Here is a 72,089-nt window from a genome sequence, read left to right on the forward strand (position 1 = left end):
AAGAATATGTTTCAGACATTGTAGTGCTTTAATGCTTGTGGGAAACAAAAGAAAACACTCCAAGAGAAACACATGTTGAAGTTGGTCAGAATTTTGCAAGAGTTAATTTAGTTCTTACTCAGTGCACTGCTTCATTAATAACAGTAGGTACTAAGGGCTTGGTTCTTTAGTAGTATAATCTGACATATATGTAGTGACTTTGCTAGGAAGAACACTAGCTTGATTAAAAAAAAAAATCAAGGTAGACTGCATTAGGTTTCCAAAATGGTTATCTGGAAGTACCTGAAAAGTAATAGAGGGTAAAAGAAAAAAAACATCATAAGGAAAAAAGCATCATAAACAGAATCTATCCATAGGTGTCCTTCTGGCTAAGCGTATTTCAATTTTTATCAGCAGTGATTTAGAAGATATCTTAATTTTGTTATAAAGAAAAAGCTGGGTCAGTGAATATAAAGGCATACACGTATCATAAACCAGCCCAGGATATTAGAAAAAAAAAGAAAAGAGTTTAGCAGCAGCAGTAACTATGCTTGACCACTGAATTCCCATTGCGATACTGTGACAGAGAGAAATACTAGCTATGCATATCTAAATTGGAGACTATTAAGTGGGAGAAGTTAAATACTTGAAGATATTTTGGGGTTAGAAGCCTTCTTCCCCAGCAGGAGAAATGCAGGGTGAACAACTGGGAAGGAGCCAGGGAAAGCAAGCGTGATTAAAAAAAAAGTTCCATCATAAGATAATTAAGAAACTCAATTTATTTTACTCAAGTGATGAGTATGACATGTTTTGCAACTATGTATTTGGGGAGTAGATTCCTGATACGAAAGAGTTTTTCAGTGGAAAATGGTAAAATAAGTGTTAGTGGTTGGTAGTTGATACAATAGTAGTTGACAAATTCAGGTTAAAAATGAGAAAAAAAGATGTAAAAAATTCTCTACTGAGAATAATTAACCTTTAGAAAATATTGACTGGGGATATTAATCTCTAAATTTCTGCAAACAGCAATTATAATATGCTTATGCTTTGTAATTCAGGACGTTAGCCTGGAGGCTGGTGGTTCCTTCACTGCTTGCAGTACTTGAGTTACACAAATTTAAATCAGATGAGGAATTAACTCCTACATATAAATTGATAGTAAAAGGCATTCTTATGCTGAGCATGGAACATTCCTGCCACATGTTAATAGTTTTTTTTCTCCCATAATGTTGCCCCAAGACTTTTTTGTCTGAGAGTGCTTCATCTTCTGATAAATAAAGGAACAATACACAAACCAAGTGTTTGTTTCTCAACCCCTCCCATTCTGCAAGGTTTATAAAGCAATTTTGAAACTGATAACTACCAGAACAGGAATATGCAATTTCCCCAGTAAACTTTACATTATAAATTGATTGCAAGAAGAAAAATGGAATGAGGAGAAGAAACAATGAGGCGAGGGAGAAATAAACATACTTTAGTGGGATGTCTTACCTGAAGAAGAGAAAATGGAAAGAAATGGGGCCCTTCTAGACCAGACCTTCTTCTTTGTCCAGTCCTTTGAGTTTATAACTTTTAGCATAATACAATATAGAGAGCATATGAGCCATAGCTTCTGTACAAAGCCTACTTTTTATCTCAAATGTAGATGATGCAAACTTCTGCCTTGAAATAAATAAAATTATTTGTATAAATGCAGACCAATTCATTAGCTGAATTATCATAACAAGCATTAATAGCTTTACTGAATGGGAAAATGAACGTTTATTTTGTATTTTATATTTAAAGTGCCTAGCAATAATTCTGGGTATTTTTACTATCTTTATGACTATGCAATATTATGGAAATGTTTGTAATTTACTTTAGTTTTTCATAGTACTATACATAATTGATCACATTAGCTATTTTGACGGAATGAGCAGCAGCTCATCTTGTTTAACCTGTCTAGTCTATAAATGTCTGGAGGAAAAGGAGAGCAATCAAAATGCATCTCTAAGTCTCCCAAACTTGCTAAGAGGCTAATCAGTTGGGTTGCTGGCCCACTGATAGGGAAATGAATTCGAGAGTCACGGACCACTCGCACATTGGCAATGGTTCCATCCGCACTAGAGCAATGACAGTAATGAACAGCAGTCCACTGCTACTGCAAGCCCTGCCTTGCAGGGAGGGAAGAGACTTCAAGTAATCAAATTGCAAATATCTAGTCATTCACAGAGTGTAAAACCATATGGAATATAATGGGTAACCTGTGAGAATCACAGGCACTGAGGTAAGAACTTTGTTAATATGTGGGTTTTCAGTTAATTTTGCAGTGATGAAAAAAACGAGGTGAAAAATTTTGAGTTGTTCAATAATTTCAATAAAACAAAGCATACAGCTTTCAAATCTTTGAAAAAATAATTGAAATAAATCTTGAAGGAATATGTCAAGTGCTATTAAATTCAACGTATTTCATTAAAGTATTATCCTGGGCATTTTTTGGTTTATTAACCAGGACAGTAGGAAAACCATGTGTATTTTACAAAAAAACCCCAGCATGTTGAGGTCAACTAGAGCATTTAATAAAATTTTATCAAAAACATTTCATACAGCTCTAGTTAATGGGTTTGAGGATAGAATTTTGTGCCCATTGTAATGAGGTCACATTTCTCATCAGCTTCTGCTTCTTGTTTCTCTTCCAATATATCCTGGTTTGCTAGGTCAAAACAAATGAAAACAGTAGCTGTGTATATTTGTGTGAATTTCACTAGCTGGAGATGAAATAAATTCTGTTGGACCCAGTTCCCTGGATACCTGTGACCTAAGGAGGATTAATGAGACTTTTTGTCCTGTGGACCTGAATCAATACTGTTTCACTCCTTCAGTTCTTCGTTGTTAGTCAGTTCTCTTTCCAGCAAGCAGTAACATTCCTGCTGTATACACTGATCATTCATTTTTGAAACTTTGGGAGGGTGGTGGTTTAGTTCAGAAGACAGTACAGCAAATAATCTTCTTCCTGACCTCTTGAGAGACAAAATTAGCAAGTTACTGCTGGAGCTTCTCACTGAATCGTTGTTGTTTTGTTCTGTATCTGCACCATTGTAGCCTGTGATCTGATCAGCTTTCACATGCTTATCCCTGGTCACTAGTGCAGGGTATATTATAAAGTTTGGTGGAGTGTTATGAATTTCTAATTTTTTTTATTGGTTAGTTAAATAAATCCTCTGTTCATTGATAGAAACAAAATTACAAGAATACTGGAATTAAACCACGCAGATTTTTTTCAACTAGGTGTAAAGTTCAAATTATGTTATTTGTAAATATTCTGCACTTAATAATTTTCCTGATGTTCAGGAATGTTCTCAGGTACTCAGTGGAACTGGGTTGATTGCTGTCAAAGTTGAAAACAAGTTCTGAGTATAAACAGCAGTTGTATGATTTTTTTCCCCTTTTTTTGCTTTGCTTTTCTACTTATTCATCTCATCCCCCACATTAAATTTTGATTCCATTTTATTAACCTTGTCCTACAATTGTACACTGAGTGCCGTTTATGCTTTGCTTGGAACAACTGCAGCCTTCTAACTAGAAGGTGACTGAATTGTAGTAGCTGAATCTCAGAGCTTTTTGTATATGCAATAGATTTATAGCATGAATAATGATGTGCTACAAAAAATTATTTTCATTGCTGAGAGTTACCTCATCTTCTAGAAGGGGCTACATCTAGGAAGTGAGAAGTGCACACTGCACATCCCATACGCATAAGACCTGAGTTTCTGGAAAGTGGGGGAATATATTATGTATATCCACTTAAATTTGACCCCTCGCGGGGCATCAGATCTAATATGAATTCAGTAATATCATGGCAGGCAGCTCATCTTGACAATAGAAATTGTGTCCTGCTCAGGCAGAAACGTTGGTCATCACTCCCCTCAGACATCAGGGTTTCAGTCTGAATGCATATAAGTGAGGTAGAAATGAGTGACTAGGCTGTGCAGGCTGAACAGTGCTAAGGGAGGGCATGAGGAGTGCTACCTGAGTGAGTCCAGCTATTCTGATGCCCCAGTGTTGGGCAGGAATAACTGTTGGTGAACTTCATGTTTCTAATGACCTGATGAGATTTTGACCTAATCATGCTGTGAGACCTGCTATCTTCTCCCTTGGGGAACCTTTTTCTCAGACTGAATAAAGAGCCCAAGTCATTCACTACACAGTGGTGCTTCAGCCACAGGTGTTGGTGGAAGGAAGCCTTTGTCCATCACTGCAGTGGCGAAAGCTTTTGAGCTTGTTATCTCCAAAGAACTAAATTTGGAGTGGACTTTACTGTTTGGGGGTCACATTACACTCAGTTCAGAAAAGACAATTCAATATGGTGCCACTGAATGGGTGACATTTTAGGACTGGATGAGAGAAGTGCATTGCTAAGAATAATCTTTTTTATAGAAGATGGGATATGAGCATGGAAGGTTATGATATTCTGAAACTTCCAATTATTTCAGAGATTGGTCAGTGAGACAATAGATTTTGAGGTTCTTGGCACTATCTCTGTGTAACTCAGTGGAGTGCATGATGCATATTTTGTATCTTGCTTTACTTCTGAATATTCATTTTCATAAGGGAGTTATCATGTTCATATTTAAGCTTAGCTGTTCCCTTCTGTTGCTGTGTGGTGTGTTGCCCCTGGCTGGACACCAGGTACCCACCAAAGCTGCTATTAACTCCCCCTACTAAGCTGGACATTGGAGAGAAAATACAGCAAAAAGCTTGTGGGTTGAGATAAGGACAGGGAGATCATTCAGCAATTACTGTCACAGGGAAAAGTAGATTTGACTTGGGGAAAAATTACTTTAATTTATTACCAATCAAATCAGAGTAGGATAATGAGAAATAAAACCAAATCTTAAAAACACCTTCCCCCCATCCCTTTCTTCTTCCAGAGCACAACTTCACTTCTTATTTCTCTATCTCCTCCCCCCAAGTGGCCCAGGGGGATGGGGAATGGGGTTTGCGGTCAGTTCATCACACTTTGTCTCTGCTGCCGCTCCTTCTTCTTCAGGGGGAGGACTCCTCACACTCTTCCCCTGCTCCAGTGTGGGGTTCCTACCACAGGAGACAGTTCTCCGTGAACTTCTCCAATGTGAGTCATTCCCAGTTCTTCACAAACTGCTCCAGCGTGGGTCCCTCCCACAGGGTACTGCCCTTCAGGAACCAGACTGTTCCAGCGTGGGTCCCCACGGGGTCACAAGTCCTGCCAGCAAACCTGCTCCAGTGTGGGCTCCTCTCTCCATGGGTCCACAGGTCCTGCCAGGAGCCTGCTCCAGCACAGGCTTCCCACAGGGTCACAACCTCCTTCGAGCACATCCACCTGCTCCAGTGTGGGGTCCTCCATGGGCTGCAGGTGAATTCTGCTCCACCATTAACCTCCATGGGTGCAGGGGCACAGCCTGTCCCACCATGGTCTGCACCAGGGGCTGCAGGGGAATCTCTGCTCCGGTGCCTGGAGCACCTGCTCCCCCTCCTTCCTCACTGACCTTGGTGTCTGCAGAGTTGTTCCTCTCACATATTCTCACTCCTCTCTCCAGCTGCAGTTCTGCAGTTTTCTTTTTCTCCTTCTTAAATATATTATCACAGAGGCACTAGCACCGTTGCTGATGGGCTCAGCCTTGTCCAGTGGTGGGTCCATCTTGGAGCCATCTGGCATTGGCTGTATTAGACATGGGAGAAGCTTTTAGCGGCTTCTCACAGAAGCCACCCCTGTAGCACCCCCCCACTTCCAACACCTTGCCATGCAAACCCATGCTGTCATGTGAAAAGCAGTAAAGTCATTATGAGGCAGAAATGATGAGGCCAAAGAGGAATTACACCAAGAAGCTATGTGTCCTTTGGGCATGCCATTGTCCGTTTCATGGCTGGGGGAGAGTGTGACCTGAAGCCTTGGCACCCATGTCCCCCATGTTAAAAGAGTTTAGGTAGCAGCCTGTCAATATGGTGATGCCCCTTCCTCTCACTGCTCTGATCAGCTGTAAATGCTTCCATGGTCTTTAGTAGCTGCTGAAATATTATGAAGATCAGAGATGTGAAGCATCTCCGATGTGATGTGAATGCCCAAGAATTTTTGCAATTTGGGCTGTTGTTTGTACATGAAGAAAATTAAGGGCAGAAAGCATTTTGAGTTTGGAAGACGATGTCAGAATGCTCCAACATGATAGGATCAATTCCTAAATGGTCTGCAGATAGTTCTGCATTTCCAGAAGTCTGCTTTTTGAGATGTGCTTCACATCCATCAATAACCCTGGCAGAGGTAAGGGATCAAAGATTCTGTGGTTCTCTGAATTTGCAAGATTTTGAGCAAATTTCTGCTCCTGAAGAAGGTCTAAAGTGTAAAGTTAATACTAAGACAGCATTATGGATATTGAAAACAAAGGCTGGTAGCCACAAACTCCTCAGATATGGTGCTAATCTCAAGAAGTTTTAGATATTGTATTCGTCTGTTGTAGAAGGTGAAAGGCAAAGTCCTGGAGTGCCAGATCTTTTACTGAGGTCAGTGAAGTCAGTTTGCTGGAGCAGAAACAGCCTCTATCCTAAACCTCTGGAGTCCATTCCATTTAAATTCTGAAGGAAAGGTTAAGGGTGACTTATTTTTGGTCTTTTTGTGCTGATGTGGGATTTGGTGTGATTGCAAATTGGGACTAGACAAATAGCAAAACTAAAGCATCATCTTCTCCTTCCCCAACTAACCCTCTGAGTGACTTCCTAAAGATTGTGCTGGACTTTGTGTTTTAGGTCAATCCTGGATGATTGCTTTTATTTTGTAAAGTCCAATAGCTTGTAGCAGATGATGATCATGTGGTGTGACCTTGTGATATCTTATGAGAGGTCTCTCATATCTCTGAATCTGGGATAACTTCTTAGTATAGAGAAGTTTGTAGGAAGACTTTCATCTTGATTTTGGGGGTGGAAATATCGAAATAATTACTCTGGTCATACTGATACACACAATAGGGTTATATTTTATTTTTATTTTATTTTATTTTATTTTATTTTATTTTATTTTATTTTATTTTATTTTATTTTATTTTATTTTATTTTATTTTATTTTATTTTATTTTATTTTATTCTTATTTACTAAATTTAAATATCTACTTAAAAATTATCCCCTTTTGCATGCTCTTCTCCCTTTCTGTGGTGTGGTGTAAAAGTATCAGTACAGCTACACTGGGGCTTAGAGATTTCTCTTGTCACACTTCATTCAGAAGCACATAAGTTGTCATTCTCTTTGTACAACTTTTCTCATCTTTATGTATTTGATTCATGGGGCTGCTTTTAATGTGGTTGGCAGGACAAATAGAAGCATATTATCTGGCATTCAACATTTTAAGAAAAAAAGAGTAATTCACGGTAATTTATTGATTTGTAATATCAGAACTTTTGAAATGTATCCTTGTTTTTTCTTGCAGAACTAGCCCTTGTATATTCACCGATAAGCTACTCCACACAAGACACAATGCTCTTTGACTTCTAATTAGTCTTTCCAGCAATTGTTATTTCTAGAAGGTAGAGTAACATGATGTTAGATGTGAGCATGATTTCGGTCCTGTGCTCCAAAAATATGGCTTCCTATAAGCAGAGTGAAAAACAAATCAGTTTCTAAGAGAATTCTCCATAAGGTTGAACAATGATAGGGCCTCAGTGTATCCATGCATGCATGCAGAGCCTTTATGATTGCATGCTGAAATGGCAATGGGAGTGAACAAAATTAAAGTGTAGAAATCTGTAAACAGAAATGTTTATTCTTACACATGAATGAGTGATTGTGGTCTAATACATTTTTACAGTAGTTAGTATTATGACTTCCAAAGTCTTCACAAGCATGGTGATGGCAAAAAGTTCCCATGTTTATTGGTAAAGGTTTCTATGTGTTCCTTATTTCAGGAATCTTTCATGCACTATGAAATCATCAGAGTTGCTGTATCTTCTTTTTTTTTTTTTGGTCAGAGTTACTGAGGAGTAAACCTGTTTTAAAAAAGGGAAGTTTTCTGAAATATTTTTTAAACTGAGGCATAGCAGTTTGTTTTATTATTACATTTAATTGATACAGGTGATTAAAAGAGTGTAGAACCAATTTCAAAAAAGCTTCGTATAGGACTAAATATGATGCTTCTTTAGTATAGTTATTACTGAAAGTGAATTTGGATATTTTTCTACTTCTAGTTCCTTCTTAGTCATATGCTGATGTCACTAACCTGATTTGAAATGAAATAGTATCTACCAGTTATCACAAATACTGGTATCACAAATTTAATGTTGAATTATTAGACTGTATTAATTTACTGGTTTTATCTCCTCCTACCCTGCTGCTCCATCTGCTTCATACTTTACTACTAGGCAATTTTCTACCTACCTTTTTAGGCTAATATGTAGAGTGTAGGGAAATAGCAAAGCATTGAATACATAGGGAAAAGGTTACTTTGGGAAGATGGAAGAACTGAAGTCAATAAAAGACTATCTGAAGCGAGAAAATGAGAGATTTATGACATATATTCACAATGACAATAGTTTAACTGAGTGTAACTTTTAAACTAATTTATTGAAACTGATACCTTGAATGTAGATGTCCAGACGTTAGTTGTTACCTGATTTACAGTAATTAGCATACTATCAAAAGTTAACATTTTTAAAAATAAATTTTGTAGATTTTAAAAATTTCAATTTAAATGCATTTCTTGTGTGTTGGCAAGTTGTTCTAGCTGTTGAAGGGAGGAGTGAGAAAAATGCAGGCAAAGTAATTTTCAGATAAAATATTTTACAGGTAAACACAGGTAAAGGATTTTTCAAAAATATCACTATGTAGATCATCAGCCCAGACAAAAAAAAAAGCCAGTGAAACTTGTAGCTATTTGCCAACACAGCATGTTAGAGTGTTGAGTGGTTTTTGGAACATCAATATGTAGTTCTTTTCTATTCCAGTTCCTCTTTGAAGATGGCTTTATCCATCTTTTCTAAAAGTGATGCTTTTGCTTTTAAATTATAAATTGATTAAATACTGTTTGTTTTTAAAGTCCTTCTTTATGTAACTCACTTGGAGCTGTTGACTACTGATGTGCAAAATTAATCACCGTGTTTAACTCTAAAATTACTACAAATATCTGCAAAAAGGTAGATGCTTGAGAACTGCTTAAGTGGCAGGTTTCTGGAGACTTAGCAGCTTGGGAATTCATGATTAAAATGGCTTCACTGGTCCTGAAAAGGCACAATTTTAGTTAAGAATTACTGTAAAAGAATAGGAAAAATTATTTACAGTGCTCAGAAAAATGTAGATTTCCAAACAGTACAAGTAAGAACTATTGGAACTGACTGTTCAGGTGATTATAAAAATGTTGTTTAATGGAGGCATTTTTTTTATTATTATTAACAAGAATGGAGTTATTTTTACTTGATCATCACTTCCCTTACCTGTTTTTATCTTCTTATTTTGGTAACACACAGAAGGCTGAAATACTTAATCTTACAATTCTTGTTAGAGCACAGAGCTGGTATTTACACAAGCTCTGGTGCTAGAGAGATATCAGAGAACTGGAGTGGCGTGGGCTCTAGGGACTTTAGTTTCTGTAACAGAAAGAGTGAAATAGGCTGAGACAAGCTTGAAGTGATTTTCATTTACAGTGGCAGATGAAAACTGTGGTATTACTGGACCAGGGGTAAATGAAATGAGACAAGCAAGAGCCACGTTGTCAGTGGCACAAAACCCTGTCTTCTTGACATTTCTGATTGAGAGCTTTTTTATCTACTCAGAAGAGTGAAGGCCACTCTTACCAAAGCCAAATTAGGAGTAGGGTTGCATGCTTTCTGGATGAGGGACACTGTATATGCTGGTAGTATCAACTTGGTTTTGTCATGTCTGAACGACTCTTTTGAAGTATGGAAGTTGTGGCTTAAATGCTCCTCTGCCTGAGTCCAGCCAGCACTGGGCACTTGGAATAAAACTCCCCTTTACTCAGCATGGGATTTAATTCTCAAAAATTCATTCCAAAGACAACATGGATAAAATCCAAGAAAGTCTGACTGTGACAAGTGAGCAGGCTGCTGTGGAAAACCAGGAGCTCAAGTAGCTTTCTAGAACTCATGACCAGTTGAAGAACTGCAGTTTCTAGGATAGAATGTCTTTCCTTTTAGCAAATATGAAATTTGTTTTTGATAGGAGAGAGCATTGAAAATGGAACACTAATATCTGAAACGAGCGCAGCCTTTCCTTGTGAATAGATTGCCTCAGGGAAAAAGCAGATGAATGTCCTGTCACTATTTTTGTTGCAGTCTCTTGAGGGCAGTCACAAGCTGCAGCACTGGCCACCAGGAAAATGCTAGAGCTGAGGCTTCTGATGTGAAATCTTGATATTACTGCAGTTCTGATAGAACAAATATTGGTAAACGTTTAAAATATAAATATTATTAGTGTTATGCATGAAGCTTGAAATTCCTCCTGAGTGAACACCTGGTGAACAAACATGTAGCCCCTTTGTTTTCAGTGGAAGTGTCCTGAATTATAGCAACAGAGAAAAGAGGGGTTTATGTAGAAACAACTGATGGACCACGGGGAGAATAAGCAGCTTATAGGAAGCTGTAGGGAAGATGGACAATCTGAATTTAGATACTCTGCCTTATTACACTGAAAGAAAAAATGCAGCTACACGATCACTATTTGATGTGGATACACGCCAGTTAACTAAAAGACAGTGGGTTTAAGTGCTATGTGAGCTGGGAGCTTTAGCTGTTTGCTAAGGTGACTTCATTTCTCCAGGTGCTTTTTCTTTGATGTTTCCCATGTTGCCCCAAGCCAAACGTGTAAGGATGTGCTGCTGCTTCACTGTGAACTGCCCTTATGCTGGAGATGAGGTGAGATCCTGTTGCTGTCCACAGTGATCAAGCAGGAGACAGCAGATTTCCCTTTGCAATAAGAAACTCCGTGGAAGCAAAGAGAAAGCCAGAAATGACCAGCAGTGGAAATATGTTTACCATTATTTGAGGTAAAGGCCTGTGAATGTATCTAGAGGATTTTGCTGAGCTTTTGTCATCATGTTTTTGTGGTAACTTCAATTTACCAAGAACAGCTCCAAATAATCTCTTTAATACTGGTTAAGACAATACAGCAACAGCATCTGTGAGAGGAGGAAAAACAAACAAGCAGAAAGATTAGCCTTTGCTAGACTTCTTTCTTTCTGACTGTGGTAGAAGACAGCTTCACCTGTGGTGTTTGCCCTGAAGTTGTATAATGTGTTAAACCTTATGTCAGAGCATCAACATATCTGTGTATGTCTCTAGCAGGTGTATTGCAATTTTATCACATTACTGTCCTCACTTTGATCCTGCACTCATCTGCGTGGGCAGTAAGGTCTGGACTGCCTCACAGGACTGGCCCCATAGCGACTCCTTGAAAACAGGAATGGCAGAGGACAGAAAGTGGTAACTGGCATTTTTCTGAGTTATGCCAGTATGTATCTCAGACCTACAGGAAGACAGATGACAAGCTCTTTTTCATTAGTGTAACTCTCCTCACAAAGTATTTTTCTAGGAAAAGCTGAGCAATATCCCATTGACTTGACTTGTCACAGCAAGTGTGTCTCCTTGCTGAAGACTTTATACTAACAATTGCAGTTATGTTCAGAGTTGACACATAGGATACCTGAAATACAGACTCTCTTAAATTTAGTAACCCACTTCCTGAAATTCAAGAGAGTTCAATCTGTTGTAGTTTAAGGGAATTTAGCCCTTTACTCTCTTGTATACATTGCTAATTTCTCAGCTGGAGGAGCACAAATTTCTATAAAATTTACAAATACACTCAGTGAGACAGATTGAGAAAGGTGGAGGACAGGAATGGAAAATAAAAGTAGAATGCTTGTGGAAGGCAGAAAGAAAGAGATAATTTATTTGGGTCACCACTTCATAAAGTTATGATTTAAGTGGTATAAATAAGTTTTAGAATTAAGTGCATACATATATCTCTCATACATTCTTGTCTCTACTTATTAGTTACTCTGATGCTCTTCACACATTTCTCTCTCTCTTTTTTTTTTTTTTTTTTTGTTAGGTTTATATTTACAGTTCTGTACCCCTTGTTGTTAAGATTTCCTACTTTGGTTCCTCTGTTGCAAAGTGGTGATGAGTAATATTCTGGAACAAACCTTATTGAGCCAAGTCAAGTTTCCAAAATTTAGTGCACCCTTGCTCACCAATTACATTTGCAATGTTGTGACATTCTCATATTTGGATGAGTCCCTCAGTAGAAATTGGTTTCTAGTTCTAGGCTGTGATTTCATCTGTAAATTGCACAGAATCACAGAATGGTTGACATTGGAAGGAACCTCTGGAGGTCTTCTGGTCAAATCCCCTTCCACAGCAGGGCCACCTAGAGACAGTTGCCGAGGACTGTGCTGAGATGTTTTTTTAATATCTCTAGGGATGGAGACTCCAGAATTCCCTGGGCAACCTGTGCCAGTGCTCAGTCACCCTCACAGTGAAAAAGTGTCCTGTTGTTCAGAGGAAGCCTCCTGTATTTCAGTTTGTGCCCATTGCCTCTTATCCTGCCACTGAGCACCACTAAAAAGAGCCTGGCTCCATCTTCTTTGCACCATCCATTCAGATAAATTAATTGTTAATTCAGAAAATAAAATAAAATTCTCCCTGTTCTTCCCCAACAAAACATCTTACAACCTTGCAAAGAATTCACAGGTGCCTGCTTGGATACTGAATTTCTAATACCGTGTCCTCTTTTGTTTTTCAGATGGGCCCATCTTTTGGTAACTCAACATTCCAGTCCAAAATAACAGAATCAGCTGATATTGTTGTTGGAATATGTTATATGGTATTTGGTAAGTGTGATTTCATGGTATAGAGCTTTGGCCGTATTTGATGTGATAAGGAGACTTGAGTGTAAAAGTAAAGTTTGTTTCTGACACAGATGAACTTCTCTGTATTCATAAAAAGGGGAAAAAAAGCATAGAGTAAAATCATCAAAAGGTTTTTCACCTGTGATTATGTTAGGTACAAAAACTTTATTCAGTACTAAGAATATAAAGCTGGCCAGGAACACTGGTTTTTGAGGCCCTGGCAGTTCTTGGCCTCTGTATGATCATTGTTGAGTCTAAGCAAGAGAGCGTCTCTTCCACACATCATTGCAAACAATAGAACAAGATATCTTGACTCCTGCCTGAAGTAGAATACCAAAAGCCATAATTATGTCTGGGAAGGTTCTGGAAAGATCAGTTTTATGGTCAACGTCCTGTCCCTGCCTTAGAAAGTGAGATTTCTGGGGAGGGGTTTATGCTGTTGGAGCGAAGGCAAATTTATCCTCCATAGTCCTGGTCTGACTGAGGAGAAAAATCCAGATCCAGTCCTAAAGGTACTGGCCAGTGTAACCATGAGCCAGAGGCCAGGAAAGGCAACCCAGACATCTGGGAGAGCAATGGCCACCCTCACTAAGTGCAGTCAGTAGGCATGGGTGATGTCTGGTGCTTCAGAAGATGGTGAAAAACAAAAAATGTAGTGGCCAAATGACTGTCCTAACATAAATTTTCCTTCCCTAAGGAAACTAATACTAGCCCTGAAGTATGGGATTAATGCAAAGTAAATATAGCACCAACAAAGAGTAAACCCGAGAGTTTAGTCCTGTCAATGAACATTTGCATCTAATGGCTTCAAAGATTAACATGTGTTTCAACATGTTTTCTCAACATTTTGACTGGAAAATTTAAATGAATGTAAGACCTATTTATATTAGAGTGTAGCCGTATATGGATAGCTGAGTCTGAGAAGACTTATAGCCTGGCTGGACAATGCATATCAATTTAGAGACGCATCCTTACAGTATTTCTACTCCTGAATTTGCAAAGCTGGTTCAGCTAACGATAGGGTAATTTCTTATCAGAAACCTCATGCTGTTTTTCTACTGCCAGATGGACTGAAATTTTCTTGTGTAACTTTATTTCTGGTTTTGCTGTTTTCTATGTGTTATCGACAACAAATAAGATGCAGACCTCTTTACTGACAACACTGGTGATAAATAGTGAAAATCTCATTTCTGTCCCATGTTCTCCTCTCCCATCTTTGTTCAGCTAGTCACACAATATAGTGTTGCCTCACAACTTTCTTTTTAACTTTCTCTTTCTGGATCCTGTGATAATCAACCACGCTCAGATCATCGAGTCTTTTTTCAGGATGTATCCCCAGTATCTACTGTGGTAGTTGTACATATTAGTCAGTTGCTAATATGAAGAGGAATGGGAAACATGGAGAAGAGGTTTTCGGTAGGTGGTATTTTGTAAGAGTTGCACAAAATATTTGAAAGAAAAATTATATGCTTAAAAAGAAAAAAAATTGTTTTAGATAAAACCTCTTCCCATCTCTTCCTCCAGGAATTTCACGATGGAAACATATGTGAACAGGGATGGCTTTGACCATAAATTCAACCAGATCCCAAAGTGACTATGATATCAGCTGGTGCATACTAAAAACTGTATATGGACTTGAGCTGGTAATTCAGACAAGACAGACACCAAGGGAAATAAAAGCAAAAAATAAATTTGTGGTTTTGCTAAGGAAAAGTATGATGAATGACTCTTCTGTATTAAAGCCACTGAAGATACTTAAGTATAACTGGTATCTCTGATGTGGCTACAATTTTTATGTTCTGGTTAAAATTAATCTTTCTAGGAACAGTGAGAGAGCATGTCCTGATAGTTTGATGATCTGTGCTCCTTGACCTCAGCCAACCTGATTCTGCTTAGGTAATGTTCCTTTTAGAGATACCAAGTGATAATCAGATTGAAATGTAATTGAAACATTGAAAAATATTAAAATGTGGAAAGAAAATGGGAATAATAAAAAAAAAGATTGCCTTTTACTGTGTTTTTGTTGTTATTTTTTTGAAGTCTTGGAAGAAAAATGTTTGGAACAATGTTTGGAATTGAATTTAAGGAGAATATTCTTTCTCTCTCCAGAAGATTTTAAATTACAAATATCTTAAATGGGTTTAAGGAGATCAGTGATGGAAAGGAATTTAGTATCAGTGTCTAACATTACTTGCTAATCTGCTGTTTCCTTGTGAGAAAATACCATAATCTGTAGAACACTTGGGAAAATTATGGCTTTTTTTTTTCTTGTGAGAATATAATTAAATGAGGGATATTCTCTTATGGGTATAATCCAAAGCCAATGTTGGTTTGCAGTCTCTATGCAACTTGTTAACCTCAATTTCTAGGTCAATATTTACCTATATTCTATAGATAAAGTGTTGCTTTTTCCAAAGGTGTGCAGGAACAAACAGTGAGGTCCACAAAAGCACTTGGTCTCTTTTTAACAGCTTGATTTCACATGGTGTTAATTAATGGACTCTTCCATTCATCAGGCATTCTTGTTTCCATGGTCCTCTGAAGCTTTTATGTTTGAAAGTGTTGCTCTTGTGTGTCTGTAAAAGGCAGCCTAAAATTCTGGTTTTTGGCCCTTGTCTGACCTTCTAAACTGGTGGTCACCTAACTCTTATCTAACTTTCTGTATCAAAGATAGATTTTGATGCTGTTTAAAGGTAGAGAGCAAATTGCTTCTTTTCTAGACTACTTGCAGCCTTCTTAAGTTTCTTGTCAGGTCTCATGGTAAAACCAGCATTCCCAGAGAAAATAGCTTTATCTACACACAGTAGAGACATTACTTAACTACGTTTTTCTCTTTCATGCATAATTCAGCATGCTTGCTATATTGTCTATTATTACTAGGAACTATAACAGGCACCTCTGAGAAAATGCCTCAAAGAGAAAACAAGAAGGGTTAGTGAATGGAGAACTCTAGACCTGAAACTGGGAAAATGTGTGTGGTGCCAGATGGATATTGCCTCTGAGTTAATTAATGCCAGCTTCCTACAGGGAAAATGTTTTTTGGCAGGTCAGTTAATTTAATGGATAAAATTATTCATTAGATCTTTGTAGGTAATTTAATGAACAAAACAGGAAGAAACAAGGAAAAATGATAAAAAAAATTCAAAAAACAATTGAAATATAAAGAAGAGAAAACAAATATAAAAAAGAGACAAGTTTATCTGATAAATGCTAGTTGTGATGACAGCACATTATTCTTGTGCAGGGAAAAAAAAAAAGGATGGCTGAAAGTAACTTTTTCTTCATATTGTGTTTCTCTGCAGGAATATGCTCCTTGTGTGGGAACAGTATTCTCCTATATGTCTCCTATAAGAAAAAGAATTTGTTGAAACCAGCAGAATACTTCATTATTAACCTTGCCATCAGTGACCTTGGTATGACTCTGACATTGTACCCTCTAGCTGTAACCTCCAGCCTTTCACACAGGTTTGTTCACTATGCACATGGTATTTAACATCCTCCGCAGGCTCTGGAGGGCTGTGTCAGTCATGAAGACTGAATTACTCTGCCACTTTGCTTGTCATAAAAGTGGAAATTAGTTAGAGTGATTGAGAGAAGAATGCTTTGTAACAGCAGGCTTATGGAGTGCTGATGTTTGTTTTGCTGATCGGGGATATCAATTAAACTCAGACACCAGAGTGAAAAGAGCAGGCGTATTTTACTAGAAATAACAAAATAATATAACAGAATAATACAGAAAACATACAGTAAGAAAAGACAGAATAGTGCACTTAAACAAATAGGAAAATATAAGGTAATGCATCAAATCATTACTACCTGAGAGAGAGAATAGTGATTAAGAAAGATACATCACCACTTGCATACGTTACCATCATCCAGATCCGCAGTCGCTGGGGAGCCCCGGTTACAGCGAGGATTTGGAGAGCCTGTCCCGGCAAGTGGGAAATCCTACGCGGTGCGTCCACCCATAGGTGAGGCATCCAAAGTCGCTGTGAGCGGGTCCAGCCTTATATGCTAAAAATCAGCAAGCCAGAATAGCTGGCACCTTTGTTTTAAGCGGAAATATCTGGTTTAAATTTCACATTGGGTTCCCCCCAGAGCCTGGCCAGGGCTCAAGGAAGAAACTAAGGGAATTTCTCTGCTTATCTGATCGGATTATGCGCAAGGTCTCACATCAGGCCTCGAGGACAGGCACCTGCCTCCGTGACTCTGTTACCCTATTCATATACAAAGGAAGGGAAAGATACATTCATCATAGCTACATCCTCCATGCATATTTCATTAGGGATTACATACTGAGTTAACAGTTTCGGTTCAGGGCCTGTTGCTCAGGCTTCAACACTTCCACCTTTTACATCAGACTAGGTGGTTTGTTATAACTTAGTATAATACCTGTTAGCACAATGGTTATCAGTTATAAAATATACAGGATTCATCTATAGGTCAACTCTGGCTTGGGCCTATTGTCCAAGCCTTAGCACCTCAATGTTAATTAGTGTTTGTGTCTACTGGAGGTTACTATCTTTTTGATTTCTGCAGAGTTGAGAAGATTTTTGTTCCAAACATCCACTTCCTACTGTGTTTATCCTTTGTGGGTAGTATTATTCAAGTGATGGTGAAATGCTTCAGGTTTTTGTCAGTTGGACAGTGAAAACTGGTACCACAAAAAGAAAACCTTGAATTTACTTATGATCTCCAAAAGTAGTGCTAGTGATGATGCATAGAAATGTGGTGTTCTGGATTAATTTTTAGGCCAACACTCGGAATGTAGAGCTTCTTCCTTCCTTCCCCACTTCTCTCCTCTTTATCCACATGAATTCAACCTCATATCATTGTGCAAGATCTATTTTTTGTGATCTTCTTTTAAAGTTTGGGAGGTTTAGGAGGCTCATTACCAGACCTCAGATAGTATTTGTGCAACCCAGGCAGTATGAAAGTGTTTGAGAGAAGGGAACTAGATAGAAAAGCTGCAGGCTTTGGGATAGGATGGTATTTATAATATTATGGACTATCCCAGTTATTGCAGAGTGTCCCACAACTGTACAGATGTGAGTATACAGTGCTGATCTGGCTTCCCGGAACACTTTACTGAGAAACCTAGGAATGCATGTTTAATAATGCATTTAAGTAGAATTTATTTAACAAAAGAGATGGGAGCACCTCACCCAACATAATCACTGGGTAATTTTTTCTTTTCAGTTAACCAAAATTAAAAAAATGTTTTTGGTTTGATGTGATAAAATCTCACTCTGTCCTTCTCCCATCTAATTTTCTCTCATTTTGGCATCAAAATAAAGAATAAGAGAAAAAAATCCAGTAATTTTTCAGTTTTTACCACATTACTTTCTGTGTTAAAATATTGCTAAATATATTGACTTATGGAGATGATGTCTTCAAAATCTAGAGTGGGGCTTCTGATAACTGCTACTGCAAATACTGCCAGTGTCTGAATAGAAAGGGAGGATGTATAGAGAGTCAGATCAAATTTTTGTTCTTCCGGAGAACCTTCACAAGAGAATGTGTTGATTTTGGTGAAAACTAGTTTCAAAAATATACATAAAGATAGCAGAAATAATAATAAGCTGTGTTATTTTATGACCTAGGCCTACTAGTGACAAGCATTACAATTTTTCTTTTCAGAATGATAATCATTATGTTATACTGCTCTTTTTTTTTTATAAAAATAAAAAAATTTAAATGTGAATTATAAAAATTAAGCAGGACATGATTACTTTACTAGCTGTAAGTTTTTGCAGTGAGAATATCTTTTGTAGTAGATCATTGACCAACAAATAATTTAACCATGCAGTTTTATTGAATTTTTAAGGCTACAACTGTTAATATATTTCTACCATTTACTATTGCATTTAAGAAAGAAGGATAGCATCTAAGAATTAACTTCCTTGCTTATTTGCCAGGTGGCTTTATGGTAAACAGATTTGCTTGTTCTATGCATTTTGTGGAGTGCTGTTTGGGATCTGCAGTCTTTCAACACTGACATTACTGAGCACTGTGTGCTGCCTCAAAATTTGTTTTCCAGTTTATGGTAAGCTAATGTTTCTGTCTTAAATTACTCAATTTTTCATGTGAACACAGACCACCATTTCTGGGTTGCATATCCTAGAGAGTATTTTTATAGAAGAGATCTTTTACATCCAGGCAGACAATTCTTATTTCTGTGATCACTGATAACTAACTATAGGGCTAGATATATGCAATTGATTACTCTTAAGCTCTTTTAAATCAGGGTGATAATTTGGAAACATGGAATAAGAGTTCCAATCTGAAAGCAAGGCTGGCCTGAATAAACTAATTTTTTCAGAGTTTATTGCTACATCTTGATACAGATTTATTCATAAAGATTTATGTTGTACTAAGTATCCTACATGTATCAGAGAATTCAGCTACCTAATTTTTTTGCAAATTGTTGCGAACCGTGCCCTGTTCTTATAAACCTTCAATATGCTATAATATTTTGAACAACTATTAAAGTTATCCTTCTTATTTACCCTGCTCAGGTGCCTGCATATGGGAAACTCCATGCAGACATGGCAACCATGCTGATCTTCACTGATTGTTCTGTGTCTTCCAGGAAACAGATTCAGGAGAGAACATGGACAAATCTTGATAGCCTGTGCTTGGATTTACGCAGCAGTTTTTGCCTCTTGTCCCCTAGCTCACTGGGGAGAATACGGAGTGGAGCCCTATGGCACAGCCTGCTGCATTGACTGGCGTTCCACCAACATAAATGCTGTGGCCATGTCTTACACTGTAGTCCTCTTTGTTTTCTGTTTTATTCTCCCTTGTGGAGTAATTGTCACTTCTTACTCTCTTATTCTGGTAACTGTGAAAGAATCCAGGAAAGCAGTGGAACAGCATGTCTCCGGCCCTACCAGGATGAGCAACCCGCAAACCATTACTGTCAAGGTATTGAAAGTTAGCCTTTGGCAGGCTGTTTTTGGCATAGCTGGGAAGCACCATGTAAGGACCACGAAAGTTCCTGAGAAGGGAATAAAGATGGAAAAGAAAATTGGTCACTGCATTTTTATCTCAGACAACACTATTGTCTTGTGTTGATTTGTTCCATGGCAATGAATTGCTAAACATACAAGTAGTAGCCATGTTGTTTCTGGAGGGTGATAATTGAGCTAACAGAGCTTCGTTACTTGGGAAAATTAAGATTTCAGACTTTTGATCAAAGGAAAGGTTAAAAATTGGAGCACTAAGTTAAAGTGAGTTTGGGTCTCATGCTCAGGAACTATTGCATATGAAAGCCAGTCTGATTTTGAGTTAGTGACTTCTGTTTGCTCAGCTACAGACATCTGAGGAGATCCACGTTTAAGCTTTATATCATTAAAGATTTTAAATAGTAACGTAGAGATCAAATTATCTTGTGTATAACTGAACAAAGGACAAAAGTCACAGAAAAGTGTATCTCTAAATACTTTTTGAACCTCTGAAGGTTTGCGTTTCACTAGGTTATACAGTAAAATTAAATCGGTGGTTGCAGGAGTTGTGGAAGTTGTTTCTTGTTGCCAAACTGTCCCTTTCCAGGAGAAGATCAGCATCTTTTTTTTTTTTTCAATATACCAAAAATAAGAGGAACTTTGCAGCTGACATTAGGTGTGCTTTACTCTTAGATAATGTATCTCTTGAAAGACATGAGTGTTACCTCTTGACTCTTAATTATCTCCAGCAGAAAATCTTTGTCTTTGCTTGATTTCAGTGAATCCTTCTCTCACTTCTCTAGTTATTGTTTAGCATGTCCTTCAAAGTATCTTCCTCGCTACCCTTCAACTTTCTGCTTGGAGTCATCTTTGGTCCTTATCTTCTCTTTCTGTTCTAGAATACGGATGCTTTCATTTCCAAATACAGTTGGATATCTGAAAGATCTGCCTCTGTATAGATGACCTTCTTTCTCTTTTCATACTAACAAACTTGGTCTCTTTCTGACATCTCTTCAGACTACCAAGTGCAGTGTAGCTGCAGTAGGCATCTTAATCTGTCTCATTACTCCCTCTGAGTATCTTGGTTTTGACCGCCATGGGAAACGCCATCCTTCTGTCTACCATAGGGTCTTGTAAACTAAATATTTTCCTCAATCCAAGCAGTTTAAGAACTAAACGAGTTATGTCCACATCTTACCTACTCCTTCTTTGTAGTAACTCAGATGGAACATATCTCAACTAAAGCTCTTAAGTATATTCCTGCCCCATTCTGGCTATTCAGTAGACATTAATTTTCTTAAGTCTTTCATCTGACTACAAAATATTATCCTTTAATTCTTTAATTAACTTTTAAGACTCTTCATAGCTTGTCCTAATTGACCTCTATACTCCCATTCAGTGAGACCAAGATGCTGGTTACACTGTATGCTCACAACACTCAGAAATGTACATGCATGTTCAGTCCTACTTGTCATTCTTATGAGTTCCTTATAATAAACACTGACAAAATGAAAACAATATCTCCTTGAAAACTTCCTTTGTGGTGTTAACACAAAAAGTCATGCTGGTATATCATGGAGATTGATACCGGTTGGGCTGCTGGAGCACTATCAGAACTACTTATCATGTACTGACAAGTATTTCTTGGTTTTATTCCCTGATTTTTTCCCCTTAAAATTACTCTCATCTTCACTGTTAGATTGTAAACTCTTTGAGTTACTCTGAGACTGCTTATCTGCAGAGAATCTCACCCTGGAATAATAATAATACAAACAACAATTACTTATACATGATAATCTCTTGGAGACATCTGCTAATAGGATGGTTTAAGTCAAACTCGTAAAGGCAGAGAGAAGAGACGCTTTTGGGGTTTTCTTTTTTAAGAAACTGCTAAAACAATTCACCCAAAACATGTCAATTTTGTGGTACTCTTGGAATAATTATTTGTTGAACTGTAGTTCTTCCTGCTGGATTTGAGCCACAATACAGACTACCTTGTAGCGCCTGTCAATTTAGAGACAATTTATAGCCCATTCTTCCTCCAGCCTGTTCCATCTTTCCTCTGACATCAGGTTACTGTAACTTAGGAGTCCTGGTCAGGTTTGACCTGTGCCTCCACAGTCTGATCCAGCTTCAGCTGAAGTGCTTGGACATTGCTTCAGTCTTGAAAAGCAAAATCCAGAAAATTACTTGGATGCTTAAAATGGGACTTAGACACTTAAGAGTCTAGCTAAGCCCAGAAACTGAATTATGGAAGCTCTTGCTTGGCCACTGCCTATGCCTCAAGGCTCCAGGAAAGTGCCACAGGTTCCTCTGTAAGCATAAATGTTTCCCAGGTTCCTGCAGTTTGCTTTAATCTGTACTGCCTGCACACTAAGTGGCTATCTCTTTCTAAACCATGTTAACTAACCAGGCCATTAAGTTCAATTTAGGCCCACTTTAGTTTAGTTGTTTATTAGTAATTGAATATTTTTATTAGAAAAAGAACAATAAAATACAGGTAACATTCACTATCACTAATGTACTTCCCATGTTAAAAGATCTGTCTGTAGTGTTTTTTTCTGTGATATTTTAGAATGACAGTAGCAAGACTGTTAGAAAATGTAATGGGAGCTGGATAGTGCTATTAGTGCTTTTGTGCTTGTGAATTTGCAAGGTTGGCTAACTACTGATATTGCTTTTATTATTGTATAGTGCCATAAAAATCAATTATAATGCATACAGAGGACACTATTGTTCTCATGTGATCTCTTCACAGACGCATGGGTTTGCCAGCTTCTGGAGAACACATGCTCTGAGCATGTAGATAAGATAGATAAATATTGTAAACACAAGTAGAGATATAGAAAATTGCCTCTTCTCCAGGAGTTCCTTGGGATTAAGCCATTTCAGAAACACATCCTAGTTCCCCCTAGATGTTACAGGAGAAAAACCACCATGTGTAGTGTCTCATGAGACTTCATGTCTCATCAAATACTTTTCCAAATACTATCTCTGAATGCTCTGCATTACATTCAGTTTAAATAACAAGGGGTAAACCTTTGGCCTGGGAGATTGTGTTCAATTTTTGTTCTGATTCAAACTTCGTGTATGACCTCGGACAAATCTCCTGGTACTTAACTTGTATTTCTTTGTGACTGTAATTTGTGGTACCTCTGAATTAGCTGATTTAAAACACTGATATATCATTTGGCTGAATAGGAGAAGGTTGAATAATCCACATCTCTCTCCTAAAATTTTTTATTGAAGAAACTGAGTGTCTAACTTTGTTCTTATTATGGAATGCAATGATTTGCAGAGAAACAACACAAATCTACACATCATGGAGGTTAATTGGTCTTAAATTGGGTTTCTATGATGCATGGAGATAGTGCTTTGGTTTTTTTAATCCTCATTAAATTATTTTTTTGTTAAATCAATAGAAATTTTACCACCAACATTACTGGAGGATGTCGCACTGCTCTGAAACTGGAAGTATTATATATCCACTGGTATAAGCAATCTTGAAAGCTGTGGCTAATTACAGGTGGGAAGATCTATGAACATAATAGGAAATATTATTGAAATCAAATTGGATAAAGGTTACTCTTCAAAGAAGACTTATAGTTTAGAATACAAGATGCTAAATCTGTATAATTCATTGTAACGGGTAAATCTACTCCTGAAGTAAAAGAAGAATTACAGCTGTTCAATGCTTTTCTTGATTTTGTCCACCTTAAACAGATGCTTTAGTTACATTAGTGCATTACTTACACTATTAAGTGTATAATATTTATTGATTTGAGGTGGAGACAATCGGCTTTGGGCAAGGATGGGAGAATCTGGTTAACTGATAAAGAACATGTTGAATGTGTCTTACTGTCAGGCTTGTTATGGCAGGAAACAGACATTTCATTTGGGGAGAATGTGAAATTGAGATTCTGTTATTTTAATATAGATGATCACATTTATGGTTGACTTCTGTGCAGCATAAACATTGATAGTAGCGAAGAGTGAAAGAAGAAGTGCTTTTAGATTCCTATGTAAGAATGGCTCAGAAAAACCCTTCCATAATGCTTTAGACCTTTCAGTAAAGTTGTCTTCATTTTTGTGTGGTCTCATTTGACTAGTTCATTACTCCCTAGGCTTTCCAAATGTGCAGGTCCTATGAAATCATGTATACTTTTTGTAAGCTGTGTGCTAATTGTAAGACTCACCTTAAAATATATAGGCAGCTACCAAAAAAATTGGGGCAGTAGCAATTAGCATTAAAAATGTTTTTTGCCGTATTTTAGCAAGACAGTTGAAGAAGTATTACCTTATCTTGCACAACTCAACACCATTAAGCTGAGCAGATACAGTGACATGCTGTCTCTAAGTATGTACAAAAGAATAAGTGAACAAAATAATGCCAGATTGCTTAAAAAAATGCTGCCAAAGGTCTGTTCCAAGGTCTTGAGAGCAGAGTAATCACTGGAAAGACGCCCATTGAATTGTTTTAGATCAGACACCGGTGTGAATCAGGTGGGTTTTTTTCTGAACCACAGTACTGTAACAGTAGTTTATTGTTTTTACTTTTTTTTACTCTTTTGTATTTTGTTGAATGAAGGGAGGAGAAAAATTTATTACATGAATTTTCGAAGCTTAGCCTGTGAGTTTCTAATTTCTTTTACTTCTTCCTCTGTTTTAGCAATGCATTGGCTCACAGGCTTTTTATTTTGCAGAAAAACAAAGTAGAGGTTGTAATAGTTCCTTGAGGCATAAAAAAAATCAGTGGAATTAATTTGCTGCTTATAAGCATGCATTTGCACTAAGTCTCACAGATTTTGAAAAGAGTTGCATTTACCCTGTCAGAAACAATTTGTAGGAAAAACTTTCTATTCTCAGCAGAATAGCTTCACCCATAGCAATTCCTTTAAAAGTGAAAGGAAAGAAGAAAATATAATTTTATTGACTTTGTCATAGCCTTATCTAATTACCTCTGAGAGCTCATTTCTCCTTCTTTGCAGCTTCTGGAAACTGAGAATCCTTTAAAGCTCTGCTGCAATACGCGTGTTGCATAAATAAATTAAGAAAAAATAAGCACTTGCTGCAAATCTTCTTTTCTGTTTTGCAGACAAGAATGAATTTGGCTGCCAAAGTAAGCAAATCGGAGACAAATGATGGGCCATGTATGATTCACAGGAAGGACAGCATGTAGTTCTCAATTTAAATGACAATCTTGGGAAGGCTTGATTCTTCTAATTCATTATTCAAGACTTCTTATTCAAAAGCTTTTTGCAATATATTTCTTAAAAAGCAGAAAATTTACTTCTAACTTTCTCTTTTCAACTCTTTATTATTACAGTGAAGTATCCTTTATTAATAATTTTCTACCAGGAACTTCCATATGCTGGCAATTCTCTGTTGTACAAAGAAATACTTGAAGTCAAGACATGTAAGATGCTGAATACATTGAAACTCTGCTTCCCTGCCTATTCCTACCATTGGTCTCAGGCGTGTTGGACGGACTGGCCCTGACAGCATGCAGGTTTACCTCATCTGTGCCTACAGGCTGCAATTGTTCTGCTCTTTGTAAAAGATCTTGAGATGCACAGGGTTCTGTAAGTCCATGGCCTAACTCAAAAGTATCTGTCCTGAACTTAACCAGAAACTCTTCTTTTCCATGCCTTGATATTCTTGATAATCCTGATAATCCTGAGCAATAAAGCTGTAGTCTTCATACAGGTATATAATGATCAGTTGAAAGTGAATATTTTTTAGTCAGCTTATTATTTAGACAGAAGAATTTGCTATATCTTCTCTGCTGCAGTGAACGTGTTGATGTAGCGAACATTAATCTGAGTCCCAAGGGAGTTCATTATAGGGAGGGTAAAGTGTAGTGAAAAAATACTACACAACTCTCATAATATATTCTCAAATTCTGTTCATATTTCTGGACAATATTCTTCTGTAGATTAAATTTTTAAACATAGAGGTTGGCTGTTACATTGAAGCTACTGCATTATATTAGGAGACTTAAACAGGAGTTCTTCAGGCTGGTCGAAAATCTGCAGCTTGTACTGATTTAGTGGAATTTGTGGATAATTGACACACTGTCAGCTGTCAAATCTGAAATTGTAGGCAGGTGCTAAAATAGTGACATATGTGCTGAGTTGTAGATGGTCAGGACTGAATGATCTAAATAATCTACATGGTCTCCATTAAAACTTGCTGAAATTACACGACAGATATATAAATAATTCAGTATTTATATATTTTATAATTAAAAAGCAAGCCCACTATGTACTATTATCTAAACATGGCATCTATGTGAAGCTTACAGTTTTAGCTCCATGCTGGGCTATGACAAGGTAAGAAAATTATCAGCAATGGCTCCTAATATCTTAACATTCATAATTTTTTACCTATGTTGAAATTTTCACTTGTTATTTGAAATACTGGCTGATGTAAACCAGTCTTGATTCCTTAGGGCAGCCTAGTATCACAGGTGTAAGGTACATATCTGTTTCCTTGAATTTTAGAGTATATGAAATGTATTTTGTTGTGGAAATAAATGTTACTAGAATGCAAAGGAGCTGGTACTGTTAGATGCTGTAGGAGTGCAGACCCAGAAAACTGAGAACCCAAATGGCTTCCTATCAAATTAGGAAGCAAAAGGCAGCAGATAAAAGCAGACGAATCTGAGGAGTTGTAGCAGGAAATTGTGGTAATTTCTATTGTCAAAGAAAAGAAGGCCAAGGATCACAAGCACTGATTGCCCTGTTGCTTAGCTGTTAGCATGCTCCCTCGTGTGGTTTTTACCTGTGCCTGGGCATAGGCCAGGGGATAGCGCAAACCAAAAGGTGATATGGGCAAGACTATGGCGCATTTGCCTTGTACCAGTTCCCTCTTGTACAGTTTGCTAGTATTATCCCAGCAGCATCTGCGCTGTAACATGATCCTAACACCCCTTCCTAGGGCATGCAACAAATACTCTCCTTCATGCAATAAAAACACTTGGAACTGAAAAAAAAAGTACACTGAACCTCCAATAATTATGTCTTAAGCCCACCAAGACACCACAAGAGAATGCTGGTGAGACGAAAGGCCCAACACTATGCAGTGTGGAGGTGACTAGTCTGTGCTAGATTCAGAACAGTGGTCCCTGAGCTTATTTTATTTAGCAGTTTAGCCAATGAGACTATAAAACCCAGTCTTTGTGTCCAGGATACATGTACTGGTACTGTGTGTTAGTTGTGAGATGGAGCCCCTTTTTAACGTGTCTGGAATGGTGGGGAGAGGTTCTGGAGGTTAAGTTTTCTTTGCACACTGCGTCTAGCTGAGTAGCACTATGCAGGAGAAAGCTTTATGTCTGAGTAGTTTAAGTAGGAAAATGAATGATATCACTTTAGTTTTTCCAGCAAGAGAACCGCCAGTGTCAGGCATCCTATTGGCCTGTTGCCACATGTACCGTGATAGTGCCCCATCCTGTCTCTTGCTCCTTTTGGTGCAGTCTCGTACTAAATGAATGACAATGAAAGATTAGATAGACTTTTCTCATGCTGATGCTTTTATATCATGCTTAACATGATCTTAGCATGTTCATTGTCAATCTTAATTCCTCTGCTCAGTGTCTGTGATGTCAAATCTGTTTGCCTTACTAAAGACATAAATTTGCTCAGTGAGACTTCTGGCTTCTGATTAAATCTGGAATAGTGGGCTACAGTTTGGGCTGAAATTATTATTTTGAAAACTTCTGTGATTCACATTTCTAGATTTCATGTTGTGGTGTGTTGACTCTGGCTGGATGCCAGGTGCCCAGCAAGGCCTCTCTATCACTTCCCCTGATGAGCTGGCCAGGTGAGAGAAAATATAACAAAAGGCTTGTGGGTTGAGATGAGGACAGGGGGATCACTCACGAATTACCACCATGGGCAAAACAGACTCAACTTGGGGAAATTAGTTTATTTATTACCAATCAAATCAGGGTAGAATAACAAGAAAATAAAACCAAATCTTAAAAGCACCTTCCCCCCACACCTCACTTCTTTCCAGGCTCAGCTTTACTCCCAATTTTCTCTACCTTCTCCTGCCCCAGCAGCACAGGGGGACGGGGAATGGGGGTTGTGGTCAGTTCATCACACTGTCTCTGCCACTCCTTCCTCCTCAGGGGGAGGACTCCTCACACTCTTCCCCTGCTCCAGCGTGGGGTCCCTCTCGTGGGAGACAGTTCTCCACAAAGTGCTCCAACATGAGTCCTTCCCACGGGCTGCACCTCTTCTCAAACTGCTCCAGCGTGGGTCCCTTCCATGGGGTGCAGTCCTTCAGGAACAGACTGTTCCAGTGTGGGTCCCCCATGGGGTCACAAGTCCTGCCAGCAAACCTGCTCCAGTGTGGGCTCCTCTCTTCATGGGTCCACAGGTCCTGCCAGGAGCCTGCTCCAGCACGGGCTTCCCACAGGGTCACAGCCTCATTCAGGCACATCCACCTGCTCCAGTGTGGGGTCCTCCATGGGCTGCAGGTGAATTCTGCTCCACCATTAACCTCCATGGGTGCAGGGGCACAGCCTGTCCCACCATGGTCTGCACCAGGGGCTGCAGGGGAATCTCTGCTCTGGCACCTGGAGCACCTTCTCCCCCTCCTTCCTCACTGACCTTGGTGTCTGCAGAGTTGTTCCTCTCACATATTCTCACTCCTCTCTCCAGCTGCAGTTCTGCAGTTTTCTTTTTCTCCTTCTTTAATACATTCTCACAGAGGTACTAGCACCATCGCTGATGGGCTCAGCCTTGTCCAGGGGTGGGTCCATCTTGGAGCCAGCTGGCATTGGCTCTGTCAGACATGGGGAAAGCTTCTAGCGGCTTCTCACAGAAGCCACCCCTGTAGCACCCTGCTACCAAAACCTTGCCATGCAAACCCAATACACATGTTATCTAATGCAAGCAGTCTAGCCTGCCAAGATAATTCTTCAGGATACAAAAATGCATGAGGCTCAGGGTGACACTCACTGATGACACTTTTGCAGTAAGCATGCTTTGCATCTGTTTATACTGGCCAGGACAAACTGGACCTGACCTGTGAAAAGGATGAGCATCGATGATTCAGGCTTGCAGCACTGAGGACCAGATGCTTACATGTTAATTCACTTTTAGAAAGTGCTGTTGAGGCATATGATATGTTTAGGTTTTTTGATCATGGTTGACCAATTCCTACTAGGAATACCTACAAGGTTTTTAAAATCCTTTCAGCCAAAATGAGTTGCTAGAAACCTGCCTGGAACATAACTTTGAAATAATGCTTCACAGAAGCGATTAAATATATAGACAGACTTTTTGTAATGCATGTGTTTTCATTCTTCATGTACTTTCTCTTAATTATAATGAGTAATGCTTTACGATATGGGTAGTTTAATCCAAACTACCTTCGTGACTGTGATAAGGAAAGATGAGAGCAAAAAATGAGGCGAATGGCTGGTGCACTGTGTGTACAGTAGAATTGCAAATCTGGAAATCTTTTCTAGATGTTGGTAGTTTTCCATAGGCCAGAGACTTTGTTATTTGGAAGCAGATTGGAAGTGACAAATACTTTCCCTGATGGGGTGTGGAAAAACATGGGTAGTTTCAGAATTTGATTTTTTGAATGTATCAAGAACGGTTGGTGTGTTGTGTTTCTAGTTCTAATTTTTATAATCTTGATGGACAGATTGAGAAATCTGGACTGGACATGCAAAAATACACATTCCATTGTGAGCATGATTAGAGATGCATGACAAAAAGGCATTTTGTTGTTTTTCTAAACAAGTTTAGATATTCTAGAGGTTTTTTTATGTACAATTACAGGATATGTATGCATAATTTTGGTGTGCATGTTCTCAAATACATATATGCTTTTGCATGTGGAAATGAGTAATTTTCTGTTGAAAACATGGGACAAAATAGCTCCACAAGTTAAACATCTGGAAGTCAGGCAGCAAGAATTCAAATAAGATATTTCTGTTGTAATAATTTTTTGAATAAAAACCATAGTGATCAAGTGGTTTATGTTTTTCAATTAGTTTTCAAAATACATGATTTTATAAAATCTGTTTTTCACTTACTTTAAGCCAGTATCTTTTCCAAGCATTGTGCATTCTTACTAAAGAAACTTAGAGTAATCCTAAGAGGGAAGCTATGAAAGGTCTGTACGTGTGCATAGTTTCCACTTATTTCGTGGGAGCAAGTAACACGACTTTGCTTCTGGTAGGCTGACAGCAAGGTACTGATGCCTCTCTGTGCTTGGGTAACTAGGTGAGTGTCATTGCATCAGGGATATTCTCACCAGTGGTTTGGTCCTGTAAAGCATCATTTACTTAAAAGTATCAACAAGCTGAATTCACCCTGTCTTATTCAGTACAGACTCCAATAAACATCTAGTTTGAAATAGTTGAATCAGATTCTTAGCTTGTGCCAACAGCCAGGCCTTGTTCCAGTCTCCGTGAGTGAACTGACATACACCAGCTGTGCTGTGTATCCTGTGATGATATTTTTCTTACATCCCTGTATGAGGGACAGAACTGTAGGGATTCTTCTGGCCAGTGAGATTTCTGAGTGGAGATCCCTTATTCTGAACAACCATTTCAGGGGTAAAATGAACTCATCACTGGAAATAACTTACCTGAGGCAGAAGTAAAGGTTTTTTCCTGACATATTCACAGAATTCTAGTTGGTTATTGAGGCCTGAATTACAGAACTGATGTAGCTTTGTTTCTGTCCTACCATGTACATTTTTAGGTGACATTTGGCCACTGTATTATGCACTGAATTAAGACAGTTTTTAGAAGTCATTGGCAAAGTTAAGTATGAACCAGTAGGAAAAAAGCAATGCTCACTCACAAGTACTCCGTCCCTTACAGTGAAAGAGCTCATGGAAAAGATTATTTTGCTTTAAAAATCTTTCTGATATTATCTTTGACCAGTTTATATGCAGGTAATTGAAATCCCTCTTCATGGCTGTCTCGTTATGCTTTGTTGCCTCCCTAGTTTCTCTGGAACAGTGTACCTTCAACAATCTATTTCTGATCATTTTAGGAAAACTGACCACTGCACATATAGTATTTCAGAGGTAGCTAAGATATGGTTATACAAATACACCACGTCTCCAAGAATGTGTACTAAAGGACACGTCTTTGAAGGTGTAGCCTGCCTCTACAATGTTTCCCCATTTGTTGTCCTTATACAATTCTGCTGTTGTTCTTGTTTGCCGACAAAAACACAAAACTGTCCTTTGCTTTGGCCCTTGGTGAATTTCTTGTGAATGGTCACAAAGTTTCCCTGTATCTGCCTCATTGAAATTCTCCTCTTTTGTTGTGCTTATGAAAATCTTGATGTTCTTTGCCATCCCATGCTGGCATCACTGGTCAGCCCACTCCTCACACATGTCTTCTTGGAACCATGTTGGTCATTTTGTTGGTCTTGAGGAGATGGAGATAATTCATCAAACACCTGGCTTGAAACTTCTTACCATGGGCAGAAAGTGTTAAGTGTTGTCCGAACTCTGTTGTGCTAAAATTCAGACTTCTCAATATGTGCCATGACAATATAAATAATAATAACAAAGTCTCTTTCTACATGCATGTATTTAGATGTACAGTTGATATGCTCAGATATCTCAAAAGGGTTTCCTTTTGCTTAATTGCGCTCCACTAAAAGTTAGTTGTCTTAAGTACAGCCTCAAAATTGTTAGTGACAAAGACCTGAGAGCAATCCATCACATCTATTTTAGACATAGATCTTTGAGTGATATCAATTGCTTTCAGAAGATATGTCTCTTTTTCCTTTGACGTTATAAAAACTATAGACTGACTTAGATTCAGAATGTAAATTTTTGAATAGCTCAAGTTATGCAAGATTAACCCCATCCTTGCTGTAGAAACTGTATTGATGCAGTTTGGGAAGTTGGCTGAGAGGTCCTTTAAAATGTGTGGCAAATTTTTTTTCACAGGAACAATGTAAAGCGTATCACAATCCCAAAGATTAATTGATACCATAAATAAGCCATCTGGGAAACGCACCAATCGATTCTAATGTCCATTTCTTCTTAATGTGATTCTAAAGAGCCAAGGCATATTACTTGCCACAGAAACTGCTTTTAGTTTAAGTCTTGAATGCAGGCCATGGACAGTTGAGGATTACAAAACCATGCATATGGCTCCAAGCACATCCATAGATAGAGCCAGACCTTCAGCTGATGTAAAGAAGTAGAATGCTGTGGAAAAAAAGAGAAAAATTAAGTTCACCCCATCTTGTGGATTTGCCTCTTCATCATTTCTTAACTAGTCTCATTCTGCCAAAATACCTTGTTTCTCAATTCTGTCAAATGACTTTAACTTTGGACTTCATGTGAGCTCTAACAGTTAGAGCTCTAAATGGTTATCAGCCATAAATGGTAAATTTCTCCAGTGCCACTATTATTATAGTGGATGGCTTTCTAGAGACAGATGCTAATTCATAAACAGATTTTAGCCTAATAGAAAAAACAGTTAAATGCCATAGACATTCCTCGTAAAACTCATAGTATATATTTCTTGGCAATCACCATTCGTTTCTTCTTGTAAAATAAAATTTGTGAGACTACTAAATTTAGGGAGAAAATAATGGCATTTGGAGGAGCCCTCTATGCCTTAAAAGAATCTAATACATGTTTCTCTAGTGTTTGTGCTCAGGGCCTCTTTCATTCTCACTCTGAATACAACAATGTCATCTCTCTTAATAAAAAACCCCATGATTTTTGCAACCTCGGATCTATAGCCAGAGCCTTGCTGAGAAAAGTGGTGGATTTGCAGTTAACTGAGCTAGTTAGCAGCTCTGTACTCCCACTTGCAGAGGGCAGCTCAGGCAGGTGGCACAATTAGTGGCTGAAAACAAAAGTACTTTCCTTATGTATTTTCTTATGTCCCTTGGATCCAATGCTACTGTAAATTGAATGGATTCTCCACTCTTCCTTACTTGAAAATACATACCTTTTGGCAAGAATGGACTTGCAAAACTTCTTCAAGAGCATGAATATTCTTGTTTCTATCTATAAAATATATGTGCACTTGTTATAAGCAGTGCTTAGAATGATGCCCAGCAGGTTAGTCTTCCTATGTATGCTGATGCTTACAGTTTACTTTAGATTTCTCAAGATTTATGTTTATTGCAGGTCCGATATTTATTCTTGCATTTTACATATCTCTGTGATAATTTATACTAAGAACCTGTTGTGGGTTTTTTTCGTTTTGTTTTTGTTTTTGTTTTTTTTTAAAAAAAGTCTTATCAAAGCTTTCTTCATAGAGTTTATTAGGAAAAACAATTGTTCAGTAGGACTTAACTTACATTCATTAGTTTGATTCACCTTCAGGTTTAATCTGTTTTTCTGCTGTCAGGTGCCTGTGTGTGGCTCCAGTTGAGCACCAACAGTAAAATTATGGAAGACACTCTGTAGCCAGAAAAACCAGTATTACTCATGAATTAGACAGTAGATAGGAATGGCTTTGCAATCCAGACAAATGTTTCCCCAGAATGGTATCTTTTCTTTTAGGTTGGATTCCTTTTTGGTCTAAAAAGAGTTTTCATTGCACTTCAGTGAAGAGGAGGAGAAATGTAGGAGCTGATACATTTTAACTTTGAAAGTTTCAGGTAGAAGTAATTTTCAGACAGAAGAGAGTTGATAGAAAAATATGCATTTGGATAGCAGTTGAGGCATGATGGAAGGCTTGGGGAGACTTTTAACAAGGGGGTTCAATCAGGTGGTATTTTTATGCATATACTATTTTGGTGGCTACTTTTCTCATGCATGCAATTTTTTAACTCACTGTTTTCTCTTTTTCTCTGCAAGCTGAGTGTTGCTGTGTGCATTGGATTTTTTGCTGCCTGGAGCCCTTATGCCATCATTGCCATGTGGGCAGCTTTTGGATCAATAGATAAGATTCCTCCATTAGCCTTTGCTGTGCCAGCTGTCTTTGCAAAGTCCTCCACACTCTACAATCCAGTTATCTATCTCCTCCTGAAGCCCAATTTCCGAAACACCATTGCCAAAGATTTCACAGTGCTTCAACAGCTATGCATCAGGAGTTGTTTTTGTGTCAAGGCACCGCAGGACTACAGATCAACTTTGAACACCAGCCTGAGAACAAATAAGGGCAAAAATGAACCCAGCTGTAATTCTCTGCCAATTGTGGAAGAATGTTCTTATTTCCCCTATGAAAAGTGCAGTGATACTTTTGAATGCTTTCAAGGGTATCCAAAATGCTGCCAGGTGAGGCTAAGTGCTATGGAATGCCCTCCTCAAGAAACTGTGCCCTTGGAGAGCAACCTCCAAGCAAAAGTGAGACAGGCCAGTAAGAAGTCAGTAAAGGTGGTTGTGCAGGGAGAAAAAAGCACTGAAATCGATACCTTGGAAATCACCTTGGAAGCAGTACCTGTGCATTGTACATTTACAGACCTCTAGAGCTGCTTGCATGAAGCTTTCTGACAGTACTGTTGTTATACTGGTTTTATGAATGTAACTTTTTCTAAAGAGTCCTTCTACTACCCCATTTGCTAGATTATTTTCCTGTTTTTTTTCTCATACTCTTTGAATGAACATGTGCTACAGCATGGACATGCTATAAATGCTGTATGACTCTTGCCGTGCCAACTTAAGCATGTTGTGCTGTGTTCACATCATGAACTATGTCAGGCAAATCCTCTCTGCACTTCGTAACATCCTTTTACTCCATTTTCGAGAGAATACACTAACCATTTAGAGGTTTTCTGTAAAGTGTTATTCCACTTTCTAAACTATGTACATTTTATATTCTGTCCATTCAAAAGAAATAACTCAATGTAGAGTTTTAAAAGGACAAGCTCATGCTCGTTTAATTGTTACAGCCACTGAAAAGGTAAATGCTGACTGAAATGCCTGTTTTCCAAGAAGTGATGCTGAATGACTGCATATGTTGCATTTGCTGGAAGGTATAGGTGATTTTTTCCCTTGCTTTGAGATGAACAGGCAGGTTCTGACCTTGTTCCACATGAATGAAGTCAAAATATTTCTGGTAATTCAAGACAGTATGTAACTTTTGTTTACCGTTTGGTGTAATTTTAGAACTTGCCCAAGGACATTGTTCGTTATTCCCAGTTTCCTGAATAGGACTTCAGAATTAGGACAGTGAAGACCTGGCCCAGAAATACCATAAGGGGCAAGAATCTGCTGGTGCAAACCCCTGAAACCTGTGAAAACTATCCACATGAAGATCCCAATCTGCCAGGGATTCTTGAATTTGGCCTACAAGGACAATTCTGCAGAGTGAGAACAGGCACAGCTCTGCTTTCCCTTGTTCTTGTGCTCCTTTTTTCTCTCTTGGAAGAGGAAGGAAAAGAAAATGAAGGGGTGTTGGAGAAAGGGCTTTTGAAATGGTTGCTTCTATTGGTTAGGGACGATTTGGTTGAACTACTGCTCTGTTTCACAACTTGCCAGCAAGAAGTACCATATCCTCTGCTGTTGCCGTGAGAGCAACGACATGCTGGGAGTGCCAGGCTCTCATTTTGGCCAGGCTACAGCTGAAATTACTATAGCTTTGTTATTAAAAGTAATTATAACATTGTTTTCCAGCTGAGGTTACATTGGACAATAAAGCAGTCCTCCTCCCAAGGACTTTGCCGTCTGCAGGGCCGGTTCATCCTACGCTCCCCAGGAGATGCTACCAAAGCCTCAGGGGAATGCCTGTATCTTTATAACGATAATGATTCATCAGCAACACATTTTGTTGCTGTTTCTGTAGTGATTTGAAGAAAATGTACCTGACTGTAAAAGGGACAGCCATGTTAAACTCTGTGAAAGTCTCCAACTGACCACTTTAAGAGATTTTCAGATGCTCTAGAGTGCATTTGGCATATTTACTTGGGACATAGAGTTTTCTGTCCTGTTTCTAAACTGCCCTCGCCCCCCACTCCCAGCCTCCTTTTATCCTCAATGTTTTTGTATATGAACAATCATTAAGATACTTTTAGTTGAATTTCCATGATGCATATATATTTAAAATACATGACCTAATGAAGAATACAAAACATTTACAGGACATTATAGAAAATAAACCCTCCCCAAGGTAAAAAATACCATGTCTCTTCAGGAACTCCATAAAAGCAATCAGAAAAGGCAGCTGGACTTTGAATGCTCAAAGTCCTTTCGGTGCATGTTTTCTCCAAGACTTTCCAAGACACATGGGTCAGCAGCACAGCACAAACAGGAACCTAGTTCTGTGGGGCTGCAGTTACTGTGACTGCTGTCTCTGACTTCAGATGAGGTGGGATCAGGCTTTGAGGACCCTTAGGCAATGCTGACCTTTTCAGATGGTGAATCAATGAAAAAATAGGAGTGGAAGCTAAGATCAGAGGTCATCTGGTTCTTCCCGCTCAAAGTCCCATTGACGTCAATACACGAAGCTGAGGACGTGAATAAATCTCTGGAGGACTCACTGACAAAGGCGTATGTTTGCGGGTTTTAACTGGCATATCATTGCAAAGCCTAAAAAGGTCATGCTATCCAAAGACAAAAAATTATAATCTGCATCGTGTAGAGAGGCTGTATGCCCAGCTTCCATACAGAGGTTTGAAATCCCAGCCGTAACATGCAGCTCTTTAAAATGATTATAAAAATGTTGGGTGTTTTTGTGCTGTGACTGCTCTTTGAGCTGTCATGTTTGTTAGCTACATGGTGAAATGATATTATGAACTATTAGTCTAAACCACAAATACCATTTTTCTGAGATCTACATAGGGCTCTTAGGAAAGTAAGAAAGTTTGGAGTCTCCATGCCTGCATTTATAGTCACTTTTAATTTAGCATTCCCTATAGTGGAAGCCAAGGCTGGCTTGCACTAGATGCCACTTTTTTCTTAGTGGAAAATATGTGAACATATATTTACATAATGTCCTTTTGTTAATGTGAAGAAGAAACCCACTGTATCTTTTTAGGTTCCTTCAAATTGGCATTGGACTTTCTGAACCTGGCTGTCAGCTCTGAGTATAGAGTAAAACATTTATGTAGAAGGTCACATTCAACTTTGAGTAGAAAATGTAATGTTTTAGAAATGACTGTAGAATCCGTGCCAACTCCTTTTATAAGTTAGAGAGGAACACTGTGCCTTTGCAGAGAATTCCCCATATATTAGACATTAAGAATGACAGTTCACTCAGACTATGTTCCCACTATGTGGGGGAGAAAGTTTTCCCTCTTGTGCTTTTTCTGTAGTAACCACAATCTCCAAAAAACTTGTCAAACCTGCCAGTCTTTCAATTTTCCCATCTGTTGTTCATCAGGGTTAGTCGTAAGTTACTGATAGTAAATGTATGAATAAATCAAATGCCATTGATTGCAGGGGCTCTTTATTATTACGCATTAAGGTCTGATGAAAGAGTCAAAGGATTATTGGCATAAAAAAAACCATTTAAACAAAATATTTGTTTTTAAAGATAAAACAATAAAAAGTATTCTCACTGGAGAAATGAAGTTACCGGTTTTGTTGCTAACAATGTAGTTAAGTACACTGAATACAATGTTTATGGTGTCAGTGGCAGAAATGGTAAGGCAAACCAGCGAGGTTGCTAGTGTAGCATAGCATGTGAGATGTAGCAGGCCCTGCCTGCCTGCTGTGCTTTTTTGAAGGGGAAACGGTGTTTTTCTAAAGCTCCGTTGCTCAGAAGCATCACTGATCTAAGCTTGCTCCTGTCCAGAGGGGACCAAAAGTCATTCCCACCTGGTGGAAGGGTTGGTGATGCAGATGGTCACAGCTCACATGCTAACAGATGACTTCATTGCACACACACGGCTTAGCAAAGACCTAGTACTGAAAGTGTGCAAAAAAATCCCTCTTTGCTTGGACTGAAGGGATGAAGAGGCTCATTTGGCTGAGCTGAGGAGAGCAGGGCAGAGCTGGTGGCTCTGGGGTGGGGATAGTTAATCCTTGGGCCAGAACAGCAGGAACTGGAAGTGTGCATACCTGCAGTCCATGATCACAGCACCCTCGGTCCCCAACTGTATTTGCCTCTTGCATTCATTTATGGATTTGTCTTACAGAGGATGGTGAGTTTTGGGTTGGGAAATGCTTTCTCCTGGGCATGTGAAGGATTTCAAACCAGGTGGGAGACACCAAGTCTTTTCTCACTGCCACAGGAGGGCTGAGAAACTTTCCTGGAGGCAGTGTGGAGAGGCTTGTGCTGCTCTTGGCTTTGCTCTGTATCCACTGTGGACAGGCAATGTGTGCTGCAGGTAGTTGATACAACATATTTTGGGAGTGTTATGTTTGCTGTTTAAGCCATTTCATGTGCTGGGCAGTGATCTCCTTGCAGTGGAAGGAGAGTCTGTCAGAGGCTGTAGAAAGCAAGTGACTGAAAGAAAGCTGTCTGCACTGCATCTCAGCCAGAAGAGCTGGAAATAGCTCTTCGTAAGTTTTCTGTTACCTTCTTGCTCCTCCTGTGGCAGTTTTCCTCCCTTACTCTGTGTCCTTTCCTGCCATGCTCTTTCATTCCTCTCTTCTGTGCTCTCTGCCTTCCCTCAGCTTTCTATTTCTTTTCCTGACCTTTCTTCCTCTCTTTTCCATTCCCCAGCACTCAGAGAACCCCTGAGAAGCTCTGCAGTAGGCACATGGCACTCTTATTACACCCAACAGAGCAGAAAAAAGGCTATGAATTGTCCAGACTCTGTGTGCAATGTCAAACCTTTGTGATTGATAGCTTTTGCTTTTCCAATCACTATCAAAATGGAGGCCAGAAGCACATGCTACATGTTTCATTTCTTTTCTTGTTTACTCTCTGGTTTTATTTTGGCAAGGTACCAGGAAAGCTTTTCTCTAGCACATCTGCCAAGAATGACATGTTCTTACAATGGGGTTGGAAGGGAGACTAGGATATCCCCATCATTTTTATCCCTGTAGACAAAATTACTATCTGTAGAGAGAAGCAGCAAAGGCATTACTGTACTACATGCTTCTCATGCTGTGGTCCCTCTGTAAGAGAAATATGCCTTTTCCTAGATATGGAATTTTAACAAAGAGCTCAGTGATGTTCCTTCTGTCCCATCATGGGTGAAGGACATCTGGAAAGAAAAGCCAAGAAGAGAGGTTCTTTGCCTACAAGTTTAGGGCCCCCAGGAAGGCTAGAAATAGACTCTTTGGATACAATCAGCTGCATAAGCAAGCAGGATCTGTATTTTGGAGCAGTTCTGCGTGCTCAGGCAGGGCACCAATGAGACAAAAAATCAGAGCATTACATCCCTGAAGGGAACTGCAGAAGGGCATTTCACCCATCAAAGAAAAGACCATAAGATGTGGGTTATGTTTTTTGGGGGGGAAAAACACTGCTGAAAATATCAAAACTGTTCAGTACAGCCAGTTTTGAAGTGCAAAGCTTCGATTTCTTGGTCTGGAATGATAAGGGTGTTTTGGTACCCTTCAGAAGGTGTCAAACCAGATGAACCTTTTGTCCTTGGGTGATGCCTGACTTCCGAGGGCACCGGGTAGGGTAGCGGGAGCAGCCATATGGCAGCCCTGCCATCCAGGGGCTTACAGCCTGCACTGCACCTAGGGTGGGGGGCTGGCAGGGGAAGAATTAAAGCTGCACTATCTGCTGCACACCGCCTCCTCTGCAGGAGACCTCACAGGCCTTGAGACCAGAGCTAGACCTAGCCCTCCACAGTCAGCTGAAGGATGCCCGGGTGCAGCCCTTCTGTAAGACCTATGGAGACCATTGGACTCCTGGAGATTTAGAGGTGATGCTCCTCTGCTGGCGCACCGGCCTTGGGGAGAAGCGGGCAGCTGCCCAGGCCAGCAGAGCTGAAGAGCCAGCTGGTGCTCTGGGCTTCTCCCTCCTCCATGGTTCTCCGTGCAATCAATATATTTTGTTCCGGATGTAAAATATCTGGGACCAATCCTGTCCTTGCACTGTGGTGATTGCACCGTTATTACCAATTACACTTTACAGTTACTCATGGATTTTAATCTTATTGTTTTATGAACTGCAACTAATTAATCCTCTCATTCCTCTCAGCTCAACAGACGCTATTGAGAATCGTCTGCATTTTTGTTTCAGATGAAGAACCACAGCAGAGATTTCAGGAGACTTGTCAGTGTAATTAGAGGAGTCAAGGTGCTGGAAATTGGTCTCCCATCACTTGGAATCCAGGCACAGCTCTGGCTATGCATCTGTTATTTGGAGGAGTCATACCGTAAAATTAATAGCTGTGAGCTGAAATGAGGATGAGTCTTGTTGTCTTTTGTTTGATGTGTCTCACTTTCTGAAGAGGGTCAGGGCCAACCTATTCCATTGACAGAGAGACACTGGCAGACACTGTCTGCCAGCCAGTTGTTGAGATTTAGTTCAGAGAGACTGGCAGAAGTCATCCCGAGTGCTGAAACATTTTCCTTTTCAATTATCTTATTTCTCTGCTATGACACTCTGCTTCCTATTGGGCTTCATGCCAAGACAAGGCTCTTGCTGAATGCCGATTACCTGCTGTTCAGGAAAAATGACGTTTTTTCTATAGGCAATTTTTGCAGTTCTACTTTGTGAACTCAGAAAGATTCTCTGTGGACTGTGGTCACAGTCAGTGTACTCTCTGATGTACAGAAGTGTATGACAGAAATGGCCATGCTATTTTAAAATACTAGCTAAGTCTACAGCTTCAAAACATTTTGCTTTTCATTCACTGTCCAATCCATGGTTCCCCCACTGAAACTCACCACAGTTGGGTTTTAAATGTTTTTCTACATCAGGCTAACACCAAACAGCCTAATTACCTGGGGAGGGAGTTCCTTCAATATGCCCTGGCTGCACCACCAGTAGAGAGGCAGAGCCAGAAAGCTGGAAGACAAAACCAAAACATTTAAAAACTTTTGCAGGGAAAGTCTGGTCCAGGCCCAAGGTATCAGGAAGCATTCTGCACAGTTTGATGTAGGTGATTTCTCCTCCCAAAATACTTTATTCTTTTCAGTTCTTACCTGTGTTGGATTAAGTTCCACTCCTGATTGCAAGTGGATTTTTTCCCTTCATTTTTTCCCACAAAATCCACAGTCCTAACTCAGGATATCTGTGGTAGCAAAACTGAATGACAGTTTTGTCATGCAGCTTTTTTTTCAGTTTTCTTCAAGCAGTGACATTGCAACATCTGCTCTGAATGTGGATTTTCCAGGTGAATTTCACTCGCCTTTCCAGCTGGCTGCTTTGCGAGGCAGCAAGAAACCTACAGCAGCTTTATGCTCCCACAGTGCCCGCACCAGAGTGCTGCCTGCTCAGCAGATCAAAATAAACAGCATTCCTAGCTAAACCCAGTTTGACCAGGCCGATGAAACCAAGGTGTTAACCAAACCATAAGGAAGAGTGATTTCCCAGAAGTTACACTACTAGATCCTATTTTCTTTTTAGTCCAGTCCCAGCCCAGCTCAGCTGAATGGGAGCTGATTTTGTTCTGCTTCTTTCGATTATCAGCTTCCTACCAACATCTGTGGTCTTGCTCTTGCAACTCACTCTGCACTGGCAGATTGCTGTGTTTGCCCAAAGGCATTATTTGGTGCCAGCTTTCTGGTATCAGTATTCAGTGAATTTAGCTAAAAAAAGAAAACCAGAACTGAAATAGGAAAGATGTTCTCACTGTACAGACTCCACTGTCTGACATCGGACAGAGTCATTATGACTTATGTTACAAAACTGTTATTTTCCTTTGTTGTAACACTGTGCATCTTCTGAATGTTTCCAGTGAATGTTTCCACAGTGAACATAATTATCACCTAATTTTAAAAAGCTGTATAGGCTATGATATACAAGGGTGGTAACAGCTGGTTACAAAGGTGAGCTGCTGAGTGGTTATGTAATACACTAAAAAATGCAACAAGACTGAAAAAAGGAAAACTATTTTAGTTATGTATTCACTATTTATAGTCTTAAAAACAAAAGGTAGAAGAACGTTTTTTTCCCTGGGGAATTCCTTTGGCAGTATGACTCACTATTCAGTGTTAGAGACAAAGTCTTTTCTTTTGGCATGGATGGAGGATTTAAAACCTCCACCCTGTTAGGTGGGCTGTCATGTATAAAGAAAGAATAGGTGAGATCTGCAAGGAGATCAACAGGACTTTTGTCTTCGCAAGGACTGCAGACTCTGCTTAAGCTGAGGACAAAACCCCTCTGCCTCTATGGTCTGCTACAAAAGCTTGATTCAACTCTTGTCTCTGTTATATCTTTAACAATGTGTTTCTGATTTGAAAGCCTGCGTGTTTTATGTGCCTAGAAAATCAAAATACTTGCATACTGGGAAGACTAGAAGACTTGGCTAGTTCATTTCAGTGGTAAAGAAGAGGAAAGTCTTATGGAGTGCAAATAAGGGCTGTAGTGTTATCTGCATCTTGATGCCTGTACATTTACCCTGCCTCAGAATCACAGAATCATCGAGGTTGGAAAAGACCTTGAAGATCATCCAGTCCAACCATTAACCTAGCACTGACAGTTCCCAACTACACCATATCCCTCAGCGCTATGTCAACCCGACTCTTAAACACCTCCAGGGATGGGGACTCCACCACCTCCCTGGGCAGCCCATTCCAACACCTAACAACCCGTTCTGTAAAGAAATACTTCCTAATATCCAGTCTAAACCTTCCCTGGTGCAACTTGAGGCCATTACCTCTTGTCCTATCGCTTGTTACTTGGTTAAAGAGACTCATCCCCATCTCTCAGACATGTTCCTGAATTGATTACCTCTGTGTGGAGTGACTACTTCAGGCTGCTACATTAAATAAGTGTGGATTTAGTGTACAATTCTCAGGTATGTGAATAGATGTTATGTATGGGGTGACTTAATTTACTCTGGAGATTTCAAAGGTTGTCATAGGCCCATTGGAGATTAAATCACCCATGTAGTTCAGACCTCTGCAGAACCATATTTTCCACATCATTCTGCCTATCACAAATTTTAATTGAGGGTTATACTGCAGGGAATCCAATGAGGCTGAATTGTAAGTCATTAGCAGTCTTAATTATTTTTGTTTCCACTAGACTGCAAAGGATATGTTGATGTTTTAGAAACAAAGAAAGAGAAGGGACCTTTTCCTCTATTATGCTGTACTGGCTTTAGGCCATCATAATTCCCCTGACAGTAAAGTATGGTGGAGGAGAGGGGTCAGAGATGTACATTTTCACCAATCCATCACAATCCTTTAGTCTGGCATCAGGATCTGCTTAGTGCAGGAAGAGAGGGCTGCCTTTTTGGCCCCCTGACTGTGCTGACCCTCCTTAGTTTGGAGAGAGCCTGGAGCATCTTGGCAGCTTGTCTGAATTATGTTGGCTGGCTCTGCCCCTTACAGGACTCCTGGCCACTTGAATCAGAATCATTGGATTGGAAGGGACCTTAAAGATCACCTAGTTCCAAACCCCCTGCTATGGACAGGGACACCTTCCACTAGATCAGGTTGTTCAAAGCCCTGTCCGACCTGGCCTTGGACACTTCCGGGGAGGGGAAGATAGGCTTGAGTTGACCAATGTTTAAAGCAATCAAATTAGTCTGAAAATATATGTCACATCTTCAAGAATTAATATCTTCAGTCATGTTTTTTATTGAAATATGAAAGTTCAAAATTTGGAAGTTTTCAGTTTCCCTTTGCCTGTCCTCCTAAAGGAGGAGAGAAGAAAGACAAAAAGTGTAGAGAGGGAGAAGGAAATCAGTAATCAAAACCTTAAGTATTTTCTAACACAGACATTTTAATAAAAAAACTTTGTACATATAGTTGCCAACAGAAGAAAACACAGTTTTCAAAATTTTATAATACCTTAGAAGTTAGAAAATTTTCCCTTTGACATTTTATGCACCTTTACAAAGGACATTGCATAAAAGAACTCTGGAGACTTTTTCTTCTGTGACTACAAGTTCTAGCAAGCACATCCCATGAGCCTGATGCCAGAGAGGAACAATGGTAATTCCATACACAGTATGGCTTGCATGGTACAGGACTAAACATTTTCCAGTAATTTCTGCAGCATGGAAGTGTATTTACACCAGGTGGGCTATTACTCTAGGAGGGACAGCTGAAGCCCAGCTGCTCTGTAAAGCCATGTTTGCATAAATCTCTCCTTGGGAAGGCTGGTGGTCTCCCTCTGACACTGTGGTGTGCCCTGAGTATGAGTTTTTAATTTTCCTTTCATCAAATAAAAACGACAATTATCTACAACAAATATCATTCTCAAAAATCTGTGTAGTCATGCTGAATTCTACTAGCAGATATTAGTATAATAAAAATACAGTTTAAAGTTCTTATTGAAGAATTCATTATCTGTGCTCAATTGTTCACAGAACATGCAGATATTTACATCTTCTGGAGAAACTTAACAGGGTGAGGTGGAATAAAAATGTACACAACCTAAGGTGATGTGGTAGGATGCTGCATGCACTGGAAAAGGTAAAGTACCTAATTCTGCTGAAACTGCAGCTGTTGAATCTCTTCTGTGTCATGGACAATGTGTAACTCCCCTCTCTTATTTCTTTGTAATCTTAATTTGGAAACCACTTGTGCTAGGTAACTTTGATACCTCTTAAACCTTGTACTGAAAATTATCTCTTGAAAATTATGGAATGGTTTTACTAGTGTAAAATTCAGCTTTGCTGGTATAACAATGTCTGCCCCAGCACCACTTTGTGCACTATTGTAGAAGGAAATTGCCCTTAGCACAGATACAGCCGCTGGTTTGAGTCCTACTGAGTACCTCTCTGCTACTCTTCAGTGGCAGCCTTGGGAGTGCAAAGATCACAACATTCTCTCAGATCCATCTATCATCTGCCCATACTTCTTTGATGGTTACTCACAGAAATGCCTGTGCAGAGCTTGCAGGTGACCTGGCTGAGTGGTCCTGGGAGCATCCAGACCATCTAGTACCCCACTACTGGTACATCCTAATGCAAGAGCAAATGCTCCAACATGCAGCATATTGCATGCTGTGTGAGACACCATGCATCCAGGTTTCCCTTTTGCCTTGATCAAAAAGAAATATAGGCATTCCCAGAATACTAAGCTCTTTGCAAAGCAGACTTTTCTTAATACACTGTTAAATGTGGAAGTTAGAAGCTAATGGATGTCGAGACTACTTTGTATATTTAACAGATTGAACACTGGATGTCCTCATATAGTGAAAAAGAACCTCAGACACTGTTTTTTTCACTGTTGGCTAAATATATATCTAGGCTAAAACACTGGGCGAAGGTTAGAGAGGGGAATTTCAGGCAGCTCCCCTGGTTCCCTCATGGGATAAATCCCTCATTCCTGTAAGGGTGTGAGGAGGAAAATAACAAGGTAGTGCACTGGCCTTCTGACACCTCTACACACACTGGGAAATGAGAATAAATTAGAATGAGAAGTATGACATAACTGGGTCACAGAGAGGTGGCACAATCAATCTGCAGTACTAGATTATCAGCATAAAAATGTGATGCTCTTTGGGGAAGGAATGCTGGAAAAACAAGAGACATTTGTGCTCTATGTCAAGATTGAAAATACCTGCTTTGTATCTCAGAGAGAAAATGCTTCTTGAAAGGCAGTGAATGAAGGTAAATGGAAAATTAACATGTATGAGGCTGTGGTAAGAAACTGGCTACACATCACCTATTTTGGAAGAAGTGGAAGGTTTGATTTAGTTTGAACCCACAAACACAGCATTAAGTAAATTAAAGGGCTTGAACTAGTTGAATAAGTACTGGGAGATAAAAAGAGACTTATAAGGCAAACATATTAAAAATTGTAAAAGAACACAGTTTTCAAAACATGCTGGACATAAAATCTTGTTCAAACTATGGAGGATATTGTATGAGATTCAGGCATTTTCTGTGTGGTCTCAAGTAATAAGCAGGAATTGATTAAAGTATTGCAGTGGAAAGAAGTGTAGGTTAAAGATAATGAATTTTTTAAAAAAATTGCTTTGCTTTTTTACAAAATTTTACAGAGGACTAACAATAGAATAAGGAGAATGGATTTCAAAAAAACAACATATCCATGAGGCTAGAAGGGAGGGAATTTTTGGGACATATCTGAACTTGGCAGACCTAGAATAAAAATCATATTAGAAGTGAAAAGCTGTGTTTATGAAGGAATAATTCAAAAATTTAAGGAAAGCAGAGGTGAGTAGTAGACTTCAGATAGTAAGAGATGAACAAATAGAAAAGATTCTGTTAGAAGTGAAAGAGAAGCAAAGGAAGTACTGGTACTTAGCAAAAAAAAAAAAAACAGATAAGAGAGGAAGCAAAGAATGTTGACAAGTTCAATTATTTCTTCGCTTCAGTCTTTGCAAAAATTTAACGCAATGAGATACTTTTAAGTAAGTGATTGTAGAAGGGAAATAAGTTCAGAATAGGCTGAAGAGCAGAATCAAGTACATTTAGCTAATGGAGATGTGTTACAGTTTATTGGCAAAGCAATATTAAAAAGCATCTTATAAGGGAACTAAAAGAAGCAGCCAATATAGTTTGTGAACCACTAGCACTTATCTGGAGAATTAATACAGGACAGAGAAGGTCTTGGAAGACTGGAAAAGGATCAACATTATGCATTTTTAAAAGGCAGAAGGTCTATAGCTTTCTGGTTTTTTAGTCAGCTGAACTTTGATCACTGAAAAGATTCTGCTCAAGTTACTAAGCTTGATTTGCAAGATAATAAAATGGGTTTATTGAGAACAGAGCATAATAAAACAGTCTAATTTCCTGACAAGGTGTCTGGCCTGGTGAATTAGAAAAATGTGACTAATGGACTCTGACTTGACTTAGTAGAATTTTTGGCAGTGTCTTCCATGACATTCTTAAAAGGAGGCATTCTTAAAAGTAGACAATATATATAAACAAGGGAGTCAGCAAAACTTATGATCACTGTACGGAAGAATATAGTTCTCAAAAAGAAATAGTGAATTTATGTCAAACTGGGAAGGTATTTCAAATATGGAAAAACTTGTCAAAATATTTTGACATTTTGAGTATTTTCATACTGAGGTTGTACACCAGTTACGGGTGACATGGTGTTGGGAAAGCTATCAGCCCTGGGGAGATGTTAACTGAGTTTGTGACTCCTGTGAAGTCTGAAAAAAGAATAAATTGGTATTGTATAGGAGATGTTCTTCCCCAGTTAAATTGTCTCATTATCTTTATAAAATATGTGCATTACAGTTCTAAAACATCACAGTTAAGTCTAGAGGCTACTGATTAATTTCTGTAGTCAAGCTTGTACTTTCTTTTTCCCCAGAGAATGAAACACACATTCTTTGATATCCACTAAAACTTAGTTTATCCAAAAGGTCAGTAGCCAGAATAAAGTTTCCAGTCCAGGATGATTGCAAATCAATTTATCTGGACTGAGTTTTGTCCTAATTGCTTTTGGCTAATTGTCCTACTTTTTCCTTATGGTCAGTGTTCTCTTATAGCATGATTTTAATGGACTGTTCTTTGAACGAAGAGTTATTTCCTGTGGGATTTCTGACTTTTTTTTATCCAACCACTTTACACTTAAATATATTATTGAGACCATAAAAAAAGCCTATCTACCTCTTTAGCATTCTGCTAGGTAGTTTGAAACAGGTCATAGCTTGATACTTAACATTAATACGTAAGATGCTGTGGTGGGTTGACCCTGGCTGGATGCCAGGTGCCCACCAACACCACTCTATCACTTCCCCTACTGAGCTGATCAGGGGAGAGAAAATATAACAAAAGGCTCATGGGTCGAGATAAGGAGAAGAAGAGATTATTCACCAATCACCATCATGGGTAAAACAAGACTTGATTTGGGGAAAATTCATTTAATTGATTACCAATCAAATCGAAGTAAGATAATGAGAAATAAAAACTAAATCTTAAAACACCTTCTCCTCCACACCTCCCTTCTTCCTGGGCTCAACTTTACTTCCAATCTCGCTACCTCCTCTCCCCAGGTGGCACAGGGGATGGAGGATGGGGGTTGTGGTCAGTTCATCACACTTTGTCTCCTCCGCTGCTCCTTCTTCTTCAGGGGGAGGACTCCTCACACTCTTCCCCTGCTCCAGCATGGGGTTCCTCCCATGGGAGACAGCTCTCCACAAACTGCTCCAATGTGAGTCCTTCCCATGGGCAGCAGTTCTTCACAAACTGCTCCAGCGTGGGTCCCCCACGGGGTCACAAGTCCTGCCAGCAAACCTGCTCCAGCGTGGGCTCCTCTCTTCATGGGTCCACAGGTCCTGCCAGGAGCCTGCTCCAGCACAGGCTTCCCACAGGGTCACAGCCTGCTTTGGGCACCTACCTGCTCCAGTGTGGGGTCCTCCATGGGCTGCAGTGGATTCTGCTCCACCGTTAACCTCCATGGGTGCAGGGGCACAGCCTGTCCCACCATGGTCTGCACCAGGGGCTGCAGGGGAATCTCTGCTCTGGCACCTGGAGCACCTGCTCCCCCTCCTTCTTCACTGACCTTGGTGTCTGCAGAGTTTTTTCTCTCACATGTTCTCACTCCTCTCTTTGGGCACAGTTGCACAGGGCTTTTTTCCCTTTCTTAAATATGTTCTCACAGAGGCACTATCACTGCCATTGATGGGCTCAGCCTTGGCCAGCGGTGAGTCTGTTTTGGAGCTGGCTGGCATTGGCTCTGTTGGACATAGGGGAAGCTTCTAGCGGCTTCTCACAGAAGCCACCCCTGTAACGCCCCACTACCAACACCTTGCCATGCAAACCCAATACAAAGGCCTACAGATGGCTTATTCAATAACAGATATATCAGAGATGAAAGTGAAAGATGGAGCAAGTAGGATGTTAATTTCCCTTCATGGTGGTTTTCCAGAACACATTCCCAAAACTGTGTAATTCTCAATGAAATAAAATTGCTCATTTTTCATGGAGTTGGGAACTAGAAAATTGTGAGGGCTTCAGGTCCAAGACAGTTCAAATGCTTGGTTTACCTGGAAATAAAAAGTCAGAAAGCTTCCAGTCTCTCAGCAATTCATTACCCTGCCAAGTACATTGGCAGAAAGGAAGTGGAGTACAAAAGATGTCTGGAAACCACTTTGTGACTCGTAACCTGCCTGACTTTTAACCTCGAAGTTAATTGAAGTTGACAGTCCTCCATAAGGTACTTTGATTTAAAAAATATACAGCTGTAGAATATCTAATTGAAATTTTCAGAAGAGTGGTAGCTGGCAAAGAACATGGGAAGTCTTCTTATTTTCATTGGGTTCGTTGCACTATGTCTTTTTTTGAGACTTCTGATGTATAAGCTGAAGTGAACAGAGAATCAGTTCATCTTAAAGTCCTATTGCCTTTTTCCAGGGGTGAGAAGATCTAGGACTCAGACTCTACTAGAAGCATAATAAGCAGATACAGTACACAGATACAAGTTCTAAAAATCAGATGTAAAAGTGAGCCTTTCACAGGCAAGGGAATTATCAAACTAGACATAGATGTATTTTTTGCTTTCCCATGTCCCATATGAATTTTAGAGAATTTCTTAAAAATGGGTGGTTGGGTACTGCCTAGCTCTTCTTCTATACCAGAACTGTTAATGTGAGAAGAATAGCATAATCTACCATAGTACTGTCGTGGCTGGTGTAAGGAAATAGGAGTGAGTAAATTCTCTGGGGCAAGGCAGACTTTATTTTATATGTACTGCCCATGGATTAACAAAGTCAAAACACCTGAGTGCTGAAGAGGAAATGAATTGTTCAGGTTGATTCAAGGCAGTGCATTTTATGAGAAAATAGATTTTACTAAGCCACACTGAAACACTCCTACCAGTGAGCTTGAGTGGTTTAGCAGAAACGCATTTGAGGGAAAAGGCAGTTCTTTGCATGCATGTTTTCTAACTATCAGAATACTTGCAAGTGAGCTGGAAGATTACACATGGAAGGCTTGGCTATGCAGGATTTTATTCAACTATAGCAAGCTAAAAAAGACAAGAAAAGTGTAACCAACTCTCCCCTCCCTGTCACCTCAGATTTTTTATGAGACTGAGGGGTCAGTGCAAGGCCCATTTGGCACACTAAATCTTCCCAGACTCCAATTTCTCTGATCTAACTGATTGAAAAGGGAAGTGGTGTTTTGTGTGAAAGCTTATTTTCCTCCTGTCTTTTCCTTCTCTTTTTCCATCAGATCCCTTAAGAGACTAAAAAACCACAAAACTACCCCTCAAGATCTATTCTGCATAACAGATTTTGTATGTTAGCTCCGGTATAAAAGAAAACCTCTAGTATGCTTGCAAAAGGGTTTCTCAAGCTTGCACAAACTCACCTTTGCTTTAATGTATAACATTTTCCAATTTTAAAATGTGACCATTCCATTATATGACTAAACTGGACATGACAAGGGACACCCAACAATCTCACAGATTTTACCATTTCCTCACAAACTCTGCTCTTCACTTTTCTTATTAGATGTAAGGTAGCAACTTCCAAGGCTTCCATCATTCTTTGATGACTGGGCTGCTAGTTTTTGCCCCAGGATAAACATATTCCTGTCTTGAAATAACAGACCTATTTCTTTAATGACAATAAGTAACAGCTGTATTAGTAAATCAGGGCAAATGACTTCTGTAAGGACCCAAACACACCTGTATTTGCTTGGCTCTGTCACTTCTCAGGATTTTGCCATACATACTGTCTACAAAAATTGCCTCTGTTTAAGCATTTCTTAGTGGATACTGGTAGTGTAATATTTGGAAAACAGTTTCAAGTTTGAGAAGTTATCAAAAGCTAATCTTTTAATGAATAACCTTAAAATCTACCTAGTCACAGGAGCAAACTTACAGGAAATTATACATTCACAGACAAGTGTTTTGATGGAGTATACACACCTGGGAGCAAGGGACATACTCTTTGTTTTTTCTGCCATAGCATTTATCATGCAATGCATCATATTGAGTGGCACTGAGTTCTCAGACTTAGGAGCAAAACACTTGTCAGTGTTGTCTGTCATTCACACTGAAGACAAACAAGGTATTTTTGTCTCTTTAAAACTTGAAATAATTCAAAAATGTTTAAAAGAATTTGTAGGGCAGAGCCCGCTGAGGAATCACTTGGGAGGCATCAGCCTCTAATCAAGTACGAGGCTTCATAGAGCCTCTGGTATATGACTTAATAGTAATATAAAAAAACATGTTTGTATTTGCAAAATGGAGTAATTAGGACTGATTTCCCCTGTGCCCTGTAGCCTATAAACACAGTAACACATTTTGAACTGTCAAATTCATAAAGATTCAAGTCTGAGAATTGCTTCTGGAGGCAGGGACATCGACTATCATAACAACCACCCCCTGAGGGTCTTGGAGCCTTCTCTAGGCTGAGCGAAATGACCAGTGAGAGGAAGAACTGCTGGCACAGATGAGTGAGGTGTTGGTGTCGAGATAGGATGGGGGTGTCTTTTCACAAAACAGGAACCCAACATCTCAGTCAGTCTTTTGGAGGTTTAATGCATCACAAGAAGTGTGGCAATAAGGTATTTTCCTTACAGTAGTTGCAGCAGCTTAAGGACTCGTGTAATGAGGACTGTCAGGTTTCACTGTGCTGCTCTGAGATGTTATTCTCCCTACCTGGAGGGAACTTCTGGCAAAGGCATGGGGAAGGTGCACTGAAATCAGTTCCAGCAGGAAGTCTTGGACAAACCTACCGAAGTCAGTGATTATGGTTCACATTCTTTCAGAAGAAATACCTAAGGTCCTTCTGCCTTGAAAACCTGGCTGCATCTCTTAGTAATGACTAACAAGTGTAAGGTCTTGCACCTGGGGAAACATAATCCAGGAGTGCAGCACAGCCTGGGATCTACCTGGCTGGGGAGCAGCTCTGTGGAAAGGGACCTGGGGGTCCTGGTGCACAAGCTCAACATGAGTGAAGAGTGTGCTGCAGTGGCAAAGAAAGCCAACAGGATGCTGGGTTGCATCAACAAAGGCATCACCAGCAGAGATAAAGAAGATATCTCACTCTACTCACCACTTGTCAGGCCGCACCTGGAACACTGTGTTCACTTTTGGTCCCTGCTAGACAAAAAAGATATGGACAGGCTGGAAAGGGTCCAGAGAAGGGCCACAAAGACGATCAAAGGACTAGGAAGCCTGCCATATGAGGAAAGGCTGAGAGAATTGGGTTTGTTCAGCCTTGAGAAGAGAAGGCTTAGAGGAGACCATATCACAATGTTCCAGTATTTAAAGGGTGGCTACAAAGAAGGTGGAGACTCTGATTTTACAAGGAGTCACATGGAAAAGACGAGGGGTAATGTTACTCCTGGGGAGATTTTGATTGGACACAAGAAGAAAAATTTTCACAATGAGAACAATCATCCACTGGAATAATCTCCCCAATGAAGTGGTAGATTCCCCAACATTGGACACTTAAGATTCAGCTGGACAGGGTGCTGGGCCATCTTGTCCAAACTGTGCTTTTGTCAAGAAAGGTTGGACCAGATGATCCTTGAGATCATTTCCAACCTGGTATTCTATGATTCTATGAACTTGGCCCAATCAGGCTACTTAGCCTGGGGAATATTTAGGCAACTGTAGTTGTGTTAAATTCTCAATTGTTTCTTTCCTACTAATTTTACATTCAAATGCTGCTACTTTGGTAGATAACATTGACAAGGAACGAAGAACACCACTGAAGAACAGCACTTCTGATTGCTATTTTGGGACAGGAAACATGAGAAAATTGCATCCCTGCAGGGCTGGTTCATCTGTCTGAAGCCTGAGTGGGGTCAGCAATGGACTCCATCTACCTAATGCACCCACTGGTCTCCTGAGGGTGGAAACCTACACGTCAGCTTTACAAAGGGATTTTTTTTTCCAAAGAAATCTGAACAGTGAAGCCCTGAGACCATCCCTTCTTTATAAGGATTTTAGTCATCTTAACAGACAGGTACAATAATGTAGTAAAAATACAATAAATAGAAGAATAATGTAGGAACCCTGACTGGGACAGACATAAGCTTTTGTGTATGTGAGCAAATATATATTTCTGAGAATGAAGATGCATATGGGTGTTCAGATATCTGAAAGTATGCTGGAAATGCTTTCCTGGCTCTTGGATTTGTATTCACTATTGGCTCTGGGCATTTACATCTGAAATATCAAGTCAGAACATTTTAATTCTGGTATTTTAAAAGTGAAATTAATTTATTGATTCAGAACAGCAGCGAGGAGAAGAAAGAAAGAATTGTGGAAGAGAAGATACACAGGAAAAATATGTTGTTTGGTCCACATCTTCATGTACTGATGTGAAGTACCTCTCTTCTATTGCAGAGTTTGATGCTCTGAAGCTGGAGTGGATGAGGTATTTGAGATCTGTCTGTATCTGCTATGTGTGGCATAGATGTTTCATGATTTTGTCACCATATTATACTAGTAAGCCAATTTTTATGATGTGTTGACAATAATCATGCCTGTCAGAACCAACATACTGTGACTAAGCCTCCAACCAAACTCTTAGAGCAAGCACCCATGCATGTAATGGCTTCCTACGACGTAAGTCATCCTGAAACAGAGTCTATCCATCAATCATTCAAGTGGAATCTGGCAGAGATGATAGGCTGAGATACCCTCTTCAAACTTGCAGAGACACAACTGCAGTCTTAGTTTCAGTTAGGGGTGACAGAATGATCCGTAAGGCTTTGCTGCTAACCAAAAGAGTTAGTCTGTCCAAAAGCACACTTCAAACAAGCCAAGTTAGTCCAGCCAGAATGTCTCAGTGTTGCTACTGTACAGTGTCCATAATTACACAGAACTCCTAGTGACCTATGCTTTATCCACAGAAAATCTTGGGAGACGTTTTTTCTGGGAAATACTATGCAGGCAGCAAAACTGCCTGTCACATTCATCAAATGCTATAGTGACTGATTCCGGAAGGGGCTAGGTGTAGAAATTACACTGCCTTATTTCATTTTACAACATGAAATTCAGGTCAGAAAAAGTAGGGGTTTCCTCCACACCAGTGCATGCTCATTTCCACAGCTTCATGGAAAATTGTAGCTACAAAAGCCAACAGTCTGGTACTTCTTCCTTCCTCCATTCCTCAGAGTTTGATTCCACCTTGAATACTGCAAAAGTTTTAGGAAACTAGCAAGTCTTGATATACAGAATCTTGGAGTGCCAGAAACTCTATCAAGAATGCCAGAGCACAGCAGGGAAGTATTTCCACTGAATTAAATTATTTGGAAATAAAATATATCATTAGAATCACACCTAACACCCTCTGATAGCCTCAAGAAAAGCCTACAGTGATATGATTAAAGATGTGATGGGAAAATCAAGTGACAAAATTTGTTTCTACTGAAGTCTTAAGATTAGATGGAATATAATTAGTCCTACATTGAATGAAAGGTGATGAATTACATATTCTGATTAATTGCTTGTATTAGAAACAATTACAAGTCAGGAGGGATGTTATCTGCTTTGTCCTGCAGCAATTATAACCTTTTTCTTAAGCAACCAAAACCTGATTTGTCTCTTTGGCAATCAGTAACTTGTTTTGCAATGTTGTCAAGGTACTCGTGGCACATCAGTTTCAGTATTTTATGTGTTGACCTTTCTCTTCAAGGAAGATGAATTCCTATTTTTTTCTTCTCATTTATATCAACAGTTTTTAGAATATACAGTACTTGCAAGGTGTTTGATGGGGGACCAACTTTTTGTTCTGTGCTCGTTTGGTCTTTACCTAAAATGGAGGGGATCCAAGTGCTGCAAGAATACAGATCCATAATAATAAAGGATTCTTTATTATCTCCAGTGTTATGAAGATTCATGGCAGACCCTTTTAAACTGAAGCAGTGTTACTGGAGCTGAGTGTCTGGGCTCAGTTCCAGCAGCTTAGACTCTAACTCCCTGCTAATGCTGCTCAGCTGGTAAAACTAGTTATTACTGTGCTCTGTTCTAGTGAGTGCCACCAGATCAAATATTCGTTAGAAACTCAGTAGTATCCTTACAGCTTTGCCAACCTGAGAGATGGCAGGCTGGTATAAGCCTGGTCTGGCTGCAGATTGCACCACAAGGATGCAAGCCAGCTCTAATTTATAATCTATAATGCAAGCAGTATTGAGTATGAGCTGCTAACTCCATGCAAGGTTTATAATTTCAATCTGAGTGCTGTACTTTCACTATGGGCTTGTTCATCCTAGAGAAAAGAGACTAAGGAGGGGTGGGTTTAAGTACAGTCTTCAGTGACCTAAGGAGGGGTTATAGTGAAGACAGACTCTTCTTGGAAGTATACAATGAAAAGACAAGGGTCAACGAGCACACATTGCAGCAAGGAGCAAGGGAAATTCCAGTTGGATGTAATGAAAAAAAATTATTCACTGTGAAAGGGGTTCAGCACTGAAAGGAATTGAACAGAAGGTCCTTGGACTCTCCACTCTTAGAGACATTCAAAGTTAGACTGGATGAGGTGTGAACAACCTGCTCTCACTTTAAAGTTGGTCCTGTTTTAAACAGGAGGTTGGACTACAGGACCTCAGAGGTCCCTTCCAATCTCAACAGCTCAGTGGGAAGGGGGCACATTCTACAGATCCTGATGTTATACACATTCTCTCTTCCTCTGACTCCCTCTGATGCACTGATTTCTATGTAAAAATACATTTTTCAGCATTGCAGGATTTAATTTAGAAATTGTTTTATAATGCTATCTTACTTCTTATGGGTTGTTACAGTATGAGTGCAAAATGCCACCCTAATCCACAAGAAAACAAATTTCGGAGGAAAAAATGTTCTTGACCCTCCTGTCATGCCACAGAATTTTGAGCTGAATGGCAAAATAATAAATAGGGTGCTCTGCTGCATATAGGGCATAGAGGCAGGAGTGCTGAAGCTGGTACAAGAATAATTCTCTCTCAGCTCAATCAAGGAGAGGGGCTGCTTCATAACCAATCTTTCTCTTCTCACAATGCTAATAGTTGTTCTGGCATTAGGCTCCCTATACAAAAATATAACTGTTTTTCCTGGCTACAGTCTAGATGAGGGGTTAGGTCCCGCAGCTGGGAGTTTTATTCTGTTTCCATGGTAAGACTTGATGTTTTGCTCCCCTTATTCTCTGTGGCAGATAACACCAGTTTGCAGAACATCCTATCTTGCTCTGGTATTTAATCTGCATTAAGATCACAAAAGCAGGAGGGAAGAGGCTGGTAATATGAAGTGGAAGACTGTCATTGTCTTTGTAGACCTGAAACCTGGAGGTGTTTAAGAGTAGGGTTGACATAGCACTTAGGGATATGGTGTAGTTGGGAACTGTCAGTGCTAGGTTAACGGTTGGACTAGATGATCTTCAAGGTCCTTTCCAACCTAGATGATTCTGTGATTCTGTGATTATGTAAAAAATGATAGTTATGAAAGGGTTAAGACCATCAGAGATGTTGCTTTGCTTTATCCAGAGTGTTCCAGAGAATGGTGCTTGTCTTAAAAGATGTATGAACCAGTCTTCACAGAGTATTCTTTTTTTAAACAAAAAGCATCCATAACTTAACTTTTAAAATAACTATGGCTTGCATGCCATATAACTCCAGAACTACTGACAAATCGGCTCATAAATGCAGAGCAAACAAGCTGCACAAAGGAGGCAAATAAAATAATGTTTTTGAGAAGTATTATATTAGCACTAATAGGAGTCCTAGGATTTTTTTTTTGTTCTTTATATTTTTGCTAGTTTTTTATTCTTCATGATGGCTTCAACATTGGAAATGGAAACATTATGGACTGTTTCGATTCTCCTGTAAGCCTTTATGTGCACTTTTTATACATACAACAGCAGTTGACTGCAATGAAGATAGAGTCCCATTCCCTATCCTGTGAAAGAGATGCAGAAACCTACTAATATATTGATATGAAAACCTCTTCACCTTCTCCAACATAGGTCAGAAAATGAAGGACTTCAGGGGGGAAAAATGAGTCTGATCTTTGTTTTTTAATTTTTTTCAAGATGGTCAAGGTGAGGGAGAGTTATGTGGTTAAAAAAATCTGACAGTCTGGGACTTTGTACTGAATCAACTGTCTGTAAGTAAAATAGGGACAATAATTTGCTGACTTACAAAACCAGAATGAAATGATATACATTCATATTAATGGTATTTCATGATTTTGGGATAAAGAACAGAACTCTATCAATCAAAAATAATGTAGTTGTAATTTATATTGGATAATGCATGCTGATTTACATGGACTAAAGTAATGTGTGTGTAGGCATGCCCCCAAGGGAAGAGGTGTAAACAGGGACAGCCAAATATAATGGGAGCTGCTTGTCTACTTGCCAAATTGGTATTTAGCTGTTGTGAGAAGATATAGGTCTTATCTAGAGCCAGTGAAATCAACGACAAGACTTCAGTTGTCTTCAGATGGTTTTGGATGCAGACCCTGTGTTCTGTGGTTCATATATCATATTCAAGAATTATGTTAGGTTTTGGTACTTTTACCTCCACACACTTAGGACATTAAAACTGTACTTTGATCTCCAGTCTCTTTTGATTTATACTAGTTACACATCTGTATCATATTAATAGGCTGAACTAACATAGCACTTGCATTTCTCAAAGCTTCTGCAACCCAAAAGTGGTGAAGAATATGCTTTTTCCCTGATGCTTGACCCTAGAGAGTTTTCAGAATGACAGCAAAATTGATGATAAATGCAATATTGATTTTGAAATCTTAAACACATTATGTTTGAACCATCTACCTTTTCATCTTTAGGAAGTCATGTCTATTTGTATTTCTGCAGTGTAACAGTACTTGGTTTTCAATTCTTTCACTAATGTCTTTGGGTACTGCTTCTAGCCTTAGAGCTCTGGTTGGCTATGAAGATAAATTTTGAAGGTAGGTGGTGTCCTTTTCAGTGCACAGATCCACGTTTTCCTGTAAACGTAGGTAGATTGCTTGGAGTTTTTTAAACTCACATTTAGGCTTGACTTTTCTTGCTCTGCTTTCATTATCTACTGTGAAAATATTTCCCTTCTTTCCCTTTTCATTAGATTTTTTTTTCCTATTTCATTAGATTTTTTTTTTTTCATATTTCATTTCTCTCTCCCTTCAGTTGGTTGATAGAGGAAAGTACATCTAGTGAATGTTTAGTAGCAGATCATCTTGTTAGCCAATGAGGTGAGGTGGATAGTGAAAGTGCTTTCTAGTTTCCCATGTAATTAATTTAGAAATTTTATCCATGGTCATTACAATTCCTGAGATCCTTCATTGTCACTGCCTCTGTAGTAGTAAATGGTATTTTCAGTTTTAAAACTTCTTTTTCTACTCCATGTATACATACACACACTGAAATAGATGTAGGTACATAATGCTCCATCCTGCTCTTCTGTTCCAGTGGAACAACTTTTAATCACCATTTGCAATGAGCTTCAGGCAACTGCTTTCCTTTTCAGATGTTTCCACCATCTTACTTGTTTTCTCCAAACATTAATTACATAGACTAATAAATATTCTTTTTTCTCTGTGCCCTTTTGTACTTTCTATTATTTCACGCAAATGTGTTGGTATTTTAGTGCAGAAACTGTGGCCTGCATCAACACACATATGGAAGAGAACTGGAGACCCTGGTGGAAGTTGTTTGGAAGGCAAAAAAAATTGAGTTGCAAAATTCTGCCCTTTATATTTAATCTTCCAGCAAATCTTTAAGTCTTAATTCAATTCAATGATGTTTTTTTGTTTTGCTGGGAGGCAACATTGATGTGCTTTGCACAGTGCAAATGTGTACAGCTAGCTCCAAGAGCTTGAGTCTGCTGAAATGACCACACTGTGCAATGCCATACGGAGATAATATCGTAGGTCCTAAAAGAGGTATATTTAGGCTAATTAGCTCATGATTTTACCACTTGTGCTCCAAAATGTGCTTCCAGCTTTAGCCATAACTCTGCTGGTGACCTTTGCCTTTTGCTACATTATGCACACATTCTGCACACATGCTCAGATGGAAAGTAAACTCCATCAAGGAGTTGCATCTTATCCAAAGGAGCACCAGTGAAAATTGTTCAACTATGCTTGTCTTTGATCATTAGCAAAATATACAATGAGATCAGGGCTCAAACCACAAATCAGTATGTCTTTCAGTTTCATCTGAAACCAAGAATTAGTTTGATTCTGCTGTTTAATTATCAATGAGATATAGAGACTTTTTATCCAGAACTCTGTTACATTAAAATGAACCAACTAATTAAGATCTCAAATGGACCTTATGCAAAGGTGAGTATGAATATTCACATTGATTTCATTGGACTATACACAAAGTCAGCCAAGAAACATTTATCTAAGAGTTTTATGTGTCTTTCTCATCTGAAATATAGCCTTTATCCTGTCGTCTTAACTGATCATCATCAGTAAAATGTCAGACATTGACCACAATAAAGTCAATTGAAGCACAACTGCATTAATTTCTAGCTAAGTAATAACCTTTTCCTATATGTTTTCATGCAAATTGTTTTAATTTTAAGATGGTTACAATTTACAAAGCATACTTTATAAATTGCATTAAATTCTGTTGGCCTATCTGGCAAGAAATCTTGTTTGTTTTCATAATGAGAGGGTGGAAGGAAGCAGTTATGAAAGTGAAATTAAGAGAGGTAGAAGCAGACCCCAGTGATAATAAAATTTGGATGTGTGAGTGTATGAATTCCTGTTCCTCCATAAACCATGAACCATAATCTGTAGCAGTAAATTGAAATTCCCAGAGAAGTACCAAAGATTTATACTCAATTTACTACAGTTCTTGTGAAAGACGTCATTGTTTTCCCAGGCTGGGCTCTTGGAGCTGGCTTGGATCTATTCCAAGAAAGTGTCCTCCCTCTATGTTTCTGAGTGGCTTATGTCTCTATCCAGTGGTTGTGCTATGCTACTGCATGACATAGTACATTAAGCAAGAGATGGATTTTAAAATCTGCATCTTTTGGTGGGCTTTTCTGACTTTTACATGTACTTTTTAATATGACAGGCTTATAACTAAGCACCCTAGGTCTGTGTGGATGTAAAATAGATTAAGCCAAAGTAATCTCACAGTAATATTTTTGAAGGACTTTAGGAGACTGAATTTTACAGACATTATGTTGTATTGAATTGTAATTTGGTGTGGAAGGTGAAGAAAAAACCCATCAACTTTCTGCCTTCTTATATCCACAGTGAGATGCAAGCTACAAGCTGTAGTAAATAGTTTTTCCCAGAATGCTTTAAGAGAACTGAAGTCACTGTTGCCCACTCTGAGCTCACTCTTTGGTTTACCACCTGTAACCTGAGCTGACAGAAGGGAGCATGACCAGTGCTCTGGTTCCTCAGCCTCAACTTAGTGTTGTAACACAGACCATTTATTGCCGATCTCAGCCCTCTGCTTCCAGCATATTAGTGTACACATCCTTCCCTGCTGCTCTGGTTTGGAAGCAGAGGGAGTAACTCCATACAGAGGAAGGAGACTGCAATTCTTCCATTTGTATTATATAAAGCTCATAGAGATCTTAAATTCCCACTTCACACTCGAGATGCACATTGGTATCAAGTTAGACCAGGAAGATAGCAGTACTTCACACTTCACTTTAGCCATCACCCCAAATCTTGTCTACTTGACTCCTTCAATGAGGGACGTCAGTGACCAGTAGGGCTTCCTTCTTTGCATTGCACTCTGTGGAGCCAAAACAATGTTGATATGTGTTATAGCCAAGACTGTTGCACCACTGTAACTGTCAAATCTGAATTCAGTGTGCATCCCTTTTCTCAGGTGGTCTTCTTTTCTTGATAAACAAGAGAAAAGTGGAGCACAGCTGTACTCCAGAAAGCACCGACTAGATGGTTTGTGGTTCATCTTGTTAATTCTACACATCAAAAATAAACTTAACTTCTCAGAGTAGTGTTTCATGTTGGCTATTGTCCCTCTGGGACACTGTCAGCAGAAGCAACATCCTGTAGAAGGGAATCCTACAGGTAAAAATAATTTCCTTTGGTTTGTTTTAAATCCATTACTTAATAAAATGAACTTCTGTGATAAACTCAAGTCTCAAAGAATTAACTTGGTTGCAAAAAGAGATTCTGTGTAGAGAGTATTTCATAACTGTCTCCTATGCAGGGAGAGGTTTTGGTTTTCCTTAATGAGTCACCTGCCTCTGGGAAGGCAAACCCTGTTTCTTATTAAAGCAACAAAACCAGACATTTCCAGTGCTCTTTCGTATCAGGAGTTCCATGGCAGAGTTTTATGTAACTTAATGCATTCTCTTAACATATGCTGAGATTTTCACTGTTTCTCATTAGCCCACAGTGGCTTCTGGGATGAATAGAACAATTATGCCAGTCCCAGATCACTTATACATGTGAGAAATGCTTGAATTCAGCAGTATTTGGCTGAATAGCTGTTAGTCTTAATTGACTTTCTGTTGACAGAAGGTGGTATCAGTTCTTTACACTTTCCATTCTTTCATCAAAATAAGCACCAAAGTGGAGATTCTTTCTGCTCTTTTCATGTTGTCTCTGTCTAGCTCAAGCATGAGCATCTTCCAGGGGAAATGCTAGAGAAATAATTTCAGATTTTTTTCAACTTTCCTGTTACAGTAGGAAAAAATCATAGGGAAAAAATCCTTGTACATATCCTCTTTCTTACCAAGAAGTGCAGTTCTTGGTTGCCCTAAGCACTGAGTTGAATGCCTACTCTAACAGACTGAAATGGCTACCATGACTCTTTAAAAATTCCAGTGCATGTTTGAGTACTTGAGATCATTAAACTACTATTAGTTTACTTGACTCTGTCTTCTTGTATGGCTGCAACTCATTCATGAATCAAGAATGAATGTGGAGATGACTTGGGGCTGACTAATGCCAGGCCAATGCTTGTACACACTGCTTTCCTTCTCACTTCCAAGCTGAATAAAAATGCTTGCATTATAACTCATTTCAGGGAAGTAATTATGGGTAATTGCATAATCACCCGTTACAGCTGTTTGATTTACTGGCACTTATACTAATTAAACTAATGTGATGCACAACCACAAGTTAATTTAAAACAAGGAAACCATAGAATGATCCCTCTTGAGGGTGTCCACACAGGCAGTGATACTGCAGTTGAACAGAAAGTGAAATGTTGATCCTACATGTTTTCTTGAACCTATTACACAGTTTACCTTTAACAGGTGACAAGATACAGAATTAAATAAAAAGCTGTGTAATATTCCTAAACAAAACAAAATACAAGGCTCTGGAATGAAAATAAACTCTCTTACTCAAGAACACTTGCCACACTCTGACTAGCAGGAAGTAAAATTTCTTGCAGGCAAATAATCATACATTTGTTTGTTATAATAATTTCTCAGTAGTGGCCAAAGCTAAACTTGGATTTAGCTCAGTCCCTGCTGGTATGTTTTATTTTCCTCTAGATTAAAATTCATTCTTGGGTCTTGTGCTCAGTCAACTATTCTGATATGCAAATGGCTTTAATGGATTGACTTTTTGCTTATACATTGAACACCCAAGTCATACAGACAGGAGTAAGATTCAGAATATGAACTTAAATAAAGAAAATTGAAGGATTAACATAATGAATAGCAAACAGAATGCTGTCTTTAAATCTATGATTTTGGAGACATTCATAATCCTACAATTACATTACTGAAAAGAAAGTGTTACTTAGTTTTGACTTAGAAAAGCACAATTTATATACTTACCTTCTTAATTTGAAATTCTGCCTATGCATTCTTTCAAAGAAAAATGTCAAAAGCCACTCTTGCTGTAACAGATGAGCAAAACCTTCATTCTGTTTTCCCCCTCAGTCTTTGCATACTATTGAATTTTATGACTGTAAATAGAGGCTCTGGTTGCTGTGTTACATTTTACTTGTAATAGGGATAAGCAGACAAGCTTATCTTGTCTGCTGTGGGCTCTGAAAACCTGAAAAACCTTCCTGTAGTGAACAATTTCAGAAGTCTAAATCCTTCTCTAAGGAGGAGAAAGCTTTTCTGAGTTCCTACAGGCTTCTGGCATCTGGACTTGAGGCTGGTGTACATTACCACTTCATACATCTAGTAAGCAGGATGCCTGGGTAGAAGATGCTTCTTTTGAGAAACCTGTGCAAGAGAAACAGAAGCACTTGACTTCTTCAGGGGAGAAACTCTATGATCGGTAGCAATATTGTCGGCTCTTTACAAGATTCAAGCAGTTTATTTAAAAAGTAAAAAATTATATGGATTTCCTTGAGACTGAAGCTGTTTATGCAAACTGAGAGTTCCTTAGAGAAGATGCCAGCCACAAGAAAGAGGAAGCATCTACTATTTTATAATTATTATGTCTTATTTTATCTTGATTTTTGCTTTTTTATATTTTGCAGCTTCTTTGCACAGAATAAACTGATAACCACCAGAGGGTCTAGTAATCTAATAAGGTATTATAAATGTGCAGTATTTTCCTCCCGAGGTTTTACTCATTGCCCAAATTTTCTTTCATAGCCACTCTTTCTGAGGGGTAATTTAAGGCCTTCTGCTACACTTTTGTACCTCAGATGACCAGAAGATTTAATGCTACCTTTCGTGACAGAAAGTAAGTATTTTAATAAACTGCTTCAATCTGCTGTTCAAAGCTGAGAAATTCTAAAGTGCATACATCTGACAATTAACTGGCTAATGCTCTATCAACAAGAATTTTTTTATTAGCTAGGTGCTGATAGTGAAGGTATCATTTTTTTTTTCAGTTTCTTTTTGAAAAATTAATGGAAATAATCCTGATGATAGCATCACAATTTAAGGCTGCTAAGACAGCAAAAAGAGGCAGCAGTTCTGACATCTGAAAAATAACTCATCAGCAAATGAGAATAGCAAAATCATTCTGCCTTGTGCAACAAAAGAAACCAGAGGAGCAAGAATCAAAGTCTTTGAATGAATTTGGATGGTTTTTTTCAATTCCATGATGAGGTACTTGGTTATTATATGTGCTCTGTAAGAGTTGTTCTTTGTACATGATGAACAGAGAGATGGCTATTAATATATGTATGTAAATTTGTTACTCTGCATTTCCACTAAAGATACTCTTCAATAAATTAACCAGAAAATTTGTTATTTACTAGTAAGATAAGGGTTCATTTTGCAGTGAGGAGATAAGACTGTTCTAGTTTAGCACAAGAGGATGTCAAAAAATCATTTAGAGACCAGTACTTTTTCTCCTCAGATCCAGGCTTTCCACTGCCAAAATAATTTAATAGACTAGATTTGTCTATAAAATTCTAAGATTTGTAAAACACACTTTCAATAAACTATTGCACAAGCCTGGATTTCAAATATCTTGAAGTGGATTTCAACCAACAACATCATAGAGGGTTTTTTAAAAAAATGTACTATAGCTGGGACTCAGTGAGATATTCATCACTGGTACCTTCTCCTTGGAAAGCATATTTCTGCAGAAAAGAAAAAAAAATCTAAAACCAAACTGCTGGTGTGATGCATCAAATACTGCAATTTATTCTTCTTTTTTTTTTTTTTTTTTTTAAACAGTGCTGAGTTTTCAACTCAGGAAAGCTAGATGTGAGGTCTTTCAATAGAAGGCTAGTAAAAGTGATACACTAAGGAGAAAACATCTGATTGTAAACTTCAAAAAACCTCAACACAATTCTGATTATGTTGCAACTTTATGATTTTTAATTTGGCCTTTATATATCAACCAGCTTTTGCTAGAGGCCTTCAGATTGAACAAATAGCTGAGATGTTCTTAATATGTTTTTTTAAATTAAATATGAGTCTCCAGACACAGATCCTAAACTGTTCTTCAGCTTCTTTGCACTGAATGATTGCTGCCATAACAGACTGAGTTCATCCCAGTGTATGGTACACATGGACTATTAGAAATACTTGAATTCCTATTACCCTGGCTTTTAAAATGGAGAATCCATATTAATCCTTGCTGGCATCATGGTCTGCTGGGACATATTAAGAGGCTCAGGGACTAGTCATGGGATTGCTGGGAGATCTAACCACAACCAAAGTACGTTACAGTTAGTAACTGTACAGATCCACTCTGGACTACACTGCACAGCTGAAGGCTGGATCTGTGCATCAGCTTACAAAGTCTAACTTGAAAAGCTCACCAAGAACATGATTTTGGCTGCTTCCATGCTGGGAAGGTCTCTCTAACTAGAGATTGAAAGACCTGCTTCAATTGTGCAGGTGACTGCTTCATCTTGATGCTGAGGATACAGCTCAGAGAGTTCACAAAGAGAATCATGAACTTGTTCTTCCCACCCATGACAGAGCAGAGGAGAAAACCACTTTAAACCTAGAAACTGCTTGAGGATGAAAAGAAATGCTGCGTACAAAGGATAAGAGGGTTTCTCTGATCAAAGGGTTTCCTTTGCTGCAAAGCTTCTCTTACTTTGGGATTTAAACACTAGACGGGGCCCTAACTAGCTTCTGTACTGATGTCCATTCATTCATACTTTTGTTTGAATACATGACCATCATAAGAGTGGAAGAAAAGTTTCCATCAGCTTTGAGAAATTAACTCTTCTGAAACAGCTTAGTGCTTGCTTCACACCATGTTATCAGCATGGATTCACCTCAGCTTGGCCACAGGGAATGCAACTGCTGCTTCCTAGGCAACAGCCAACTTCCAGTCTCACCACTAAATCAGGTTATTTTATGCTGTGTGCAATTCCTGCGTTAGGAAAAGATAAGCAAATCTCAGAAGATTAAAGACATTGAAGAGCTGTCCCAATGGCATATGTTTGTCCAAAATTGTCACAATTTTGCTGCATGTTTACAACAAATAATTTAGTGCAGCCCAGAAAATGACTGTTCTCCTGAGAAAATACTGACACCCAAAACCACTATATCAAATCCAAACCTGAAGCAAGAACAACAAAACGTGTGAGTTTTTTGCAAAGCTCTCACAGTAGGTTTTGCATAAGGAAGTTCCAGAGCTGGCACAGTTGTCTCTTATAACTCCTCTTTTCACATGTCCTCGATAAAAAAACCCTTTTCTGGGAGACATCAGAGACTTAACTGGCAGTTACATTACTCCAGTGCTGCTCAGGAAGATAAAACAGAGGTTGGATCACTTCTATTGGAAACACATAAAAGTAACAAGGAGTCAAATATGTTGAAATCGAACTTGCCAATGTCTTAAGCCAAGACCAAGTTTTTTAGCATCATTAATAATATTTTATTGCATAAATTCTATTGTCAGAGAAGCTGCAAATCTAATGCAAACTTCTCCATAAGTATTCAGGACTGTTTTTTTAAAATTTGAGTTTTCTAGAAATTTTGTGTGTTGTAGTGATAGCACTGTCAAAGCAATGCAAAAATGATACTGAGCCCTGCCACTCACACTGGTTTTAATAGCAATATTACAGTTCACCCCCTGATAAAATATCAAAATGTTTTACACAGTTGACTCATGATTTCGACTATGCAGTGCATTTTCCAGACCACTGGGCAAAGGCCAGTGCATTTCAAGTTATAGTTGCTCCTTTACATGCAGTTAGGTTTAACAACACACATTGGAATTAAATAATTAGCATTAAAGCATCATTTTATTCATATTAAAGCCCTTATTAGCAATTAATTCCCATAAACTAGGAATTTCCTTCTTGTCATTAAATTTCACGTTACTGGTATCCTCTTATATTTTTCCTTAAATGATGTGGAACACATAGTTTTAATGGTTCTATAATTACCCATTCTCACGTGGCTTGAATTTAGTCATACATACTGAGAACGAATCTTTTCTACTGATGTGTAACTCTCTATAGTTTGACCAACACAGAAGTCTTTTTTGCTTGAGAAACTACTAACCACTGTCTTTTTAAAATCACCTCATGCTTCTTTCTTTGAGTGACAGATTTACTTCTCAAAGCACCTCATTATGCATATAATGTTTAAGCATGAGAATCATTCTATTAAAGTCATTACCTAAATTAGCATGTGCTCAAGTGTTTGTCTGAATGTAATTTTAATTAGGAGAACAGTACATACAGGAGCTAGGTGACAGATGTAGTTTTCCTTGTGGCAAGTATCTTGTTTCTTCCTCATCTCCGCGCTCAGGACAGGGCTTTGAATTGGCCTACGGATGTTTAAAAAAATCTAACATTGCCTGGGTGTAGTAAGTGTCAACACTCACACAGTGAGGTTACTCTCCTGGTTGCAATCATATCTATTAGAGAGGGAGAGGATGGTTTCACATCTGAACTCCTGAAATTTCCAGATTTCTTGGAAATAAAATACCTTTAAGTGTTCCAGAGTAAATTCCTCTTACATCTATCACCTTTAGGTTTTACACAGATCTGAATATGCAGGATAACATTCTGCTCTCCTTAGAAATAGTAGGAGATATGCCAATGACTCCAAAAGAGCCAGGATCTCACCTGTACTACACACAATCCTATTCAAACTGAAAGATTTCTGTGCTTCAATATTTAATGTATTGAAAAGAGATTTCAGTAGTAATACATTAAAACTAAAATTAGTCTATCATTTTAGTTCTCTCTGTAGAAGCAATTCACTTAAAGAATAACAAAATCATGAGTTTTCACTTTTTTAGACAGAATTTTATATCAGTGGGAATCATAAAAATAGCTTTTCTGGTATTTGCAGATGTGCTGAGAGCATGTGCTTTTCACGAGGATGGCATGGATTTTTTGTGGATACATTTTCCTGTGGGGACCTACTCCCCAAGTTTTAATATATTACCAAACATATTCTTCCTTGTGAAAATGTCTTCAAGCTCCAGATGTCATGTGTGCCTATTGGCAAGCATTTCTTTTTGTTATGCCCACCAACTGTAACAGGCTTATTTGTGGATTAGCTGTGTCTCAGCTGTAAAATTAATTCAGGAGCACAGCCTGCTGTTCCAAATGAAATTGCAACAGAAGGAAATGTTGTTTCCATGAGTTTGTCTTTTAAAGATTTGTATAATTGGTTAATGCTGTTTTGTCTTTTTGTTTTTTGAAGACAATTAATCAATATTTTGTCATGTGTAACTTTTATTTTCTATTTTCAGTACATTGCGGTATACAAACAGCAAAGTCAGATGATCGTGTCCTCTAGTGCTCAAGGAACCAGAGAGCCCTAATTAACTGATCTTATTGTGGTAGCAGTTTTAGCAATTAATTTTGAGCTACAGACCCATGAACCAAAGCCTTCAGTTTTCAGCCTTCTGGATTTTTAAAAATTTAAATCAGTTTTTGCAGAATAAATGTATATTTTCACTCTTTTCCCACTCTCAGTTAATGGAAGACAAATGGCTCAATGCCTGAAGCACTGCCTTTGCACTCAGCTGCTGCAGGCTTGTTTTTTTGGGCAGCCTTTCCACCTGATTGTAAGGAGACCCCACAAGATATGAGGAGACAGTTGAGACTTCCTTTATGGATGGTTTCTTAATGCACCATTTGGACACACCGAGTCTGCCCCCAGTTTGTCAGGTACCGTTCTTAGCTGGAAAACTCTAGTTCTCTGCCAAAGGCAGTTAGGGGCCTTTCAGCTGTAACTGACTGACTAAGCACCCCGAGCCAATTTCAGTGCAAAATCCAAGAGATGAGTTTAAAACACTTTCGGCTTACATAGTTGAACAATTTGGTGCTCTGTGGACACCACCAGGCCGAAGCAACCCGTTGTAGCTGCAGTGTTGATGGCCTGTTCTGTCTGGAAGCAGATGCTGTGAGTTAGCCTGTGCGCATGTAGGGGTTTGCCTTCAGCTGGGTGAGATCAGGCTGTTCAGCTGCACAGCACAACATGGTGACAGACAGCAAATGCTTTCCTCGAGCTGAAGCAATGGAAGGCTATGCTTTTAAAATAAACAGGACTCATTTTTGTCTCTGTTGTCAGAGTCAATTTAGTGCTGAGTAGTAACAGCTGAAGTCTTTAGATAGCTAAAGATTACGACTCGGTAAACTGCTGCCTTCCTTTTCCTTCTGCCAGCAGTAAAACTTGTTTCTCATGCAAGTTTCTAGGAAAATAGAAGACAAGTGCTTTGCAAAAGAAAGTAGCTACACTATGAAGGCTCTTCCTTTCACTTTGTTATGATATGGATCATTTTTACATACACAGAAGCCAAATGTAGGATACTTTTTAGTTTTAGTGGTACTTTGTGAGCTATTAAATAAGTTTTCCTTTGCCCAGTTAACAAGTGTTACATTTTTTCCTACAATTCTTCCTCCTTTTGTCATATAGCCTGTACTAGGACAGAGGCCCTGTACTATCACACTCTTGGAGTGAACCTCATCTAACTACTTCCCTGTTGTGATGTGGCAAGGTCCTTTGTGGTACATTGGGTCTTTGACTTAAGCCAAAGAGTTACCATTTTTGGAAAAGCTGCTCACATTTTTATCCAATCCAGCTTGACAACTTTTATGGCTGCATAACCTTGAATGGTAATCTTAGCTCCATTAGGAATAATCTACATTGGTTTTTCCTGCTGTTCTATGAAAAGCCACTGCTTAGCTATTTTATGCCTTCTTTAACTGAGTTGCTATAAATAATCACTTGATAGTGAGCAGATGAACTTCTAGATTGTCTTCCAGAACCAGCTCACAGAAGGTATGGAATTGCAGAAGGAGAGGTGGGAGAGAGAGTATAGGGACTGTCTAATGTATGTGTAGAGGGTCATATCCATCTGATGGAGCTGAGGAGGTGGCAGACACTTATACAGAGAGACAGGGGACACTCAAAACTCCTTACATGAGGAATAAATTGAGGGAGGATACAGGGGAGTGGAGGAAGGGGGAGAAAAAGGACTTCCAATAGGATGCAAAAGGGTGGAATGAACTGCAGTATTTAGTTTCTTATGAAGGCAACGAAAAGTGCATGGCTGCTCAGGTGATAACGGAAGACAGCCACTTAATGAAAAAAATGTAATGGTGAAGCCAAAGTATTAGCTAAGCTCCCTCCCTGACCTTGGCATTTTCCTCTTAGATGACATATTTTTCAGTCTCCTCATGTTCAGCAAAGGTACATTTACCACTGTGAATCCAGAAAAGGAAGACAACCCGATGCTCAAGTGAGCCCCAATCCCTTGGGCTGCAGCAATTATATAATGATCATCATCAGCAGGGCTCAAGGTAATTTAACAGCACAGGGTACTCTGAGGTGAGTTATTAGAACCAGCCATTTTCTCATGTGCTCATTAATTACAAGTAATAATACTTTTGGCAATTATACATGTAGCCCAAGAGACTGACTGGGTCTCAGATACACAGGACGATGATAAAAAATCCTAAAGATTTCACACACAGGCACTCATGTATACTTTATGTAAAATAAACCAGTGAAAACTGATCTATGCTCTAAAGTCTCCCACAAGCCCTGGTCCAAGTCTTTAAACCACCTTGTACAAGTAAACTTCACTTTATCTGACTAACATTGACAACATGGGAAATTCTTGCCTATGATAAAGTCCAGAATTTCTGTTCTCATTATGAGGATTCTGGTGACATGGCTACATCTGCCAGGAGTGGAGAGAAGTATCAGTTCTGTGTATGGCGCTCAGATTGGATGATGTTGCCCTAAACCTTAGATTTATATCAGCTGGTCAGCATGCCACTGACCACTGTGCTTATAGTGAGGCTTAGCTGTTTGTAGACCCTGGAGAGCTAAACGGGTGAAAAGTCTTTTTTTTCCTGCAAATATTGCATGTCCTCAAGACAACTGTATTGGTACAGCTATACCAGAAGCATCTCTGTAACGAGGATGTAAAAATGGCTCAAACCAGAGAAATCTGGACATGTTGAAGAGTCCGATGTGTATGTCAGAATTTCATTTAAGCCCTTAGTTAGCTTTAAGTATGTGTAGGTGGAAAGAAAAAAAAGTATTTTGTAGACTTCTACAATTGTTAGATAAAGTCCTGAATTACACTAACAGTGACTTTCTCTTCCACAAAAGAATGAAGTTTTTGTTGGCCAATTGGTCATGATTATTGCTTGAAATGATGATTGTCTTTTTTAAATAGCTCCACACTGATGGATTTTGTAAATTCAACATGCAATATTTCTGAGATACCTTCTATAAATTGTTGAGATTGAAGTGTCTGGGGTATAATCATTTTGCTGCCAACATTAAATTGACAAGGGGTGACAAAGATATAAAACTAGGCAACAATTCTACTATCTTTCATTGGAAAATTATGTAATTAATCTCTTTGATTCCTGTTTAGCTTCTGACAACTCCTGTTAGGAGGATAATTTAATCCCAGGAATTTTTCAATAAGATTACGAATGTTGTATCGAAGAGAAGCTATGACTTAGAAAGAATAATTTAAGACAGTAAACTTTGCTGGTTTCAAACTGCATTAGTGCAAGTCATTCAGGTTAGGACAATGGCTTTGTATTGCCTCACTGAAAGTCTGGGAGACAAAAACATTTCATTGTAACTGAAGGACTTATTTTTCTTCTTTGTAGTTCATGTATTCAGACTTTCTGTTCCTTTATCTCCTTTGCAAACAGCATGAGAAACATTTCTATGTAATGGAATCTTGTTTCTGTAACTCTTACAGTTACAACCCTGAAATATTTCAGTGGTTCAACTAAGACAATTTCACACAAAACTGGGCATGGGCTATTCCTGGCCAGTCTGTTTTCTGGCATACGTAGCAAAAATCATAATGAGAGTTTTAAGATCAACCACTGCTCCCCCTCTGACCCGCACAAAGGACTGTTCCAGGTGGTATGGAGATGCCTCCTTCCAGACAGGCTAGGTCCCATGTCAAGAAGGCAAAATTTGGAATACACCTTCCAGATGTGCAACAGGATCATACATTACTGTCACATTGTTTTAGGAAATGCAGCACCTACCCCATGTCCACCAGAGGAAGTCCATGGAAGCAAAGATGAGAGGAAACCTCATACTCCTTTTTCAATCGCTAGAATCTCTAACACTGTGCAGGTAGTCTGGGAGAACTCTATGTCTGATAATATTTGGAAATGGAAATTCTTGAAATGAAGAATTAGCTGCATGCATGAATAAGGTCTTTGTGCGTCTCTGGTTTGAAACAAATTTACCAGAGATAGCTACCAGTGAGCTATTCTCAACAGTACTTTTGTGCTAATTTCTGTTGTAAAAATAGCAATTAAAGTACAAGTTTTGAGTTTCTACATAAAATATGAAGAGGCTAGAAGTTCACCTTCACTTACTGCAACAGTATTTGCCCCTTCCCCTCCTTTGCCATGTGTCAACAATATAATTCTCATGGGGAAGGAGTGGTTGCACAAATGAAGAACTGGATGGAAATGCAAAGCTTCTAGGTTGTTGCCATGCTCTTCATTAAAAAATTTATAAGTAAATTTCAGTGTAGAAATTGTTCTGCAGCAAACTAATTTAATGGACCTTCTAGGTAGCTGTAAATCATCAGGTGTCATGCTGTAGTTTTGCAATGTTTCATAAAAATGTTTTTGTGTGTATATATATAGACCTACCTATAT

General features: G+C 38.9%; 1 protein-coding gene across 1 annotated transcript; it reads left to right on the forward strand.

Moving 5' to 3' along the window:
• The first annotated feature begins 12,730 nt into the window (after positions 1–12,730).
• Positions 12,731–34,207, forward strand: LOC141933170 (opsin-5-like). Its single transcript, XM_074847581.1, has 5 exons — positions 12,731–12,818; positions 16,139–16,301; positions 18,755–18,882; positions 19,429–19,763; positions 33,596–34,207. Exons 1-5 carry the CDS (start codon positions 12,731–12,733, stop codon positions 34,205–34,207), a joined length of 1,326 nt encoding a protein of 441 aa, XP_074703682.1.
• The last annotated feature ends 37,882 nt before the right edge of the window (positions 34,208–72,089 follow it).

This window comes from Strix aluco, chromosome 1 (assembly GCF_031877795.1).
Source record: "Strix aluco isolate bStrAlu1 chromosome 1, bStrAlu1.hap1, whole genome shotgun sequence".
Taxonomy (NCBI): domain Eukaryota; kingdom Metazoa; phylum Chordata; class Aves; order Strigiformes; family Strigidae; genus Strix; species Strix aluco.

Excerpts from the sequence above, each read along its gene's own strand:
- LOC141933170 (XM_074847581.1), top strand. The coding sequence starts at position 12,731 with ATGGGCCCATCTTTTGGTAACTCAACATTCCAGTCCAAAATAACAGAA. Across the intron at positions 12,819-16,138 it reads AATATGTTATATGGTATTTG|GAATATGCTCCTTGTGTGGG; the intron begins GTAAGTGTGATT and ends GTTTCTCTGCAG. Across the intron at positions 18,883-19,428 it reads AATTTGTTTTCCAGTTTATG|GAAACAGATTCAGGAGAGAA; the intron begins GTAAGCTAATGT and ends TGTGTCTTCCAG.